At 40.8% G+C, this 72,089-nt stretch overlaps 5 protein-coding genes across 5 annotated transcripts; all 5 read left to right on the top strand.

Annotated features, from left to right (window-relative positions):
- Positions 1-338: 338 nt before the first annotated feature.
- On the top strand, positions 339-1,298 carry LOC308371617 (odorant receptor 131-2-like; the record flags this gene model as incomplete). The annotated part of the gene is made up of 1 exon (XM_080846592.1): positions 339-1,298. One exon carries the CDS (start codon positions 339-341, stop codon positions 1,296-1,298), a length of 960 nt encoding a protein of 319 aa, XP_080702718.1.
- A 9,130-nt stretch (positions 1,299-10,428) lies between these two features.
- On the top strand, positions 10,429-11,388 carry LOC308371628 (odorant receptor 131-2-like; the record flags this gene model as incomplete). The annotated part of the gene is made up of 1 exon (XM_080846604.1): positions 10,429-11,388. One exon carries the CDS (start codon positions 10,429-10,431, stop codon positions 11,386-11,388), a length of 960 nt encoding a protein of 319 aa, XP_080702730.1.
- Positions 11,389-20,351: 8,963 nt separating this feature from the next.
- LOC308371637 (odorant receptor 131-2-like) lies at positions 20,352-21,822 on the top strand (the record flags this gene model as incomplete). Its single annotated transcript, XM_080846615.1, has 2 exons — positions 20,352-21,268; positions 21,735-21,822. The coding sequence occupies 2 exons, from the start codon at positions 20,352-20,354 to the stop codon at positions 21,820-21,822; spliced, it is 1,005 nt and encodes a 334-aa protein (XP_080702741.1).
- An 8,617-nt stretch (positions 21,823-30,439) lies between these two features.
- LOC308362579 (odorant receptor 131-2-like) lies at positions 30,440-31,405 on the top strand (the record flags this gene model as incomplete). The annotated part of the gene is made up of 1 exon (XM_080835301.1): positions 30,440-31,405. The coding sequence occupies one exon, from the start codon at positions 30,440-30,442 to the stop codon at positions 31,403-31,405; it is 966 nt and encodes a 321-aa protein (XP_080691427.1).
- Positions 31,406-47,722: 16,317 nt separating this feature from the next.
- LOC308374555 (odorant receptor 131-2-like) lies at positions 47,723-48,688 on the top strand (the record flags this gene model as incomplete). The annotated part of the gene is made up of 1 exon (XM_080850351.1): positions 47,723-48,688. One exon carries the CDS (start codon positions 47,723-47,725, stop codon positions 48,686-48,688), a length of 966 nt encoding a protein of 321 aa, XP_080706477.1.
- Between the last annotated feature and the right edge of the window lie 23,401 nt (positions 48,689-72,089).

A 72,089-nucleotide genomic window follows, 5' to 3' on the forward strand; every position in this document is an offset into this window, starting at 1 on the left:
TGGCTGCCTATAAAAGTGAGTGGGCATAGTAGCTCTCATCAGGAGCTTTACATGATGTGTGATCCTCTTATCCTTCATAGGGTAACAGGAACAGTCATCCATCTCAGCATTTTAAATGTGTGTATGTTTAATTTCTGGTTTGATTTATTGTATCAAGTTTTCAGCTCAGTGTGTTTAGTTTGGTATTTTTTCACATATTAGATACATTTGCTATTTTTTATGCTGTGATTATATATGTCTATGTGGGTGTGTGTGTGTACATATTCTATTACTTTTCTATTCTATGCGGTTCTTTACTAGATTCTAAACTATTTATGTATGTATAGCATATAATGGTCATGACAAATCAGTCCGGTGAAGGAGCTCTACTGGTGCATCAGCAGATGTTTAAAGTGGAACTGAATGAAGGGCGTCTGTCTAAACTTGTTGTGACCATTGTCATGTCTCTGCTGTTCATCTGCATCAACTGCATCATGTTTCACACCCTCATGAGTAAGCCTGTGTTTAAAGAGCTGCCTCGCTATATCCTCTTTGCCCACATGCTCTGCAATGACACAGTTCATCTGCTGGTGGTCTCGATGCTCTTTATTTTATCTCTAAATTTCCAGATGATTCCTAAAGCTGTTTGTTCACTGATGGTTATCGTGTCAGCAGCCACGGCTCGTATTTCTGCTTTGAGCCTGGGTGTGATGTCACTCGAGCGCTATGTGGCTATTTGTTTCCCTTTACGCCACAGTGAGATGGCCACACAGAAAGGGACGGGTGTTGCGATTGCAATAATCTGGTTCCTAGGTTGCCTAAGTCCCGTGATAGATACTTTATATGCACTGATAGTGAACGCAGTGTCTTTTAAAGATCCCATGTTCTGTACTCGTGAGAGGTTTATTTTGTCACCATGGCAAAGAGATGTGTTTCAAGGACTTAATGGTTTCTTCTTTGTGCTTATAACAGTCATTATTCTTTTCACCTATGTCAGTGTTATAGTCGCAGCTAAATCTGCCACAGCGGATAAAGATTCTGCTAAGAAAGCTTGGAGAACAGTCCTGCTCCACCTTGGCCAGCTAGTACTTTGTCTGAACAGTCTGTTGTATGGAACCATCGAGAGAGCCTTGGCTATGACCAGTAGCACTCGTCTGTTCATGGACCTGCGCTACCTGAACTTTCTCTTTGTTCTCATTCTGCCTCGGTGCCTGAGCCCCCTGATCTATGGCCTGAGAGACGATGCTGTTCGGCCCTTATTCCTTTACTATGTCAGGTGTGGAGCCCAAAAGGTCAAACCCTCTGTAACAGCACACTGATGTGCATATGGCATTCTGATTGCATACAGCTATTTTTGTTTGTTAGAATGAAAACTACATATTTAAGATTTCATATACGGACAACGTTTCATATGCATCATAAACAACATAAATTAGACAGAATTAACTTTATTGTATTTTACTGTTCACCTTTATGAGTTTTTGTGTGGGTTTGGGTATTGCACTTTCATTTTATCTGCTTTCTTGTTGTGAATAAACATCCTCCAGTTCGGTGTATAAAGAGAAACCCTGTGAGTGTTTGTGTGTGTGTGTGTGTGTGTGTGTGTGTGCTGCCGTGGTACCGATTCTAACCTGTGCTTTATTGTCAGTCACAACCAACAGGTGAATAAACCACTGAACTGGCTTCACGTTTCGGGCAATTTAATTTATACAAATATAAGACTGAAGTTAAAAGGGGGTTAGCTCATTAACAAATTGATAATTGGTTGACAGCTTAGATATTATGATGTATAATCTACAGCAGGGGTCTTCAACGTTTTTCAGGCCAGGGACCCCCAAACTGATGGCGAGATGAGCAGGGACCCCCTACTATATAAATTGCCTAAAATTTTGTTTATAATATACTGGGCCTAGTGCCAAATAAACATAGCTACCCTGTTATTGTGTATTCAATACTAAGCTATTCAAATAATACAAAGGTTAATATATTCATTAACATTTGTATGTTTTAACATTGAATTTAACCTAACATTTTTGAGCAACGAATTTAACTTAACATTTAACAACATGAAAGGTACAGGGTGGCCGTGCCACTACCATTTATTAACATACATCTTGCAAACAACTCTGAGCTAACAATATATAACAACTTATTTTTCAGTTACAATTATTTTTCAGTTACAATTAACGTTTTTTGACCTTGTACAGTGTCTATTTCTCTTTATTTATTTTTTTTAAATCTAAGCAAAAAAATGTCAAACTAACAATTTATAGGTACAAACAAGACCAGCTATGGAGTTTGGTCCGCCATCTTTTATTTTTGATCTTCGCGCTATTAAGACTTGAGCAGAAACGCGATCTGATTGGCTAGTGCCTGTGCTGTCGTATTTGCATGAAAGGTGCTGTGAGTGAACCGGTGCCCAGCTTGAGAGAGCTCCTGTGGGTAGCTGAATGTGTCGATTGGACTGAAAGATAACGTCTTCTGGATCAATTTATACGTTCGCTACAATATGTTGGATTTATGTTAATGTAAATTTAAAGGGAATAAATACAATTCTGATTCGGAAGACATTTAAATTTGGGGGGGAAAAAAATTGGTTGATTTTTTTTTTTTTTTTTTAGAAATTTAAAAAAAAATTGTCTTATCAACCAAAGATTTCGCGACCCCCCTGCAGTACCTCCGCGGACCCCCTGGGGGTCGCGGACCCCCTGTTGAAGACCCCTGATCTACAGGGTATTGTGCAATTGTTGCCATAACATGTAGAGCTGAATTCTCTGCTGTTTAAAATGAGCAGTGTGTAAGCAGTCATCCAAATGTATTGCGTTCATAGTGTCCCCAATAGACGTCTTTGTGCTCACAGGGTCCCCATCAGACCTCAGTAGCCCAGAGTGCCAGTCCACAATCAGGCTCTTTGGATAATTATATGCTTACATACATTTATGTTCAGTAAGTTAAGGGCTGCATTTTTATAACCAAGAAAAAGCTTAGGAACGTAAGTGACATTGTTCAGGTTTTGGTGGTACTTTTTTTATAGGTCGATAGTTTTCAAATATAGTTTTAAAGTCAAATAAAAGTTCCTGTTACATGGTCATGTTTAAGAAAGATAACGACATCTGATGTTCCCAATAGACACCAAGGATCATCACTATGCAGTTTTGTGCTTCATTGGGCCTCATTTATAAAACGTACTTACGGAGAGAATTGATGTTAGACTGTGCGTGCGATCAAATCCACGTCTTAAGTACAGATTTATAAAAACCGTCTTAGACGTAGAAAAGGACGTTACTCTACGTCTGGTTTCAGTTTGTGTAAGTACATTTCCTTGTGGCAATACTGGAGTACTGCAGGAATTTGGGACTCGCAGTTTCATCATCATCATCATCGTCACCACCATAAGGGCTAATTGTGAAAGGCCAAAGTAATGTTTTGCTCAATAAAATCAATTAAACAATTGCAATAATTCACACATGCATGAAATTCACTTCTGATAGGTATTCATTTTAATTCCACACGTGTAAAACATTTCGCTCAATAGCCTATAAAAAGCCTGATAGTTATTTGTTTCAGAAGGAGATATGGCTGCACTGGCTTTGTTAGATGGCGCCAACCGAGCAATAAGGAGAGAGCGAGTGTTTCGTGATCGCGTCGAGTTTCTGGCAGAGGAAGACTCATGGTAAATAAGCAGGTACCGCTTGCCAAGAATGCCTCTGTTAGAGCTTTGTCCACAAATGGGCCCTGGTCTACAGCGACGCACCGGCCGCAACCAGGCCATACCTGTCAGGTTCAGGTGTTGTCTGTTGTTGGGTTCTTGGCTACAGGCACCTTCCAAAGGGAAATTGGAGAACGGTCCGGTATAGCACAGTCAACTTTCAGCAGAATTTTGCCCAATGTGCTTACCGTCTGATCCGTCTCTGTCCGGAATATATTTCTTTCCCATACGGTGCCCAGGAACAGCGAGGGGGTTGTTGCTCAACATTTTATAGCCAATTCCCTGGCGTAAGTACGTCCACTACTCATGTAGGTTAGTGCATGTAAACCAGCAGATACTAATTTAAAAGAAATTCCTGCATTCAAATAATGTAATCATGAAAGTTTGTATAAAATGGTCATTTATTATCACCTAATAAGCATCTAATTATCACGCCAAACAATTACGTTGTGCAGGACTGTAAGTAAAGTATAAAAAAGTTAAAATAACAAAACCTGTAATTATTTCCTGTGAACGAATATCATTCACGTCTTACTAAACCTAGTCACGCGAAAGTGAACGAGGTTAATAGTTCCTTTCTGTTTCCTCTTCTGAGCATATGCAGGTTACTTGAAAAATTATCCGAAGACCCAGTCAAAATGAACGAGACATTTCGGTTTAATCTAGCTTCCCATGCTGAGCCTATGCAGATCACGTGAAAAATTATCCAAAGACTTGCATCGGCAGATGAACTGATCTGACCGACCGTGTCTTTGGATCAACGTTTCGGTCATCTGCTGGATACGAGTCTTTGGATCAATGTTTCGTTCATTTGCCAGTTATGGGTCTTTGGATCTATGATTCGTTCTTCTGCCGGATACGGGTCTTTGGATCAATGATTCATTCTTTTGCCGGATACGGGTCTTTGGATCTATGATTCGTTCTTCTGTCGGATACGGGTCTTTGGATCAATGATTCGTTCTTTTGCCAACCGTGTCTTTGGATCTATGATTCGTTCTTCTGCCAACCGTGTCTTTGGATCTATGATTCGTTCATCTGCCGGATATGGGTCTTTGGATCATTTTCCACGTGACCTGCATAAGCTCAATACTGGTAGCGGAAACAGAAATGATTCGTTCTTTTTCCGACCGGGTCTTCGGATACGAGTCTTTGGATCATTTTTCACGTGACCTGCATTCAACAAATAATTTCTGTTTCCTTGGCTTAGCCTATGCAACTGTCCCGATGCGCGGTCATGAGAAAAAGAACAAATCTTTTTTGGAGAGGACTCGTAACTCTCGAGTCCTTGTAAGGATTTGTTCAAAATTAACGAATCGTTCACGAACGACACATCACTAACTGCAGCGTTGGGAACCAACTGGAGGATGGAGCAGGCAGAGACGGCTGGCTTCTAGGTAAACACTTAAAAATAAAAACAAATCATAGCCCAAATTGGTTCTTTCTTTTTAGAGCGTATAGCATATAACTGTATCTCTTATGGGGTGTAACAGGTTTTTCCTGCCAGTGAATACCCTCCTTTATAGGACAAGCTCAGTTTTAATTACAGGGTTGTGAATACCAGTGCTTTAACGGTGCGGTGTATTAAGGGGTGTTTTAAGTCTCCGTCTCAGATTGCTTGTTGGGGTGAACCAGGGGCGTCGTTAGGCCTGTGTTCTTTATCTCCCCAAAATTATTTAGCATTATTGGCTTAAAAAAAACAAAAACATTTGGGGTGATGACATTAAATTAAACTATTGAGAGTATCAGAAGGTAGGATTCTGTCGTACCAATCAAATTGTCAGGGTGGGCATTAAACGATGATGGACAGATGACTAACCAACGCTTGAGTTGATTAGATAGATAGATTATAAATCGAACCAAGATGGCGGCGTCTCGGGAGCTTAGTGGGACATATTTTATGTGATTTAAGCTATCTACACGACTTTTGTCTACATTGACTCGGTTAGTTGTGCATGTGCAACATGAATGTTGCCGAGGATTGCAGGTCTTAACTAGCCTGGCCATTACCAGCCTGTGACTCCATTTCATTCCGTCTTTCAGTCTGGGCCAACCCAATGCATTTTGGTTTCCGAGATGGACGGGTGCTTATCCTGAGGTTTAAAATCATTGGAGTTCCCTTAACCAATCAGCAACGTTTAGTAAGCATTCGGTAGATTAAACTCTTCCCAAAGCCAGTTGGGAGAAGAGCTACGACGTCCTTTCCAATCATAAAACTTACAAGAAAATACTCTTGTTCTCCTTTTAATTTTCTGATGTTCTCGAGACTTGAGACAACTTTTCCGATAGCTTTTCGTGTCTTTTCCTCCAAGGCGAGTTTTGCGTCACAGCTCTGAACTGTTCGCTGATTGGTCCTGCAAAATTTTGAGTTCTGGAGACGATTGTCAATGGGGTTGGGCCAGACTGAGTATGAGCTTGAAATCAATTCAGGCGGAAATACGTAGGCTGGTGTTACCAGGCTAGGTCTTAACTGAAGCGCTCTAGACCATTATTGATAGGTTATTGCTAACGCTTAGACAAAAAACCCATTGAAACACATAGTAGCTAGTTAGCCTTGCTGCTAATAAGTACGTGAGCAGGCATATCTCACAGATATTGACAGCGCATTTATTTTGAAAGAGGAACAGAGAAACGTGATCAAGGCATTTGTCGATCGAAAATGTGTTTTTGCCGTCCTTCCTACGGGATCCGGTAAAAGTTTTAATGTATCGGATACGACAATTCAGCATGACGTCATAATAACAAATATCTTACTTCCGGGTGGCAAACTTCGCCATTGCCCATAGTAAACCTTAACAAACCAACAGGATTTTCCATGTAATTTAACCAAGGTACAAACACGTTTAATCATAATTATGAATATGATTACAACACATTTTATGAGGATGATCTTGTCAACTGAAAAACTAGACGTTCCTGATTTCGTTGCTGTTGATATTTGTTAGCGAATAACGGTAATATTGCAACGACCAAGTCATTGAAGAACATTGAAGTATCAAACTCGTAGTGACGTAGTGAGATCACTACAATATCCAACTTAACATGAACGATTTTCAGGACTGTTTGTAGCTTTCAAGCTATTTGTGTGGACACAAGAATTTGTGCATAGTACAGATATAAATAAAGTACCTATCTATCGATCTTATTGAAAGTATTGAAAACTTTGTCATTTTATTGTACATGATCAGTTTTGAGGATTAATGATCTCTTAGCAGATGTGGTTGGGCTGGAGTTGGCTATCTCAGGTTTCAGGTGTTGTGATTAGGGTTGGGTACCGAGAACCGGTACCAATACGGCACCGGTTCCATACAACCGATACCTACCCGGACCGAAATGCAATGCAGATTTCGGTGCTTACTTTCGGTGCCTGAGCAGATTTTTTTTTTTTTTTTTTTTTTTTTTTTAATTTTTATAATTTAACAAAACTAGCGATAGCTAACGAGATGTAACGTTAGTGGCGTAGATCTTTCTGAGTACGATCTGTATACTTTTTTGTGTTGCTAACAGATTTCGTGGGGCACATATAAAACTGCTCCATCTCCCAATGTAGACTCGCCTGTGTCGCTCACGCTGCATTCCGTATGGGACTAGTGGAAACGAGATTTGTGTTGAGTAGTTGCCATGGTAATGGGTTGACTTGCGTGTGGTTTCGGTTTCAAGATAAGTGTGGTTGTTCTAAGCAGAAGTTGGATACGCTTTATTAAACGGAGAGCTACCGTCTCATCCAAAGATATTCCTTCTCAATGTGAGTTCTTAAGAGAGCACTCGGACGCTACAATAACATTGCAACAGTCTGACAGCGAAGAGCAGGCAGCCTTGCACAGAGCAAGCACAAACAGAGCTAGCCATCAATATAACGGAGAAAATGTCAAAAGGTAAACGATCAAAAGTGTGGCTGTATTTCGCACAAAAAGATTCAAACAACGCGACGTGCAGCATATGCAACAACAAAATTGCGTGTTTGGGGGAGAGAACTCAAGAGGCTCTGAAGCTAAACTCTTAAAGGGGCAGTACACATTCACGAAACCAGTGGGTTTAAATAAATGCAAACTAATTAATATTTGTTTTACTCTGAAGGCAAACATGCTCATATTTCTGCAAAAGTATTACTGAAGTGTGAAGTGTGTGTACAGAGTGTGTTATGTATTTATTTATATTTATTTAAGTATACTGTAAGCAGTTGTTATAAGTTAATATATTGTTCATAGTTGAAGTTAAAAGGTTTGAAGCCAAGTGTTTTGTATTTTTATTTATAGTATACCTTAAACAGTTAATATATTGTTAAATTTGAAGAAAACTATTTGCCTTGGCAATAAATAAGCCTAATGTCTTTAATTAAAAAAAAAAAAAAAGTATCAGTTCTGGCACCGGTATCGTTTTAAAAGTATCGGTTATGTACCGGTATCGGAAAAAACCCAAACGATACCCATCCCTAGTTGTGATGGGGCAAAATCAGTGTGGCCAGAATCAGGGTTTGGCCGACCTGCATTATGAAAAAAAGATTAAGCAACCGTTAATACCCAAGCCAGATCACGCCACTGTGTGTGGTTTGTGTAGGAATTATTTAATGAGTAAGAAGTAATTTAGGATAATTCATTTCAGGGATTAGTCACACACACACACACACACAATACAATGTCAAAAAAGGGGTACCTAGAAAATGGGTGTGGTATTAGGTTCAGGACATCTTTTGATTTGGTTGGGGTCAGATGAGGAGGTCATGTTAATTGGCTGGCTAGGTCAGCCAATGAAGCAAAGATGGGTGGTGTTTAATGTTGGTTTAAATTGACTTGGCGGGACGTTTAAGGGCAGATGTAATATCCGGTATGCATCTCTTTACTGTAGGCCTAACTTACAGTAAATCCATTTTGAACAATGCGTCCTTTGTCTGACTTCTGATTGTGAATTAGTTTAATACTTAATAATTGGCCACAAAATGTGTTTATTTATAACAATGGGACTAGCGCTTTCACGCTAGCAAGCTAGCACGATATGCTACCCAAAGTTATTTCCAATTATCCTATTTGTATAAACTTACACAAGCTTATGAGACATATTCTGCAGGTAACATTGTGGCGAGTTGATGGCGTTGATTGACTAACTTTAGACGTCCTAGCTTGTTAACATTTGCTAGGGGAAGAAAGTTGACTGACTGATTAACTTTATGTTGGCTCAGCTTTCAGCGTGCGCAGGCAGAATGGGAAAATAAGCATTGATGAGTTGCCCGCTTGTGTTGTTACTCTCAATAAAAGGATAAGTAACGATTGGAATCTAGAATTTGCTAAAATAGTGCTTTAATAATTATAATAATCATCCTTTACGTGGCTGGGTACATTTGGCATTACAACCCCAAACACAACACGATTTCACCATAACATTCGCGTTAATGAACTACTTCAGCTGTTGACAGCATAGATATATTAGATAAAGGCTAGATGGATTATGGCGGACTCTTGAATGTCCGCACAGGAGGCCATTTTGAGGACAGTATAGCTTCCGGTAGGGATCAGTGGTACATTAGGTAACGTCAGTGATCTTCACAATCGTTTACACTCTTTTGACGGATTTACAAATGACTTGATTTACAATCGTCATTACCTTGGAAATAATTCTGAATGCTTGAACATGTTGAAATGTGCAGCTTAATTGTGTATCACGGCTATTGTGCATCAGTCATTTTACATCAATTGGCGAGTAATTGTTCTTTCTTTTCAATATAACTTAAGTTGCACATAATAAAACTGAAGTTGCACATGATTTCCAATCGGGTTGGTTTGTTAAACATCTTACATTATGATTTCGACAGGAAATTGCTGACTTTATTGCCAATGAAGATGCCAGAATTTTGTGCAATCTGCTCTGTTGAACACTCCCCTGAAACGAGACCTGTCAGAGACCTGTCAATGTTATTTTCATATGAAAACCCATGTTTATAATTCTTCATAAGTATGTAGTGTCATAAGAAATATCTTACGTTTATAACAAACCAACCCGTTTGAAAATCGGTTGAAAATTGAGCAAGTTCTGGTTATTTAAAAAGTACCACTACCAACACAATGTTAAGGGGGAGTGAGATATACTGTCCTCAAAATGGCAGAAATGTGCGGACATTCGACTCCGTCGGCCAGAAGCCTTTATTATAGATATCTATGGTTGACAGTATGACAGTTTGCCACCCGGAAGTACCTTGGCAACCTTTGTTTACCAACATTCTGATTTGGTCTATAGTCAAACTATGTTGCTCTGATTAGTTGTAGGTTAGGTACCCAATTGAGCGAAGAGGCATTTTTTTTCTGGTTCGTTGAAACACGCCCCATAATCACAGCCCAATGGGTCAGTATCAGACTCATATTCTGACTAGAATTATGAGTATGACATCGTCAGGCTACCTCTGGGATGCAGACAGGAATAGAAAGATGAGGCATGATATCATGGCTGCCTATAAAAGTGAGTGGGCATAGTAGCACTCATCAGGAGCTTTACATGATGTGTGATCCTCTTATCCTACTCAGAGTTACAGGAACAGTCATCCATTTCAGCATTATAAATGTGTGCATGTTTCATTTCTGGTTTGATTTATTGTATCAAGTTTTCAGGACAGTGTGTTTAATCTGGTATTTTTTCACATATCAGCTACATTTGCTATTTCTTACTCTGTGATTATACATGTCTATATGGGTGTGTGTGTACATATTCTAGTACTAGATTCTAAACTATTTACGTATGTATAGCATATAATGGTCATGACAAATCAGTCCGGTGAAGGAGCTCTACTGGTGCATCAGCAGATGTTTAAAGTGGAACTGAATGAAGGGCGTCTGTCTAAACTTGTTGTGACCATTGTCATGTCTCTGCTGTTCATCTGCATCAACTGCATCATGTTTCACACCCTCATGAGTAAGCCTGTGTTTAGAGAGCTGCCTCGCTATATCCTCTTTGCCCACATGCTCTGCAATGACACAGTTCATCTGCTGGTGGTCTCGATGCTCTTTATTTTATCTCTAAATTTCCAGATGATTCCTAAAGCTGTTTGTTCACTGATGGTTATCGTGTCAGCAGCCACGGCTCGTATTTCTGCTTTGAGCCTGGGTGTGATGTCACTCGAGCGCTATGTGGCTATTTGTTTCCCTTTACGCCACAGTGAGATGGCCACACAGAAAGGGACGGGTGTGGCGATTGCAATAATCTGGTTCCTAGGTTGCCTAAGTCCCGTGATAGATACTATGTATGCACTGATAGCGAACGCAGTGTCTTTTAAAGATCCCATGTTCTGTACTCGTGAGAGGTTTATTTTGTCACCATGGCAAAGAGATGTGTTTCAAGGACTTAATGGTTTCTTCTTTGTGCTTATAACAGTCATTATTCTTTTCACCTATGTCAGTGTTATAGTCGCAGCTAAATCTGCCTCAGCGGATAAAGATTCTGCTAAGAAAGCTTGGAGAACAGTCCTGCTCCACCTTGGCCAGCTAGTACTTTGTCTGAACAGTCTGTTGTATGGAACCATCGAGAGAGCCTTGGCTATGACCAGTAGCACTCGTCTGTTCATGGACCTGCGCTACCTGAACTTTCTCTTTGTTCTCATTCTGCCTCGGTGCCTGAGCCCCCTGATCTACGGCCTGAGAGACGATGCTGTCCGGCCCTTATTCCTTTACTATGTCAGGTGTGGAGCCCAAAAGGTCAAACCCTCTGTAACAGCACACTGATGGGCATATGGCATTCTGATTGCATACAGCTATTTTTGTTTGTTAGAATGAAAACTACATATGTAAGATTTCATATACGGACAACGTTTCATATGCATCATAAACAACATAAATTAGTCAGAATTAACTTTATTGTATTTTACTGTTCACCTTTCTGAGTTTTTGTGTGGGTTTGGGTATTGCACTTTCATTTTATCTGCTTTCTTGTTGTGAATAAACATCCTCCAGTTTTGTGTATAAAGAGAAACCCTGTGAGTGTTTGTGTGTGTGTGCTGCCGTGGTACCGATTCTAACCTGTGCTTTATTGTCAGTCACAACCAACAGGTGAATAAACCACTGAACTGGCTTCACGTTTCGGGCAATTTAATTTATACAAATATAAGACTGAAGTTAAAAGGGGGTTAGCTCATTAACAAATTGATAATTGGTTGACAGCTTAGATATTATGATGTATAATCTACAGGGTATTGTGCAATTGTTGCCATAACATGTAGAGCTGAATTCTCTGCTGTTTAAAATGAGCAGTGTGTAAGCACTCATCCAAATGTATTGCGCTCATAGTGTCCCCAATAGACGTCTTTGTGCTCACAGGGTCCCCATCAGACCTCAGTAGCCCAGAGTGCCAGTCCACAATCAGGCTCTTTGGATAATTATATGCTTACATACATTTATGTTCAGTAAGTTAAGGGCTGCATTTTTATAACCAAGAAAAAGCTTAGGAACGTAAGTGACATTGTTCTGGTTTTGGTGGTACTTTTTTTATAGGTTGATAGTTTTCAAATATAGTTTTAAAGTCAAATAAAAGTTCCTGTTACATGGTCATGTTTAAGAAAGATGACGACATCTGATGTTCCCAATAGACACCAAGGATCATCACTATGCAGTTTTGTGCTTCATTGGGCCTCATTTATAAAACGTACTTACGGACAGAATTGATGTTAGACTGTGCGTGCGATCAAATCCACGTCTAAGTACAGATTTATAAAAACCGTCTTAGACGTAGAAAAGGACGTTACTCTACGTCTGGTTTCAGTTTGTGTAAGTACATTTCCTTGTGGCAATACAGGAGTACTGCAGGAATTTGGGACTCTCCGAGCGCTGACACGCAGTTTCATCATCATCATCATCGTCACCACCATAAGGGCTAATTGTGAAAGGCCAAAGTAATGTTTTGCTCAATAAAATCAATTAAACAATTGCAATAATTCACACATGCATGAAATTCACGTCTGATAGGTATTCATTTTAATTCCACACGTGTAAAACATTTCGCTCAATAGCCTATAAAAAGCCTAATAGTTATTTGTTTCAGAAGGAGATATGGCTGCACTGGCTTTGTTAGATGTCGCCAACCGAGCAATAAGGAGAGAGCGAGTGTTTCGTGATCGCGTCGAGTTTCTGGCAGAGGAAGACTCATGGTTAATAAGCAGGTACCGCTTACCAAGAATGCCTCTGTTAGAGCTTTGTGCACAAATGGGCCCTGGTCTACAGCGACGCACCGGCCGCAACCAGGCCATACCTGTCAGGTTCAGGTGTTGTCTGTTGTTGGGTTCTTGGCTACAGGCACCTTCCAAAGGGAAATTGGAGAACGGTCCGGTATAGCACAGTCAACTTTCAGCAGAATTTTGCCCAATGTGCGTACCGTCTGATCCGTCTCTGTCCGGAATATATTTCTTTCCCATACGGTGCCCAGGAACAGCGAGGGGGTTGTTGCTCAACATTTTATAGCCAATTCCCTGGCGTAAGTATGTCCACTACTCATGTAGGTTAGTGCATGTAAACCAGCAGATACTAATTTAAAAGAAATTCCTGCATTCAAATAATGTAATCATGAAAGTTTGTATAAAATGGTAATTTATTATCACCTAATAAGCATCTAATTATCACGCCAAACAATTACGTTGTGCAGGACTGTAAGTAAAGTATAAAAAAGTTAAAATAACAAAACCTGTAATTATTTCCTGTGAACGAATATCATTCACGTCTTACTAAACCTAGTCACGCGAAAGTGAACGAGGTTAATAGTTCCTTTCTGTTTCCTCTTCTGAGCATATACAGGTTACTTGAAAAATTATCCGAAGACCCAGTCAAAATGAACGAGACATTTCGGTTTAATCTAGCTTCCCATGCTGAGCCTATGCAGATCACGTGAAAAATTATCCAAAGACTTGCATCGGCAGATGGACTAATCTGACCGACCGTGTCTTTGGATCAACGTTTCGGTCATCTGCTGGATACGAGTCTTTGGATCAATGTTTCGTTCATTTGCCGGATATGGGTCTTTGGATCTATGATTCGTTCTTCTGCCGGATACGGGTCTTTGGATCAATGATTCATTCTTTTGCCGGATACGGGTCTTTGGATCTATGATTCGTTCTTCTGTCGGATACAGGTCTTTGGATCAATGATTCGTTCTTTTGCCAACCGTGTCTTTGGATCTATGATTCGTTCTTCTGCCAACCGTGTCTTTGGATCTATGATTCGTTCATCTGCCGGATACGGGTCTTTGGATCATTTTCCACGTGACCTGCATAAGCTCAGTACTGGTAGCGGAAACAGAAATGATTCGTTCTTTTTCCGACCGGGTCTTCGGATACGAGTCTTTGGATCATTTTTCACGTGACCTGCATTCAACAAATAATTTCTGTTTCCTTGGCTTAGCCTATGCAACTGTCCCGATGCGCGGTCATGAGAAAAAGAACAAATCTTTTTTGGAGAGGACTCGTAACTCTCGAGTCCTTGTAAGGATTTGTTCAAAATGAACGAATCGTTCACGAACGACACATCACTAACTGCAGCGTTGGGAACCAACTGGAGGATGGAGCAGGCAGAGACGGCTGGCTTCTAGGTAAACACTTAAAAATAAAAACAAATCATAGCCCAAATTGGTTCTTTCTTTTTAGAGCGTATAGCATATCTGTATCTCTTATGGGGTGTAACAGGTTTTTCCTGCCAGTGAATACCCTCCTTTATAGGACAAGCTCAGTTTTAATTACAGGGTTGTGAATACCAGTGCTTTAACGGTGCGGTGTATTAAGGGGTGTTTTAAGTCTCCGTCTCAGATTGCTTGTTGGGGTGAACCAGGGGCGTCGTTAGGCCTGTGTTCTTTATCTCCCCAAAATTATTTATTATTATTGGCTTAAAAAAAACAAAAACATTTGGGGTGATGACATTAAATTAAACTATTGAGAGTATCAGAAGGTAGGATTCTGTCGTACCAATCAAATTGTCAGGGTGGGCATTAAACGATGATGGACAGATGACTAACCAACGCTTGAGTTGATTAGATAGATAGATTATAAATCGAACCAAGATGGCGGCGTCTCGGGAGCTTAGTGGGACATATTTTATGTGATTTAAGCTATCTACACGACTTTTGTCTACATTGACTCGGTTAGTTGTGCATGTGCAACATGAATGTTGACGAGGATTGCAGGTCTTAACTAGCCTGGCCATTACCAGCCTGTGACTCCATTTCATTCCGTCTTTCAGTCTGGGCCAACCCAATGCATTTTGGTTTCCGAGATGGACGGGTGCTTATCTTGAGGTTTAAAATCATTGGAGTTCCCTTAACCAATCAGCAACGTTTAGTAAGCATTCGGTAGATTAAACTCTTCCCAAAGCCAGTTGGGAGAAGAGCTACGACGTCCTTTCCAATCATAAAACTTTTAATTTTCTGATGTTCTCGAGAGTTGAGACAACTTTTCCGATAGCTTTTCGTGTCTTTTCCTCCAAGGCGAGTTTTGCGTCACAGCTCTGAACTGTTCGCTGATTGGTCCTGCAAAATTTTGAGTTCTGGAGACGATTGTCAATGGGGTTGGGCCAGACTGAGTATGAGCTTGAAATCAATTCAGGCGGAAATACGTAGGCTGGTGTTACCAGGCTAGGTCTTAACTGAAGCGCTCTAGACCATTATTGATAGGTTATTGCTAACGCTTAGACAAAAAACCCATTGAAACACATAGTAGCTAGTTAGCCTTGCTGCTAATAAGTACGTGAGCAGGCATATCTCACAGATATTGACAGCGCATTTATTTTGAAAGAGGAACAGAGAAACGTGATCAAGGCATTTGTCGATCGAAAATGTGTTTTTGCCGTCCTTCCTACGGGATCCGGTAAAAGTTTTAATGTATCGGATACGACAATTCAGCATGACGTCACAATAACAAATATCTTACTTCCGGGTGGCAAACTTCGCCATTACCCATAGTAAACCTTAACAAACCAACAGGATTTTCCATGTAATTTAACCAAGGTACAAACACGTTTAATCATAATTATGAATATGATTACGACACGTTTTATGAGGATGATCTTGTCAACTGAAAAACTAGACGTTCCTGATTTCGTTGCTGTTGATATTTGTTAGCGAATAACGGTAATATTGCAACGACCAAGTCATTGAAGAACATTGAAGTATCAAACTCGTAGTGACGTAGTGAGATCACTACAATATCCAACTTAACATGAGCGATTTTCAGGACTGTTTGTAGCTTTCAAGCTATTTGTGTGGACACAAGAATTTGTCCATAGTACAGATATAAATAAAGTACCTATCTATCGATCTTATTGAAAGTATTGAAAACTTTGTCATTTTATTGTACATGATCAGTTTTGAGGATTAATGATCTCTTAGCAGATGTGGTTGGGCTGGAGTTGGCTATCTCAGGTTTCAGGTGTTGTGATGGGGCAAAATCAGTGTGGCCAGAATCAGGGTTTGGCCGACCTGCATTATGAAAAAAAGATTAAGCAACCGTTAATACCCAAGCCAGATCACGCCACTGTGTGTGGTTTGTGTAGGAATTATTTAATGAGTAAGAAGTAATTTAGGATAATTCATTTTAGGGATTAGTCACACACACACACACACACACACACAATACAATGTCAAAAAAGGGGTACCTAGAAAATGGGTGTGGTATTAGGTTCAGGACATCTTTTGATTTGGTTGGGGTCAGATGAGGAGGTCATGTTAATTGGCTGGCTAGGTCAGCCAATGAAGCAAAGATGGGTGGTGTTTAATGTTGGTTTAAATTGTCTTGGCGGGACGTTTAAGGGCAGATGTAATATCCGGTATGCATCTCTTTACTGTAGGCCTAACTTACTTACAGTAAATCCATTTTGAACAATGCGTCCTTTGTCTGACTTCTGATTGTGAATTAGTTTAACTAGTGCAGTGCCCGTAGGAATCATGCATTCTGTAGTGTTAGCAGACGTAGGTGTAGCTGTTGGGTAGTGTAATAGCAAGACATATTTGCACTCCACATAGGTACAGGTTACACTGAAGTATTATTGTGATGCATGTTTCCTTTTCATTAAGAAATGTTTTAATGTTGTATAGCCTTTTTGGAGATACACCAACAAATAAAATTTGAGATTATGTATGGATGCATAAAACATAGGTCCTTAACTTTCAAAGAATACGTCCCTAAGCAACTTTCAAAATTAATCAGTTCGATGCACGTCAATAGGCTAGTGCAGTGCCCGTAGGAATTATGCATTCTGTAGCGTTAGCAGACGTAGGTGTAGCTGTTGCGTTGTTATTTGATTGGCACCCAGACGTTTATTCATACACTCTGACAGGTTTAATGAACACAGAGCAAAGGCGATCACACACAGTATCTTCGGAATGACAGCCTCTCCCAGCCAGGGCAAATGCAGACTGAGGTTTATAATATTGCAATAATGAGAAAACAAAATACACACGAATTACAACATATACATCGGACACTAATACATCGGAAAAACTCTCTCATTGCGTCAGTAGATGAATGAACGCATGGTCAGTGGTCTAGGCTCTAGGCTAACCACACGACTGTTCTATGACTATAACATCATTCACGTCGCGCGGGTCCGCCCCGTTGTAAGTCAAATAAGTGCAGAAATGTACTGTAGAAATACGCTATACTAATAAACAATATGAATATTTTGATGGATTACTATTCCCTGTCTGTTAGATGACTACAACTCAAGACATTACTTTGAAACTTAATATAAAGAAGCTTATATAAACGAATAGATAAAATCAATCACTGTCTTAAGATTACCTGAGCAAAAGTCTGGATCTGTTCACCAAGAAGAATTTGAATGCGGAACTCCTTATCGTATCCAACACTATTCTGAACTTTGAGTGAAGGCAGGATAGTTTTAATACCGCTAATATTGTTTGTGACGTAATTTGTGACGTCATTTCGGTGCTACGGGAAAGATAACCCATTAGTCCCTACGGGAAACGGTAAAATACAAATATCTCGAAAACTATAAATTCAAAAATCTTCAAAATCAAGGATGCACAGGTTCATGACATGCGTAAGCTACATGCGAAATCTCATAACTAACGGAACTACCGTCAGTGAGGAACGCCCTAGACAGACAGACAGACAGACACACAGAGTTCCTGGATTTATAGATAGATACTTAATAATTGGCGGCAAAATTTGTTTATTTATAACAATGGGACTAGCGTTTTCACGCTAGCAAGCTAGCACGATATGCTACCCAAAGTTATTTCCAATTATCCTATTTGTATAAACTTACACAAGCTTATGAGACATACTCTGCAGGTAACATTGTGGCGAGTTGATGGCGTTGATTGACTAACTTTAGACGTCCTAGCTTGTTAACATTTGCTAGGGGAAGAAAGTTGACTGACTGATTAACTTTATGTTAGCTCAGCTTTCAGCGTGCGCAGGCAGAATGGGAAAATAAGCATTGATATGAGTTGCCCGCTTGTGTTGTTACTCTCAATAAAAGGATAAGTAACGATTGGAATCTAGAATTGGCTAAAATAGTGCTTTAATAATTATAATAATCATCCTTTACGTGGCTGGGTACATTTGGCATTACAACCCCAAACACAACACGATTTCGCCATAACATTCGCGTTAATGAACTACTTCAGCTGTTGACAGCATAGATATCAGTGTTGCCAGGCGTACCGTAATTATTGTATTTGTACCATAATTTTGCCCTCTGTACGATATACGATCAATAATCCCAAAAAAGGCCAAATATACGATAATTTGACCATTCCGTGAATGTGTGGTTATTACCGGTTGTAGGCTAATCAGCCTGTCGCAACTGTCTGTCGGATTTTTTTTTTTTGTGAACCCTGACGGCATCTGACAAGTGACAAGTTTCAAGCCAATCCTGCTTTTCTAAATGCGAGCTTGCCTCAGAACAACGGTAATGATTGGCTGAATAGTCCACTGTGCCCGCCCCATGAAAAAAAGGAAAATTAGAAGAAGCAGAGCCGAAGAATGCAGAGGTGGTCTGGAAGAACCGTGGAAAAAAATGAGAGAACCTGGAGGAGACGGAGAGGCTAAGAAAACGGCGGGGCAGAGTCGAAGTAAGCGCCTACAAACTTATAGAAAAGAGTGGGAGAGCCAATTTTGCCGGGTGGTTGAGACCTGTTGCAGGCTCGGAAAGCAAAGCTTTTTGCCGGTATTGCAAGACAGAGCTGGTGGCCGAAATAACCGTATTAAAAACCACAGCAAATCCAAAAAACACACAGAGAAAGAAAAGATATTAGCGCCAACACAAAAATCTATAAAACAATGCCTGCAAAGAACGTCAGAAAACTGTACTATAGCGCATCAGTAGACTTGTTAGTTTGATTATGACGGGTGTACGATAATTTCCCTCAAAATACGATAATTTGATGTCCCTGGTACGATAATCCTACATTTCCCACCTGGCAACACTGATAGATATATTAGATAAAGGCTAGATGGATTATGGCGGACTCTTGAATGTCCGCACAGGAGGCCATTTTGAGGACAGTAAAGCTTCCGGTAGGGATCAGTGGTACGTTAGGTAACGTCAGTGATCTTCACAATCGTTTACACTCTTATCTCGCGGAAATTTTGACGGATTTACAAATGACTTGATTTACTATCGTCATTACCTTGGAAATAATTCTGAATGCTTGAACATGTTGAAATGTGCAGCTTAATTGTGTATCACGGCTATTGTGTATCAGTCATTTTACATCAATTGGCGAGTAATTGTTCTTTCTTTTCAATATAACTTAAGTTGCACTTAAATAAAACTGAAGTTGCACATGATTTCCAATCGAGTTGATTTGTTAAACATCTTACATTATGATTTCGACAGGTAATTGCTGACTTTATTGCCAATGAAGATGCCAGAATTTTGTGCAATCTGCTCTATTGAACACTCCCCTGAAACGAGACCTGTCAGAGACCTGTCAATGTTATTTTCATATGAAAACCCATGTTTATAATTCTTCATAAGTATGTAGTGCCATACGAAATATCTTACGTTTATAACAAACCAACCCGTTTGAAAATCAGGCAGGATATCTAGCCTTTATTATAGATATCTATGGTTGACAGTATGACAGTTTGCCACCCGGAAGTACCTTGGCAACCTTTGTTTACCAACATTCTGATTTGGTCTATAGTCATACTATGTTGCTCTGGTTAGTTGTAGGTTAGGTATCCAATTGAGCGAAGAGGCATTTTTTTTCCTGGTTCGTTGAAACACGCCCCATAATCACAGCCCAATGGGTCAGTATCAGACTCATATTCTGACTAGAAATATGAGTATGACATCGTCAGGCTACCTCTGGGATGCAGACAGGAATAGAAAGATGAGGCATGATATCATGGCTGCCTATAAAAGTGAGTGGGCATAGTAGCACTCATCAGGAGCTTTACATGATGTGTGATCCTCTTATCCTTCTCAGGGTTACAGGAACAGTCATCCATTTCAGCATTATAAATGTGTACATGTTTAATTTCTGGTTTGATTTATTGTATCAAGTTTTCAGCACAGTGTGTTTAATCTGGTATTTTTTCACATATCAGCTACATTTGCTATTTCTTATGCTGTGATTATATATGTCTATGTGGGTGTGTGTGTGTGTGTGTACATATTCTATTCTATGCGGTTCTTTACTAGATTCTAAACTATTTATGTATGTATAGCATATAATGGTCATGACAAATCAGTCCGGTGAAGGAGCTCTACTGGTGCATCAGCAGATGTTTAAAGTGGAACTGAATGAAGGGCGTCTGTCTAAACTTGTTGTGACCATTGTCATGTCTCTGCTGTTCATCTGCATCAACTGCATCATGTTTCACACCCTCATGAGTAAGCCTGTGTTTAGAGAGCTGCCTCGCTATATCCTCTTTGCCCACATGCTCTGCAATGACACAGTTCATCTGCTGGTGGTCGCGATGCTCTTTATTTTATCTCTAAATTTCCAGATGATTCCTAAAGCTGTTTGTTCACTGATGGTTATCGTGTCAGCAGCCACGGCTCGTATTTCTGCTTTGAGCCTGGGTGTGATGTCACTCGAGCGCTATGTGGCTATTTGTTTCCCTTTACGCCACAGTGAGATGGCCACACAGAAAGGGACGGGTGTTGCGATTGCAATAATCTGGTTCCTAGGTTGCCTAAGTCCCGTGATAGATACTATGTATGCACTGATAGCGAACGCAGTGTCTTTTAAAGATCCCATGTTCTGTACTCGAGAGAGGTTTATTTTGTCACCATGGCAAAGAGATGTGTTTCAAGGACTTAATGGTTTCTTCTTTGTGCTTATAACAGTTATTATTCTTTTCACCTATGTCAGTGTTATAGTCGCAGCTAAATCTGCCTCAGCGGATAAAGATTCTGCTAAGAAAGCTTGGAGAACAGTCCTGCTCCACCTTGGCCAGCTAGTACTTTGTCTGAACAGTCTGTTGTATGGAACCATCGAGAGAGCCTTGGCTATGACCAGTAGCACTCGTCTGTTCATGGACCTGCGCTACCTGAACTTTCTCTTTGTTCTCATTCTGCCTCGGTGCCTGAGCCCCCTGATCTACGGCCTGAGAGACGATGCTGTTCGGCCCTTATTCCTTTACTATGTCAGGTGTGGAGCCCAAAAGGTCAAACCCTCTGTAACAGCACACTGATGTGCATATGGCATTCGGATTGCATACAGCTATTTTTGTTTGTTAGAATTACATTAGTTTGTTACATAATTAAGATTTCATATACGGACAACGTTTCATATGCATCATAAACAATCATTAACGTTATTGTATTGTACTGTTCACCCTTATGAGTTTTTGTGTGGGTTTGGGTATTGCACTTTTATTTTATCTGCTTTCTTTTTGTGAATAAACATCCTCCAGTTCGGTGTATAAAGAGAAACCCTGTGAGTGTGTGTGTGTGTGTGTGTGTGCTGCCGTGGGGATTGGGGTGGTATGGTTTTGTGCTGCTGTGGCAGTAGTCTTGTCATGGCTTGCTGTGAAATAATGACCTGGAGCTGGCAGTAGGCTCGTCATGGCTTGCTGTGAAATCATGACCTTTCCCTGTGCTGGTGCTGGCTGTAGGGTGATCATCGCCTGCCCCTGTTCTGGTGCTGCTTCTGACAGTAAGAACCTCATGGCCTGCTGCGTCTCTGTCCCTGCTATAATCTGAAGTCTCAGGTTCTCTGCCTGGCCCTTCAACCACTGTCACTGACTCAGAACAGTCTGTCTCCTAGATAGAAATAAGTTGTTTCCGATATTCAGAACCACCCAAAACACTATTAAACACAACAACAAGAGGATTGTCTTTACAATAATACTATGAGTCTAAATCAGACAGTTATCCTTATTTCATAACCCTGATAAACAAAATCTTAACAAACTGACCTGAGACTCCATGCCTCTGTCTGACTGGCTCTGGCTCTCTGTGCCCAGCTGCGTTTGGTCGCTTGGCTTTGCCTAATGAAACCATTATTCCACATTTTTATAAGCATTTAATTCCTTTTCTTATGGACATCTTCATCAAATTGCCTTGATATATACACTGTAAAAGAAGACAACGTCACCGTATCTTTTGGAGATCCTGTGTGCAGTGTGCATTATTTTTCAGGCTGATCTACACATTTCTACATCCAACTCGTCCTGATATCACGTCAACTTTAAGCATAAGCTACACATACACTTACCCCAAACACCACTTCATACATAGAAACAAACTTAACTTAAACGTTTTTCTACTTACTTGGCGTTTCGGAGCACTAAAAAAATGACCGAATATCGGAATTCCTTATTTTCTTTGCCATTTTAACCGAGTCTGTTCTTTAACGAAAAACGAAGATACTTTAACGATACTTTAATGAAAAATGACGATAACTCCTGACGATGTTTTTTTTTTACTCCAGTTTCTCTATTCACCAACAACAAGACAGCTGTGGGTCTAGCTTTTATAGAGAAGTGGCCTGCAGAACTCTGGGAACATCAGATTGGATGACCTCTCTGTGCATTAACACGCCATGTCACAACGGGGTGCCTAACTGGAAAGTGCTGGTAGCGTCAACTTTCTGAACAGTTGTTTTTCTCACAATCTGACCGTGTAGGCTACTGGGCTGATTGACTGACTTTATTGCTTATTTATTTATTTATTTAATGGCATTTGCAGTGTTCGTGTAGTGCTTTAATTTTTGTTAGGACATCACAATGCCTCGTAGAAACAATGCATGTAGACATATTCTCGTATTTATTATTATTTTATTTGTTTAAATCCCAGGATGTCTGTAGAATTGAAACAGGAACGTGCACATGCGCAGAACCTATTCAGTGTTGTTGGTCTGAAATTCAACATTGAAAAAGCACGGAGATGAGGCACTCAGTACCTTTGCCTGAATGATGAGGGCGTGCGATAGCCCACTGGTCGGGTTAATACTGGTACTGCCGTTGCTGTAGTGCAGGCCGAGAGAGGACACGAAACAATCTCACAACCTGACCGTGTATGGGCAGATTGACTGGAACACGGAGCTGTAGACCCGCCCTTTGGAAACAGCATGGGAACCGAACCACTTTGAGGAATAGGGGGATCATGATTTTTCAACACTTAAAAAGCACATTATTTTACGTTTATAATAAGCACTGCTTGTGTTGTCGTGCGTTTGTTTCATATTACAATATTTTTTTTTTTTTTTTTTTCAATTTTGTTGAGGGGGGGACAACTTTATGCGAGGGGGGGACGTGTCCCCCTGGGATCTCCGCCTATGGCTATAGGCTGCACTCACACGGTTCCGTCGGAAAGCCTTGATCCGTTAAGGGCGACGGTTCCTCATTCACTTTGAATTAGCATGCATGCATACACGCCAACACTACTGATTCACTGAGTGCCACACCTCACCGTAGCTTGGTCTGTTAGTGTCTTTTCTGGTTGCTAATAAATCCATAGTGTTTTTTTTTTGTTGTAAACGCTGTGTGAATTCCGTTATTTGCCATGGTCTGTGAGCCAGACATGACAATAGGAAAATAAATCCTTAGACCAATGCTCATAAATAATCTTATATTATGACAACATACTCACTGTGAAGGTTACATTTGTGCATTTGGTTTATTCAGGCTGGGTTGAGTGTGGGTGTTTGGAATCTTTAGCTAACTGTATTCATTCTGTACATATGCATTTGGTACAGCATTCCGTTCATATGAAACACCTTTCGTCCGTATTAGATTGGAATGTAATGTACATACAGAAACACACACATATATACAGACACACACAGATACAGACACAAACATATACAGACACACACATACTGTATACTCAGACACACATTAGCTAGGCTCACATGCCCAAGGATGCTGGCTGGATTCCAAAGCTGAGCTGTTAACTATTAACACTAATTAGCGGTATAAGTCATTAGTTACACACTTCACACCTGCCTCTGATTCATGAGGAGAAATGTCCTGTTTGTTTGATGTTGGAATGAGATTAAAGCTCACCGGGGGATACAGACGTAAGCTAAGTCTGAGAACTCAAACCAGATCTAGTCTTTGAAGAACTCAAACTAGATTACACCGACATGTGCTTATTGTGTTGCAGGCCAAAAAAAATACGAAAAAATAACATTCTATCTAGTCACTGTGTACTGTGATTCGATGTGATGATCTTCAAATTAAATTTGTCACGGGGCTTCTGCTGAAGCTGACAGCAGCAAACTGATGACAATAAAGGCTTTGATGAAAGTAGCTGTGCAACTGAGTCAAAGACCAGCGAAACATGGCTGTGTGTCCCCTCATCTCTGGAAGGTCAAGCTTTACTGAAGCATCATCATTATGAGACAGATCCAGGCCTGGTGTGTTCCTGTGAGGCTGCATTGTGTAACCCAGGTGCTTTCCAGTAAGGCCGTATGATGGACAGCTCAAGTGCCCCCCCCCCCCCCCCCCGATTCAAGTGTCATAATTCATCACGTCTCACCGCTCCCTCAGCTCACCATTACAGGCCCATTAATAATGCACCGCCCCGGACCCTGGAGAGTCCACAGCGTAATCAGCACTCTCTGGGCCTCCCCTCCTCAGAGGACCCTTACTAACTGACAACAGTGACCAGAATAGTTCCAGGACAAACAGACTTCAACTCATCCCCCTCCCCCTGGAGTGAAAGGGCATGTTTTGACACCTGGAGATCTCCTGGTATCTGTGGCTTATGAATTATTGATGACATCCCTGTCTATCTCACTTGCTGACTCAGTCTGCTGGGCGGACACACACACACGAGCGTGCACACACATACACACACACACACAGTCTGATGTTTGGCTCGGCAGACTGATGAGTGTGGTGTCCTGGAGACTTGCCACTAGGGAACTAAAGACATATCTGGTAAACACTGAGTAAGAAGATAAACACATATCCTCATCATGAAATTGACAATGGCTAAGGGCATTATTAGGGCCTAGCATATTGGCACACACTGGACACAATATCAGAACTGGTACCGCTGGTGTGCATGTGGCTGAATATCTGCTTTGAGACCATGGCCTCTGACCGGATTTTAGATCTCCTTTCCATAAGCAACGCAAGACGTCCAGATATGGCAAAGGAGATGACGGAATCCTTCCAGTGCTCATCCAAGCAGTTCGGAGGAAAATGAAGATCCATTATTACGTTCAAATCCTCCAGGTCTCAGGCCACACAGCTCTCCTCACACACACACACACACACACACACACACACACACACAGCTCTCCTCACAAGTTTTGTCAGGATAAAGAGTGAGCTTCTGCTTGCTTTCAGATGTAGGCCTTTGTCTCTTCGTCTGCCCACGTCACTATGAGAACACCATACTCACACACTGCATGCATACTGGGCCGTTACGAACTGGGTTAAAAATGCTGAACGAGACTTAAAGTGAGGACTGACATTCACAGTGCAGAAGAAGAATTTCATTTAAGAAAAAAAAAAACTACAACTGAATCATACTCCTACAAAAACAAACAGCTTTTGTTCCCTTTCGTTACGGCAAAGACCAGAAGATGCAAGAGTAAAGTGCTCAATCTCACATCTATTTGTACATGACTGAGATCACATCTATATGTACAAGAATGAGATCACATCTATATGTACAAGACTGAGATCACATCTATATGTACAAGACTGAGATCACATCTATATGTACATGACTGAGATCACATCAATATGTACAAGACTGAGATCACATCTATATGTACATGACTGAGAGGAACTCAAAAGGTCACAGCCCTACATACTGATAATCTGACTTCTTGATAATCTGATAATCTGAGTTTCTTTGAACATCTTCACATTAAATAAATATAACAACTGGGGGGGGGGGGGGGGGGGGGGGGGGCATCTCTACAAAGCACACAGCGTCAAAACCCGCCTCACAGGAAGCATCTCAATCAAACTACACTAATGCTTCTCAATCAGGGAGCCTGGAGCCTGTGCTGCAGGTATGTTAGTCTGAGTTTAGTATAGTCAGTGCCTGCTATGTCTGTGATGAGTCATAACTCTTGGATAGGTTATTCACCTGGAAAGACTATTTTCTTAAAGGGAATATTTTCTTGGTGATGTTATTCACCTGGAAAGACTATTTTCTTAGAGAGAATATTTTCTTGGTTATGTTATTCACCTGGAAGGACTATTTTCTTAGAGAGAATATTTTCTTGGTTATGTGATTCACCTGGAAGGACGATTTTCTTGGCTATGTTATTCACCTGGAAAGACTATTTTCTTAGAGAGAATATTTTCTTGGATGTGGGTCAATGACGTATAAGGATTTTCAACAGGCCAATTTTAAAATACAAAAAATATGAATATCTATTGCAATTTTTCAAACATTTAGAATGTTGTGTACACGTAAATTCATATCAAAATTTTTAATTAAGTGATTTTAGTGATTTTTCATCTAGATAAATTGGCCATGGCCTTAAAAAATGTCATCTGGTGCGACCGTGATTTATCTTAAAACAAATTAATATCCTTAACATACTTAACATTTTTTAACAAGTTGTCAGTAATATAAAGTGTTTAGAGACAGTATTTGCATTTCTTTTGGGTTTTTGTACATAATTCTCAAATTTTTGTTCTATTATGTCTTAAGTCCCCTTCTTAAATGTAGTTTACAGACTTATTTTTCCTGTAAAGCGCAAGACTGATCGAAATGTTAAAAAAAAATACCATTCATCTAAGCATACTGTATTAGTGATTAATATTTCAGCCCCAAAAATGTGATATTTTATTAAGAATGTAATACAGTTATGGGTATTATTGGTCGCACCACATGATGAGTGGTCGCTCCAAATGATATGAAAACCTCCTATTGTTTAAAGAGATCATTAAACAATAAATTCCATACAAAACATAGATTAAAACCAGATTTTATTCAAAAATTCATAGAATTTTCATGAACACAAACATTACATACATAATATAAAAAATCACGTCAAACTTGCCATACAGGTCTTGAAGACTAGCTTGCTCCGTGGTGGCTCAGGAGTGCTTGAGGGATCTTCAGTGTGGAACATGGTTTCCCCAGGTCTACTTTTACTGGCTGGTAACATAGGCATGGCTTCATTTCTGCATGCTTAAAAGGCATAACATCTCCCTATGACTTATTTGTGCCGCTTGTGAAACAAAATCGGGTGAATCTTGAGGGCCTGTCCACACAGAATCTGGATTGCCTGAATCGAAAATAAATGCCTTCCGTCCACACGAACTTGGTGAATTGGGTCACTGAATCCGCAACCTTTGGAAACCGGTCTCAAGAGTGGAAAGATTCCAACCCACCAGCGGATCCGTGTTCGTGTAGACGCCTGATACGCACATTTTCTAACCCGATGACGTAATTGCCCACATGAATGCCCCACGCCCCGCAACCTCAGCCTCAACCCTAATTAATTTACTTCATAACAGCAACAACATAAACTAAATTGTTAACAAGCTGGTTAGGAAAGGGATGAAATTAACAAGCCACACCTTAATCTATCACTGCTTAATCTATTTGCATCAGACCGTTGTTCAAAACCGTTTTTTCTTTTTTTTAAGTGTCGGCAATAGCCTATATGAGAAAATCTGACGTGAAAATATTTGTGCTATAGACGGAAGTTTCAAAACAGTTATTTAACACAAACGAGGCTTATGGCAAAGTGCCTGATTCGAACTAGTCCTGTTTGGAGTGCTGTGGTAACAGTGATTTCAGGTGGTAGAGAAGTCGTTCAGCAATCGGTAGATTGCTAGTTGGATCTCGACTTCTGTCTTCTGTTACTTTATGTGCATGCTCCATGAAGTCTTTACAACCACAGGTCCATCACTGATTACATGTAGAACTGTAATCTTTGGGCAGGTTGCCTGAAACTCTTTCAGTATGGGCTCCAGGTGTGCCCACACTCCCTCCTCGTTATGGCGGAGGCTGTCTGGCATCTGGTCAAATAGATTAAAACAGTTATAAATAAATTAATACATAAATAAATAATAAATTACTGATAAATGCATCATTTCTAAAGTGAAATGGCATGCTCTTAGTAATATTTTTTGCTTTTTCTCATAATATTGTACAAAGCTTAAACATAAAACGCTGTTTCTGAATTATTAGGAAAAAAAATACTCAAATTGCAAAAAAATCTATTCCAAATAATACTTAAATAAAGTACTTAATGCATATAAATCGTCAATTGAATATCAAAGCACAAAAACTGCCTATTTAGGACATATATCTATCATGGAAAACACTCTGCAATGGTCGCACCACATGATATTTGGTCGCACCACATGATATTTTCAAGTTCAGTCAAAATTTACAGGCACAGAATTGGCCACCTAAACAAAACAAGCTAGCTGAGCACAAAAGGTTACAATGAAATTTTAAAATCAATATATATATTTGTAGAAAAAACTTAAAATTAATTGTTTTTTTGAGGTCGCACCACATGACATCGAAATATGGCAACTACATACCATCTGCTAAAAAGGTTTTTTTTTTTTTTAAATTTGAGAGAGAGTTACAAACCTGTTGCTGATTCCATGAGTCCTTGGCAAACTGGTCAATGATGTAATTCATTCAAAAACAGGAGGTTGCAACATAATTGTCCCAAAAGTGGTCGTTTTTTGATGGTCGCACCACATGATATTTCATAAAATGGACATCATCGGACAAAGTTTGTTTGTATATTATGATGGAAATAAAAATACAAACACTTTGCAATTTTGTACAGGACTACAAAACACTTGGGATATCATACCAAATAGGGCAGAAAATAAATTTGAATAGATTTAGAGCAATTTCAAAGAAGTTTTCACAACAGCAGTCATGGCGGGACGGTCGCACCACATGATATTTTGACTCTTTGAATAACAGAAAAATTACAAATAACTAATGTTTTTGGGATAATTAAAGTGAGTACATATATGGGAGAGGTTCATATATATGGTATCTTTTTATGCATTTAAACCATTTTTAACTTAAAAAAATGCAGTCGGACAGAAAATGTAGGCGTCACGTCATTGACCCATATGTTATTCACCTGGAAGGACTATTTTCTTAGAGAGAATATTTTCTTGGATATGTTATTTGCCTGGAAAGATTATACTACATTTTCAGGACATTTTGTCCATGTTGACCTCTGGTCCTCCTGGTCACTCAGCGCAGCCTATTGAACTGACGAAGCCCAGTGCTGGGCAAGCTACCACGTGCTGCACACTGGAAGTAGTTGAACTACAGCTACCCTAGAGAGAAATGTAGTTTGATTAACAAAATATACTTAGAAAATTAACATGTGATATGAAATTATAACAAACTAGAAGGGCACTCGGAGAGCAGAGACCTCCGCCAAGGCCCGTTGCCATATGTTAACGAAAGTGAAACAAATTTACCTTCCCCATGAATTGGTTCTGCTCCAAAATCGAAACGGTTACAACCTTCCAACAAATCGCCCTGTAGTTTTTGCGTATTGCTGCTGACAAACAGACAAACAAACGGCAGGAGAACATAACTTCCTTGGCAGAGGTAACAATGGCCAAATATGTTTTCACAGGTTCAAAGATACACTGTATGTAGGGGATGTAAAGTTAGAGATGCTGGATTCATGAGTATGTAGGGGATGTTGAGTTTGGGATGCTAATGTGTTAAATATTCAGCCTAGACACATGAAGGGCTGCAATGGTGAACTACATCACATTGCATACATAGGAGGGAAGAGAGAGAGGGAGGGGAAGTGGTGGTGTGTGTGTGTCTGTCTGTCTGTCTGTGTATGTGTGTGTGTCTGTCTGTGTTTGTGTGTGTCTGTGTATGTGTGTATGTGTGTGTGTGTGTGTCTGTGTATGTGTGTGTGTGTGTGTGACATGGGTTGCATCACCTCCGGTCCTCTTCTTAAAAGAGGGCTCAGCTGGTCTGATCACAGGAGTCGCAGAATCGCGGCGGAACGTGCACGGCATTCTACTCCACACTTGCACAAATCTCATTTCACTTCTTTTTGTTCAATTTCGCATTAATTTACATTAGATGATGTTTTGTCAAACTTTGAGAATGGGCTTGCAAGTTTAACTGTTGTTCTTTGTAAATTAATGTTTTGTTAATGTGTGTATGTTAATAGTTTTTTTTCTGTTAGGAGTGATGTTTGCAGCAGTGCAGAGAGTGTTTGCGCACTGTGCTTCTCTGTCATTACATTAGTCTCCCCGTGCACCTCTCGTGAGCGCTAACGTGAGCTCACATCTCAAATCTCAGAGGGCGCTCTTTTCTCTTTTAGTTCAGTGAAGAGTCTGGCTGCCTGGGTCTGTTCTTTTTTATCTGTGATGTCATGGCTCTGAATGAGTCTGGGCAGGAGGTTCTGGTCGCTCACCAGCAGATGTTCCAGGTCCAGCTGACCGCTGAAGGACCGCTGACCAAACTCCTGGTGGCCGTCTTCATGTCGACCCTCTTCATCTCCATCAACTCCATCATGTTTGTCACACTGCGGAGCAAGGCTGTGTTCAGAGACACTGCTCGCTATGTGCTCTTCGCCCACATGCTCTGCAACGACTCCACCCAGCTGCTCTTCTCCTCACTGATGTACATTATTTCCTTGTGTTACGTTCAGGTGGACAAAGCTGTGTGCGCCATTTTAATCCTAGTCACTGCCTCCACGTCACGAAATGCTCCCATAAATCTAGCTGTCATGTCACTGGAGCGTTACGTGGCGATTTGCTTTCCTCTGCGGCACGGTGAGATTGCCACTAAGGGGAGAACAGGCGCAGCCATCTCTGTCATTTGGTTCTTTGGGGCGGTGAACCCTGTCATCGACATTCTCTACACCTCGGCCACAGACCCCACATTCTTCAGCGAGCGCATGTTCTGCACACGGGAGAGAATATTCATAGCGCCATGGCAACGGGAGCTGTTCGAGGGCCTCAATGCCTTCTACCTTGTTGCCGTGACGCTGATCATTGTCTTCACCTACATCAGTGTGATGGTTGCAGCTCGATCTGCCTCCAGTAATAAAGATTCGGCAAAGAAAGCCCACAGGACTCTCCTGCTGCACCTCTTCCAGCTGGGCCTGTGCCTCAACACACTGGTGTTCGGCAGCATAGAGAGGCTTCTAGCCATGACCAGCAGCAGTCGTCTGTTCATGGACTTGCGCTACGTCAACTTTCTCCTCATTCTCATTCTGCCACGGTGCCTGAGCCCCCTGATCTACGGCCTGAGGGATGACACTGTGCGGCCCTTGTTCTTGTTTTATTTGCGGTGTAGCACACGCAGAGTCAAGCCTGATGTCAATGTGCACTGACTAACGATCTAAGGCTAGTATTTAATGCTCTATTCCACATAAAAGCTATAATTAGCTGATAATAGATTGAAGAAAGCTTGCAGTGGTGGCCAGGAGGGGAAACAGTGAACAGGTTTCATGTCAGACATGGTTGATGCATGTAAGCAGCCACATTTTTTTTTCTTTCGTTTAAATGTTATTTTTATACTTGTACTCTGTTTTGCTAGTTCATTTGTCTCAAAATAGAACTTGTCTCTTACCTCTGGCACTAGAAAAACAAATAAAATGTGATAAGATCATAGTGATATGCTTTTGTTTTGCTTAGGGAGCCTATGCCTATTGCAACAACTGGACAGGGACCACAGATGCAAATTTGCTTTTTTTTGTCTAATTCTGGCATATTTACTGTTATGTTAAAAAATAAATAAGATGCTAAGCACATTACATGGAATAAACTGTTCTGTGTAGTGATATTTCAGATGCTTATAATATTTCTAATTAGAGTGTCATAGTAGTCAATTATTTGATCATACCCCATATGTGATTGTCATTGCAGTTTTGGGTCAAAACATAATAGGATCACAATACAAAATACCCTGCAGTTTATTGGCAACAAGAACTAAGAGCAGGTACACATTTAAGCCCACACAGTTTCTGTGGCTCTACACCACCAGAGGGCAGTGGCATAACTGGGTGGAGTATTGTATGATAGAGAGGCCAGCTTCTTGTACTTAAAAAAAGAAAAAATAGACTTTTGCCTGTGCAGAACGTTTGACTCTTAAAAGTTGAAAAGGGCAATGCTCAACTTAACAAACCCCCAACATTTAAGAGCACATGTTGGCCCCTTCATACTGAATTAAACGACAAACTAAACAAACTGTAATCATTACTTGATGCTAGGACATTGTAAGATAAAACTTGATACACTCTCATTGGTATAGATTAGCTCCCATTCTAAAAGTCAAATGAATATACACCTGCATCCAAGTTATGCATTGGGTATGTTACTGAACTCCATACTGAAAGTGGCTAGGTTGTCACAGTCACCAGAGGTCTTTCAGTTTCTATGTCTAACACACACTACCCTTATTTTATGAGAGACTACTTAAAGTAATGAAGTTCCACTAGTTGACCATTAAGTTATTTACTTCTGTTATAGTCACATAGTTCCTATTTAAGAGGAAGACCCCTTACCTAGATTAGATTTGACTGGTGATAGTTTAAATTCTGATTAAACAGTAAATAAAGCTGGAATACACTGACTGAATTGATATATGAAAAGGCTTTGAAATATTGAAGCCACTCCTTAATATGTTTGTATGCTGTGTATTGTATTGATGTCCATCAAAAAATTAAACCTTAAACCTAAAAGGAACACTCGGGGTGTATGGGGTTGTGGTGGTGATAAAGGTTCTGGGGAGCTCTGACCAGCAAGTGATGCCAGGAGCACACCCAAAAACCTTAAAGATTTCAGTTATCAATCTGAACGCATGTTTGTAATAATTTGAAAAATATTTTAGGATGGAGAGATGAGGAACTCTGACCTGCAAACTATGCAGGGAGCTCACTCACAACTGCTTCTAATATTCAATCATATTAATCCTAAAATCCAAAATGAAATGCTAAGAGCTCATTTTAGTCCAGTTCGTACCAAAGTAGTCCTTGAGGAGCTCGAACCTGCCAATGACTGCAGGGAGCTCACCCAAAACTCCTGTTTATATTTCAAATGCACGGAATGTCGTGGAATTAATGAAAATTAAATGTAAGTCTTGTGGACCTTTTGAGGTTCCTTTCAGTAAGGTTAAGTCAAAAATAATGAAACAAAATAAAATGAATAACTAAAAATAGAATAAAAGAAACTAATCCATCACTCCTCGGGATGAAATGCAGCTTGTGAAGCAGCGTCTAACCCCCTTGTAGATGTGGTGAAAGAAACGGCCAACTCTGCCCTTCTTCTTGGGTATCTTGTCTTTGCCTGGTGATCAAAAGACACAATTATATTTGTGGTCTTAAGAGAGTTTTTTGCTCTACTAATAACCGTCCATACATCACAAGCATATGAATCTCAGCTATTCCATACTGCCATTACTCATCCAGCCCTGGAAGGTTTTAAAATGGTAACTACCTATACTTTTTAACAAAGAAAAACACTCACCCATAGCAGATCCCAAAACTAAATCCTCTGTGATGGTTGAGGAGTACTCATTGGTGTGGCATTTTATGGCCTGTAAATACAAAAATACAATATCTGTGACCTATACAGAAATGGTACCATCCCCAATAGATACTGGAGAACATACCAAGTGGGTAATTCTTTACATAGAAAAACTGTCTACCTCAGCTTGAATGGTTGCCATCGTCTTGGTCTGCTGTTTCTTTCCACACTCTGTTTGCTCCTTTGGTGTCCTGGAAACATGAGTGGAGACAGTCCCATTTGAGGGGCACACTGCTCTGGTTTCCTTCATTCCAGAGGGCTGTCTTGAGGGTGACTTTAAGATGCCTTCCACAACGAGTTTTGAAATGCAGGAATAAAACTCAGGGCACTTTGCAAATGTCAGGCTCTCAAGATGTTCTGTAGAACCATACATTTTGATTAACTGCATGTAGACCATGAGGACAACCTGACAGACCTCAACAGAGTCCAGGCAAACGGTGGCCTTCTGTTTTGTCCTGGAAACACTCAAAAAGAGACTGGAAGAAAGGTCAGAGAAGATGGTGTCAAAGAGGCTGCAGTCAGCCAGGTTAAAGTCCTTTAAACCCATCGGTAACAGGTGTACCAGGAGTCTGCTGACAATATCCTTGACTGTCCCAAAGTGCACCTTCATCATTAAAGGCTTGGTTTCCATGGAAGATGCACATCTATGGTAGGGATAAGCCACACAGTCAGGGTCGTTAGGGACGTCAGGTCTGATGACAGCAGTCAGTGGTCGCACGGCAGGTGCAAAGGTCGTAGCAGGTGCGCTTAACAGAGAGGCAGAGCTGGAAGTGGAGGCGATGTTACGAGCTACTGATTCTGGCAGGAGTGTAGAGACTTCCCTTGCAACAGCACTCGAGATGGCCTTGGTGACTTCTGGGCTTTCAGAGTTCAGAGCTCGCTTGAGGGAATCAGCGGAACCAATCTGTTTCTCAAGCTCCTTGCGAACACTGCTTACGACACTACAACTGGGGGGCCTGCTGTATTTCACTTCAGAATGAAAGTGGTCAGGAGATGCTGGAATTGAAATCATCATAGGATCATCTGATAGATCACCCAACACAGTTACCACCCTGTCAACTGCCATGTCCGTGAGATATGTCGGTGAGTAACTGCCAGACTCAATATCAGAGACCAGTTTAGTTACGACGTCTACGACAACATCTGTTTTGGATGGAAGGCTAGAGAAAGCCGGTTTTGCAGCATCAGTCATCGCAGACTCAATGTCATACACAGCCTTTTTCAGAATATCAACAGATTCATCTGTTACTTTCTCACTGGCTATACCGTTGCCCTCTTGGACACAGGTGTCCTCTTGAACACAATGATTTGAGGCGTCGGCACTTGTGCTTCCAGACCTTATCATTCCGTCTTCAATAACTTGAACAGGTGATTGGCAAGCTGATTCACCTAAATCTGATGCAAATACAAGATTCCGTTTAAATTCATGCAAAGACAAATAAATCAGCCAGTTAGAATTATGTAATATAGTTATAGTTATGTAAATATAGCTATGTAAAGGTTAAACAGCAACACTAAGTTGAGGTTACAGTAAAAGCCTGCTTTCAAATGTATCTTCACAAAGAAGATATTGCATGAGGCAGTCTGAAATCTGAAATCTTACCATCAGGGCTAACGATTTCACTGGAAAGCGATTCCATAATGTCAGACACAAGCACAGGGCAGAGCCGAGAAACCAGTTGTTGCTGAAACTCTGAAAGAGGTCCCTTTGGAGAACAACATGATATCTGTTTGCAGGCAGCATCATTGGAAGCCTCCGGAATGCTGAGACTGCGAACAGTCATTTTATTGACCAGTTTTTCTACAACTGCCAGTAAGAGGGTACTAGTTGGACTTGAGGGCCGAGAGAATCTCTCACTTTTGGACCTAGAGGTGGATGGGGTCTTAACCCTCTTTAAGGCGTTAAGAGGAATCATATTCTTCGTGGCATCCATTGCACACAGGTCTTCAACGGCAATTTTGTGCACAACGGTGTCTTTATTGTTGACGTGGGGCACAAAGAAGAGTGTCTCTGAAGTTGGGTTCGTGATGAGCTGGATTGGGTTCTTGGTCGTTTTCAGACTCTGGGCTTTCTCTCCAAAAATGTCCTTGAGGAGATTTAACACAGACCCTGACAAGGGCTGTGTAAACTCTTTCAGATCGTGTTCCTTGGTGGTCTCACACAAACTAGCATCGCAACTGATCTGAGATATGGAGTAATGTGTGGATTGTCTGGAGGATTCTCTGTCACATATGTTGTGATACAAGATGGAAGCAACAGAATTAGCCAGTCGGGGATTGTTTCTGGGTGATAGTTCCCTAGGTGTGTTAACACTATGCAGTTTATTATCATGCAAAATACAATCCACTGATTTCCTAGGATGAGCATAATCTGGGTGCTTTCCTGAAGCAGTTTCTTTGCAGCTTATTTTAGGGTCACATTCAGAAAACAACCTCTCCTTTGATGTTTCAGTACTAGAAGAAGTCTCATTTGTTAATAAGTCCTGTGTGACAGCCTCAATTATTTGCCCTATGTACAGTTCTACATCTTTCTCTGCATCAAGTATATTATTCATATCTTCATCCTTTGGCTTGCCACCCAAAAGTTTGATCTCAGTGCCATGGTCATCAGTAGTGATACACGGTCCGATTGACAGAAGGCGATCATCAAACTCTTCATTGGAGTGTCTATCCTGAGAGAGTAGTCCTTCTCTAGCTAACACTGCAATTGAATCGTCCAGGCTTGTGTCCACAACATCGTTGGATATGATGGTGAATTCAGCAAGAGTGTCACAGTCGTTAAAATCATTCTGAGATGTTTCAGGGAAAGTGATCGAATCATGTATTATGTCCAAAACAAAGCTCTCAGCTCTGGTCATAATGGCTTCAAGAGGAGGTGTAATTGCCATTGGGCTCTCCTGGTCATTTGCTGCACTAGAGAGAGTGACTGATCTCTTAAGTGAAGTCTCATTTGAAAGCTCCCCTGAAAAAGGAACTTCCGTGTAAAAAGTCAGTCCTAGGTATGATTCATTACTCCCACTTTCTGTGTAATCTAGAGAGGCAGGGGAAGAAATGGTGGTACTTGAGTTCCGACTGAACAACATTGTGATGGTGTGGTTGTTGCTAGAACAGGAGTCAGTGGACAGGATAGAGGAGCTGCTAAGGCTTCGGTCAGAGTTTTCACTGGCGGGCCTGAGACTTCCTGACGAGGAGCTTGATTCCTTCTTTTGAAATCGTTTCATCAGAACTGGAAGGAGGTTTCTCCTGACTTCAGAGACGACATGACTCTTGACATTGTGAAAAAATGCTTTCCCTTCCTCCTCCGAAGAAAGCTTAACATAAAGAAACCAAAAACATATAAACTGTATATGAAGGAGTAAAGCACTGACCATTGACATCAAAGAAAATCTGCAATTTGTTTGTAATCTTCAATAGAATCATCATGAACCAAACAAATCATGTACATATCCACTTTAGAATAAGGAGGATAAACAGACATGTTGTGTTTTGTTTTTGTTGTGTTTTGTTTTGTTTTGTTCAGCACAGGCAGATGAACTCACCATCATATGTTGTTCCTCTGGGGTGTCCATGGTCAATCTGTAATAATACAAATATTTTTTTGAAATACAAATAAATATAATAAATAAGACTACTGTGGAAATCTCTTTTAGTGGTGTATCAATTGGTAATAAAAACAACGTACGAGTCAAAAGAGTCAATAGTCATGGAAGATGTGTAGAAACCACCACTTGATGCTCCTGATGGGGAAGTGAGGTCACGTGGACCTAGTCCAGAAGAGTCTGGAGAGTGGACCCACTCCACAGTTTTCATAATCTGCAATGTGAAAGACACAAAGGAAAAACATGGAGAAATTACGATTATTGTTTTACTGACTTGAACCTTTACTTTGAGCCTTCCAAACCCTTACCTCGCTTCTGTGGGAGATTGGTATCTTGGAGGAACGCTCCAGACGTAGTTCCCGGCACACCTCTCTCTCGATCTCCTCCAGCTTGAGCCGCCGATTCACTTCCCATGTCTGTGAGGAAGTGGAAGTGTTGGAAAAGACCAGGGCGTTCATTGTGACCATAAAGCCATTAATGAAATAAATCATTGAGACAGTTAAAATGTTTCATATTTGATCTGCCCAAAAGGTTTTCTTTGCCAGTAAATAATGATCTAATTATCTTACCAATTTAGCAAGGTGCAGATCCTGTCTGTTCCCTGACTGCTTCTGGAACCTTGAACAGTAACAATATCCATTACACTTTACGCTCCAATGTAGTAGATTTCAAATCTACTCTCTGGACTGGAGCTCAATCCAAGAAATGCTCACACCTTTGCTAAGGGACAATTACACCCAGCGTGAGCTGATACACAACAATTACATACTTACATCTTGTTGGCCATGTCTGCACCTCTGTGAACAAGCCAGTCTCTCATATCTGACATGTGGATATTACAGGGAATGCGACCCTTCTCTTTCAAGGTCAGAAAGTCTTTCAGCAGCTTTTTCTGAGATGCACAGATTGTTATTGTATTAACGACCACTATAATATGACAGAACAAGAATGGGAGCATTCAGATAATGCAAACCTCCGCCTTGTGACCTTGACCTTTGACCTTGACATTTGAAAATCTAATCAATTATTGCCATTACATTACCCAATCTCCCCACAAAGTTTGATGGAAATCGGTCCATGCGTTTCTGCGTAATCCTGCTCACAAACAAACAAACATACAGGGGCGAAAACATAACCTCCTGGCGGAGGTAATAACAGGGACTTATCCTATTAACTTTCTTTGCCATGAACTAGGATGATAATTACCTGCTGCTCATAGTACAGCTTCTCCCAAGAGAGCTGAACCATTTTGGTGTACCTGGTGTATTTATTGTATTCTTTAGGTGTACACAGCACCTGGAAATGTCAGCAAAGGATAAATAATCAACAGTCTATTTATATTAGAACTGATTATCTGCCATTCAACATAGACATAACTATGATTCTATACAGTATCAATACCTAAGCAACCACCGAGACTACAATTGTAATAACCAAGCAGCTACCACAGAAACCACAGCAACGGTCAAAGAAACATCTTGCAACATTCATAACTACCATAGCAACAACCTAACGACAACAGCAGCAACCACCTCAATTACCATAGCAACATCCAGGCAACAATTTAAACTGCCATAGCAACACCATTACAACCAACACAGAAATCAACTTAGCTTCCTAAGTAACACGCTGTTAACCAGCTTGACTACTATAGCAATGCCCTAGCAACCACGCCAACAACCATACCATCACCTAACCATCACAAGGTCCATATCACAATCTATCAACTACCTCTACCAAAACAAAACCCTGGCCATTACCTCAAAAACCATATCAACACCCTAGTAACCAGCTTGACTATCATAGCAAAACCCAAGCAACCACCTACTCTACCATAGCAACACATTGGCAACCACCTAAACTATGATGCAATATATGATATGATAGCAAAACCTTAGCAACCAACTTGACTAGTATAACAATGCCCTGGCAATCGCCACGCCAATTACTATAGTTACCGGTTACCATGGCAACCAGTTACCTGGGTATCCTAGTTCTCATAATGAGTGTTATGGCAAACCTCTAACAACCACAATAACAAGCATTTCAACTACCATAGCAGCACCCTAGCAACCAAGTAAACATTTATGTATTCTTTACATTTCTAACCAATCGTCTAAAAGACATCTCTTGAACCAACATTTACCATTATATTTAATTTGAGTACCAATGGACAGTCTTTACAGACACTAACCTTTTCATCAGAAGTAATTAAGCCATTCTGTAGAAGCTTTTTTTTTCTCTCTGGCTTTTTGAAAAATTTCCTTAAATGGACATCATGGAGGCAGTTGTAGGTGCCATCAAACAGGTACATATTCGGATCGGATAGCTCAAATCCGGGAGACTCCTGGTATAGCTGAATAAAACAGTTTAAACACCAGTTTATTGCACATTTAGATTATTATTGATAACTATGGGACAAAAAAAAAATGGTCAAATTGTGCGGCAAATGTAAAATACCTATGACCGCATAGGTATAAAATGACAACTAAGCCATACCGTCTCTCCCAAATGTGCCCTATTGTAGCGTGACGAATCACCCTCAGCATCAGTCAGTTTCATTCCTTTAGGTATCCTCAAATCATCAGACTCATGGAAGACAAGGTCACACAAATGGAAAATCATTTGAATTATTTCCACCACATTCATGTAACGGTTCTTATCAGAATCAGAATCATGTTTATTGGCCAAGGAAGTTTACACATACAGGGAATTTTACACTGGGTGTAGTGGCTCTCAATGCTCTTAAACAGAAATATACAACACAACAGTTTAAAATGAAAATAAATAAATATAATATAATACCCTTATTCTTATGGTAATTATTGAGATCCCCCAGGGCAGAACAAAACATGAATGAGAGCATATAGACTGACTTGCAATAAAAACAGTGTATGAAACGGCATTGTAGTAACCAGACATAACATTTTACATCCTTTATGTCTTAACATGATATATAAGAGGATTATTCAATTGGTAATAGGGAACACAAACATACATTTTTAAAATGATAAAAAATTTACCTCATCGGTTACCTCATTCATTTTGCACAGTGGTGTAGAAAATCTACTCTTAATTTAATAAGTTACTGTGTTCATCCGGACAACAAGTTGGAATGAAAGGGGTTATGAGGTTAGAGGTTTACACCAACATACCTGCATTGTGACGTGTGGTGCTACTGAGCCTCAGGTCACGTCACATCTGCAGCCCTCAACTAGACATATCACCCATTGCCACGGTTACACTAAAGTCAAGGGTTTCAGTTACATTACTTGATGACAACGAATATTTACAATGAATTAAGTCAACGGATAAATTGCGGAATGATATGGAAGATGTGAATTAGAATCACAAATCCCGTTGCCAATGATAACAGTCATTGGGCTGGCCCATTCAAATCAACAGAACTTTTTGGAACATTCTGAGGAGCTGTATAATAAATACACGTATCTACTGCGAGTCTGGTTCTGTTCGTCCCTTCGGGATTTCTTTCCCGATAATGACCGCCAGACTATACATTATCCCCTACATAAATGCTGCATTGATCTCTGGCTCGTACGGTAATGTCTTCCAACGCAGTTCATCAAAGATCACAGAACTCTATAATAGGCGGGTGAGTATTCTAAACTCTTTGTTCAAAGAGCTCTGTGTTATAGAATATTTTCAATTTCCTTACGTAGCAATAGATAGCGCAGCTTGGTTAATGTTACACTTTTTGGGCCACACTGACAACGAATTATAAATCAAAACCACATCAATGATGTCAATTTGCTACAGGCTCTGTAGCTCTACAGTGAGAACTGTTAAGTTAGGATGGTCAAGTATCACTCGCTGTTACAGCTGCGTCCATGAGGCTGAGATCAGTTGGACAAGGATCACATTTTTTTAAGACAATGCTAGCTACGCACGTTTCATTTAAGCATTAGCTTTAATAAACGTTACCACCCTCGTGTCCAACTTTTCAGTATGCCATTCTGTAGCCTATGTAACTTATGAACGGAGATTTTTATTCATCATGGCCCGTCATGTCACTCCTCATACAGATGTTTAATGTTCAGATAGGCTACAACGACTGTAGCTTGAGTGGTCAAGATGCAGCTTTAATATTCACATTTAGACAGCTTACCTACGAACTCCTTGAGTCCCTGGTGAGCGGCGCACAGTGGTGGCTGGCGACGTCAATCTATCACAGAATTATTTCATGCAACAGCATTAGTTGGGCCCCGCCCTGTGAGATTGCATGCCTGTTGTATCTCTACAGCAGGTGTACGGCAGGTGATTGGAAACAGGTGGACCCCATGATATTACCACAATGATATTACCACACTCCTAAGCTCAGTGACCTGATTTCTACTTTACTTTTATAATTGGAAACATTTGAATGTAATTGCTATTGCACATGTATTGGTGAAACAGGAGGAGGTTTTTTATGTTTTGTGTAGACATTTGAAATGTATTTGGTCGGTGAATAACTGGTTGTAATGTTGCACAGGCCTCTAGGGGGAGCTCACCCAACAGAAATGTCTTTTCTCAATCTAGGCCTACAGTTGGAAAGTTGTTTTGCTTTACTCCATAAATGAGTGATGAACTAATGAATTAAATATGTAAAACAAGTCGAACTTTTATATTTGAATACACCAGTGTTGTCAGGTTAAGTGTTTTTGATAAAATGTCCTTTACACACACCAGCCACTTCATTAGGTACACCTTGCTGGTACCGGGTTGGACCCCATTTTGCCTTCAGAACTGCCTTAATTCTCCGTGGGATAGATTCAACAAGGCGCTGGAAACATTCCTCAGAGATGTTGGTCCTTATTGACATGATAGCATCACACAGTTGCTGCAGATTTGTTGGCTGCACATCCATAATGTGAATGTCCCATTCCACCTCATCCCAAAGGTGCTCTATTGGATTGAGATCTGGTGATTGTGGAGGCTATTGGAGTACAGTTAACTCATTGTCATGTTCAAGAAACCAGTTTGAGATGATTTGAGCTGTGTGACATGCCACACTATCTTGCTGGAAGAAGCCATCAGAAGATGGGTACACTGTGGTCATAAAGGGATGGACATGATCAGCAACAATACGCAGGAAGGCTGTGGCGTTTAAACACTCGATTGGTACTAAGGGGCCCAAAGTGTACCAAGAAAATATCCCTCACACCATAACACCACCACCACCAGCCTAAACCGTTGATACAGGCAGGATGGATCCATGCTTTTATGTTGTTTACGCATGCAGGTCGACCATGTCTACAAGCATTGAGTTGCTGCCATGTGATTGGCTGATTAGATGCAGTATTTGTGTTAACGAGCAGTTGAACAGGTGTACCTTATAAAGTGTGTGTGTGTGTGTGTGTGTATAGGTAGATATATATATGACTATGAGAGGCTTAGAAGAGAGAAGTGTTTACAAAACAAAAACCTCATTGTATTATAGCATTATAATCAACTACTTCAGCAAGCACAGCCTACTCCCACATTACAAAATGAAAGAGATTTGCTTAAAACAGCCATCCTTCCTGTCAAGAATGACATTTTGAGAATGAAACTTTGAGAAAATGTGCAAGCTCCACTGATTTAGACACCATGTTTTACTTCACAGATTTTGTCCATATATGTTTTTCATGCATGTGTATGCATGTGTTGTTATGCTCAAGTGTGTCATGCAGTTTTTCATGCTAGCTTCCACTAAAAGGCCTAATTTGAGGATACAGTGTGGTGTATAGCTCGGTGTGCATCGTCGCTATATGGTTCTAAATAGTTGACAGTAGGGTCAGACGGTTCAAAGCCCTGTTCTCAGACCCAAACAAACCACACAGGACAGGCCTCATACCCACAGACCACAACAAACAGACTGACCCAAAAAAAATGCATCCTTCGTTAACTTAGTGTGACATTTCTTTCAGAGTTTGTGAAAGCCGATTGGGTTGCAGGATAGGCAAATAGAACATGTTGGTCCGTCATCATCCATTTGGGACGGTGTAACATGAACCAAACTTGGAACTTTTTACCCACATTCATGAAATCCCTACACTTACTGGCCCTACTCTCCTTGAATGGAACATAATTACTGCATAAAATAAAGGTAAATGTTTTGTCACCATCATAAATATCTGGTGATGAGATAAATATACATAGGAAATGTTTCTCATCTTGCATGCTGAAGGACATGAAATAGGTCTGTACATATACTGTGTAGAATTAATTCAATTCAGTTTAATTTAAAGTATATGGCAACTATAATAATCTCTATAATCACTTTACAGATGGCAAGGAAGCACTTTCTTTTAACAGAGAGAAACCTTGAACAGAACCCCAGCTCAAAGGGGGGGGGAGGGGGGGGGGGGGGGCATCTACTTGGGGCTGGCCGGGTAGAGAGATAGAGATAGAAAAGGGGGGGGGGGGGTAGAAGGGAAGGAAGGAGAGAAGGAGAAGAGAGAAGCAGGAGCAAGCAGATGGATTCATACACGTATTAGAGGATAAAACATATGTGAGGTGCGACATATGTACATGATCACACCAACATGTGCTTATTGTGTTGCAGGCAAAAATCTTTTTTTTTTAATTACTTTCTAACTATTCACTGTGTACTGTGATTTGATGTGATGATCTTCAAGCTGACAGCAGCAAACTGATGACAATAAAGGCTTTGATGAAAGTAGCTGTGCAACTGAGTCAAAGAGCAGCGAAACATGGCTGTGTGTCCCCTCATCTCTGGAAGGTCAAGCTTTACTGAAGCATCATCTTTATGAGACATAAGGTATTCAGGTTTTACATAAGCCACACATCTTTAGGACACATACTGAGGCTTTACTGAAGCGTCATCATTATGAGACATATTCAGGCTTTACTGAAGCGTCATCATTATGAGACAAATTCAGGCTTTACTTAAGCCCCACATCTTTAGGACACATACTGAGGCTTGACTGAAGCATCATTATTATGAGACAAATCCAGGCCTGGTGCGTTCCTGTGAGGTGTAACCCAGGTGCTTTCCAGTAAGGCGCCCCCCCCCCCCCCCCCCCCCCCCCCCCCCCTGATTCAAGTGACATAATTCATCACGTCTCACCGCTCCCTCAGCTCTCCATTACAGGCCCATTAATAATGCACCGCCCCGGACCCTGGAGAGTCCACAGCGTAATCAGCACTCTCTGGGCCTCCCCCTCCTCAGAGGACCCTTACTAACTGACAACAGTGACCAGAATAGTTCCAGGACAAACAGACTTCAACTCATCCCCTCTCCCCCTGGAGTGAAAGGTAATGTTTTGACACCTGGAGATCTCCTGGTATCTGTGGCTTATGAATTATTGATGACATCGCTGTCTATCTCACTTGCTGACTCAGTCTGCTGGGCACACACACGAGCGTGCACACACACATACACACACACACACACAGTCTGATGTTTGGCTCGGCTGACTGATGAGTGTGGTGTCCTGGAGACTTGCCACTAGGGAACTAAAGACATATCTGGTAAACACTGAGTAAGAAGATAAACACATATCCTCATCATGAAATTGACAATGGCTAAGGGCATTATTAGGGCCTAGCATATTGGCACACACTGGACACAATATCAGAACTGGTACCACTGGTGTGCATGTGGCTGAATATCTGCTTTGAGACCATGGCCTCTGACCGGATTTTAGATCTCCTTTCCATAAGCAACGCAAGACGTCCAGATATGGCAAAGGAGATGACGGAATCCTTCCAGTGCTCATCCGAGCAGTTCGGAGGAAAATGAAGATCCATTATTACGTTCAAATCCTCCAGGTCTCAGGCCACACAGCTCTCCTCACACACACACACACACACACACACACACACACACACAGCTCTCCTCACAAGTTTGTCAGGATAAAGAGGGAGCTTCTGCTTGCCTTCAGGTGAAGGCCTTCGTCTCTTCGTCTGCCCACGTCACTATGAGAACACCATACACTGCATGCATACTGGGCTGTTACGAACTGGGTTAAAAATGCTGAACGAGACTTAAAGTGAGGACTGAAAGATCACAGTGCAGAAGAAGAATTTCATTTAAGAAAAAAAAAACCTACAACTGAATCATACTCCTACAAAAACAAACAGCTTTTGTTCCCTTTCATTACGGCAAAGACCAGAAGATGCAAGAGTAAAGTGCTCAATCTCACATCTATTTGTACATGACTGAGATCACATCTATATGTACATGACTGAGATCACATCTATATGTACAAGACTGAGATCACATCTATATGTACAAGACTGAGATCACATCTATATGTACATGACTGAGATCACATCTATATGTACAAGACTGAGATCACATCTATATGTACATGACTGAGAGGAACTCAACAGGTCACAGCCCTACATACTGATAATCTGACTTTTGACTGAGTTTCTTTGAACATCTTCACATTAAATAAATATAACAACTGGGGGGGGGGGGGGCATCTCTACAAAGCACACAGCGTCAAAACCCGCCTCACAGGAAGCATCTCAATCAAACTACACTAATGCTTCTCAATCAGGGAGCCTGGAGCCTGTGCTGCAGGTATGTTAGTCTGAGTTTAGTATAGTCAGTGCCTGCTATGTCTGTGATGAGTCATAACTCTTGGATAGGTTATTCACCTGGAAAGACTATTTTCTTAAAGGGAATATTTTCTTGGTGATGTTATTCACCTGGAAAGACTATTTTCTTAGAGAGAATATTTTCTTGGTTATGTTATTCACCTGGAAAGAATATTTTCTTGGTTATGTTATTCACCTGGAAGGACTATTTTCTCAGAGAGAATATTTTGTTGGATATGTTCTTTGCCTGGAACGATTATATTAAATTTTCAGGACATTTTGTCCATGTTGACCTCTGATCCTCTCCTGTTCACTCAGCGCAGCTTATTGAACTGACAAAGCCCAGTGCTGGGCAAGCTACCACGTGCTGCACACTGGAAGTAGTTGAACTACAGCTACCCTAGAGAGAAATGTAGTTTGATTAACAAAAGATACTTAGAAAAAAATGAACATGTGATATGAAATTATAACAAACTAGAAGGGCACTCGGAGAGCAGAGACCTCCGCCAAGGCCCTGTCGCTGCCAAATGTGAGTCCGCTGCCTGATGTGAGTCCGCCGCTGCCCGATGTGAGTCCGCATGCGCAAACACAAACGGTTTACGGCAAAAGGCTCAGGAGCAAACTATCCAAGACGTGCATGCTCATACATGGTTTAATATCAACGTATCTGGCTTCTCTTAACGCATAATGTAGGTTTATTTAACGTAGTGTTTTATAATTTTGTCAACGGTTTACAGCATAAGGCTCAGTGTCAACATATGGGGCTATGTTGTATTACTGTTACTAGTAGGCTAATGAATGCACTGCTTAACTAATAATTCAATAAACATGAAGCTTAACATCATAAACCTTGGTGGATTTCAAACGTAAACAAATGCGCTTGTCATTCCACTTCATGCTCTAGCCTACACCACCAGCATTACCTGGCTCGTTGTACTACAAAAGTGTCGCAAAGTTCGCGCATGCGGACTCACATCAGGCGGGTCCTCACATTTGGCAGCGACAGGCCCGTTGCCATATGTTAACGAAAGTGAAACAAATTGACCTTCCCCATGAATTGGTTCTGCTCCAAAATCGAAACGGTTACAACCTTCCAACAAATCGGCCCTGTAGTTTTTGCGTATTGCTGCTGACAAACAGACAAACAAACGGCAGGAGAACATAGCTTCCTTGGCAGAGGTAATGGCCAAATATGTTTTCACAGGTTCAAAGATACACTGTATGTAGGGGATGTAAAGTTAGAGATGCTGGATTCATGAGTATGTAGGGGATGTTCAGATGGGGATGCTAATGTGTTAAATATTCAGCCTAGACACATGAAGGGCTGCAATGGTGAACTACATCACATTGCATACATAGGAGGGAAGAGAGAGAGGGAGGGGAAGTGGTGGTGTGTGTGTGTCTGTCTGTCTGTGTATGTGTGTGTGTGTGTGTGTGTGTGTGTGTGTGTGTGTGTGTGTCTGTGTTTGTGTGTGTGTGTGTGTGTCTGTGTATGTGTGCGTGCGTGTGTGTGTGACATGGGTTGCATCACCTCCGGTCCTCTTCTTAAAAGAGGGCTCAGCTGGTCTGATCACAGGAGTCGCAGAATCGCGGCGGAACGTGCACGGCATTCTACTCCACACTTAGCACAAATCTCATTTCACTTCTTTTTGTTCAATTTCGCATTCATTTACATTAGATGATGTTTTGTCAAACTTTGAGAATGGGCTTGCAAGTTTAACTGTTGTTCTTTGTAAATTAATGTTTTGTTAATGTGTGTATGTTAATAGTTTTTTTCTGTTAGGAGTGATGTTTGCAGCAGTGCAGAGAGTGTTTGCGCACTGTGCTTCTCTGTCATTACATTAGTCTCCCCGTGCACCTCTCGTGAGCGCTAATGTGAGCTCACATCTCAAATCTCAGAGGGCGCTCTTTTCTCTTTTAGTTCAGTGAAGAGTCTGGCTGCCTGGGTCTGTTCTTTTTATCTGTGATGTCATGGCTCTGAATGAGTCTGGGCAGGAGGTTCTGGTCGCTCACCAGCAGATGTTCCAGGTCCAGCTGACCGCTGAAGGACCGCTGACCAAACTCCTGGTGGCCGTCTTCATGTCGACCCTCTTCATCTCCATCAACTCCATCATGTTCGTCACACTGCGGAGCAAGGCTGTGTTCAGAGACACTGCTCGCTATGTGCTCTTCGCCCACATGCTCTGCAACGACTCCACCCAGCTGCTCTTCTCCTCACTGATGTACATTATTTCCTTGTGTTACGTTCAGGTGGACAAAGCTGTGTGCGCCATTTTAATCCTAGTCACTGCCTCCACGTCACGAAATGCTCCCATAAATCTAGCTGTCATGTCACTGGAGCGTTACGTGGCGATTTGCTTTCCTCTGCGGCACGGTGAGATTGCCACTAAGGGGAGAACAGGTGCAGCCATCTGTGTCATTTGGTTCTTTGGGGCGGTGAACCCTGTCATCGACATTCTCTACACCTCGGCCACAGACCCCACATTCTTCAGCGAGCGCATGTTCTGCACACGGGAGAGAATATTCATAGCGCCATGGCAACGGGAGCTGTTCGAGGGCCTCAATGCCTTCTACCTTGTTGCCGTGACGCTGATCATTGTCTTCACCTACATCAGTGTGATGGTTGCAGCTCGATCTGCCTCCAGTAATAAAGATTCGGCAAAGAAAGCCCACAGGACTCTCCTGCTGCACCTCTTCCAGCTGGGCCTGTGCCTCAACACACTGGTGTTCGGCAGCATAGAGAGGCTTCTAGCCATGACCAGCAGCAGTCGTCTGTTCATGGACTTGCGCTACGTCAACTTTCTCCTCATTCTCATTCTGCCACGGTGCCTGAGCCCCCTGATCTACGGCCTGAGGGATGACACTGTGCGGCCCTTGTTCTTGTTTTATTTGCGGTGTAGCACACGCAGAGTCAAGCCTGATGTCAATGTGCACTGACTAACGATCTAAGGCTAGTATTTAATGCTCTATTCCACATAAAAGCTATAATTAGCTGATAATAGATTGAAGAAAGCTTGCAGTGGTGGCCAGGAGGGGAAACAGTGAACAGGTTTCATGTCAGACATGGTTGATGCACGTAAGCAGCCACATTTTTTTTTTTCTTTCGTTTAAATGTTATTTTTATACTTGTACTCTGTTTTGCTAGTTCATTTGTCTCAAAATAGAACTTGTCTCTTACCTCTGGCACTAGAAAAACAAATAAAATGTGATAAGATCATAGTGATATGCTTTTGTTTTGCTTAGGGAGCCTATGCCTATTGCAACAACTGGACAGGGACCACAGATGCAAATTTGCTTTTTTTTGTCTAATTCTGGCATATTTACTGTTATGTTAAAAAATAAATAAGATGCTAAGCACATTACATGGAATAAACTGTTCTGTGTAGTGATATTTCAGATGCTTATAATATTTCTAATTAGAGTGTCATAGTAGTCAATTATTTGATCATACCCCATATGTGATTGTCATTGCAGTTTTGGGTCAAAACATAATAGGATCACAATACAAAATACCCTGCAGTTTATTGGCAACAAGAACTAAGAGCAGGTACACATTTAAGCCCACACAGTTTCTGTGGCTCTACACCACCAGAGGGCAGTGGCATAACTGGGTGGAGTATTGTATGATAGAGAGGCCAGCTTCTTGTACTTAAAAAAAGAAAAAATAGACTTTTGCCTGTGCAGAACGTTTGACTCTTAAAAGTTGAAAAGGGCAATGCTAAACTTAACAAACCCCCAACATTTAAGAGCACATGTTGGCCCCTTCATACTGAATTAAACGACAAACTAAACAAACTGTAATCATTACTTGATGCTAGGACATTGTAAGATAAAACTTGATACACTCTCATTGGTATAGATTAGCTCCCATTCTAAAAGTCAAATGAATATACAACTGCATCCAAGTTATGCATTGGGTATGTTACTGAACTCCATACTGAAAGTGGCTAGGTTGTCACAGTCACCAGAGGTCTTTCAGTTTCTATGTCTAACACACACTACCCTTATTTTATGAGAGACTACTTAAAGTAATGAAGTTCCACTAGTTGACCATTAAGTTATTTACTTCTGTTATAGTCACATAGTTCCTATTTAAGAGGAAGACCCCTTACCTAGATTAGATTTGACTGGTGATAGTTTAAATTCTGATTAAACAGTAAATAAAGCTGGAATACACTGACTGAATTGATATATGAAAAGGCTTTGAAATATTGAAGCCACTCCTGAATATGTTTGTATGCTGTGTATTTTATTGATGTCCATCAAAAAATAAAACCTTAAACCTAAAAGGAACACTCGGGGTGTATGGGGTTGTGGTGGTGGTGGTGATAAAGGTTCTGGGGAGCTCTGACCAGCAAGTGATGCCAGGAGCACACCCAAAAACCTTAAAGATTTCAGTTATCAATCTGAACGCATGTTTGTAATAATTTGAAAAATATTTTAGGATGGAGAGATGAGGAACTCTGACCTGCAAACTATGCAGGGAGCTCACTCACAACTGCTTCTAATATTCAATCATATTAATCCTAAAATCCAAAATGAAATGCTAAGAGCTCATTTTAGTCCAGTTCGTACCAAAGTAGTCCTTGAGGAGCTCGAACCTGCCAATGACTGCAGGGAGCTCACCCAAAACTCCTGTTTATATTTCAAATGCACGGAAGGTCGTGGAATTAATGAAAATCAAATGTAAGTCTTGTGGACCTTTTGAGGTTCCTTTCAGTAAGGTTAAGTCAAAAATAATGAAACAAAATCAAATAAATAACTAAAAATAGAATAAAAGAAACTAATCCATCACTCCTCGGGATGAAATGCAGCTTGTGAAGCAGCGTCTAACCCCCTTGTAGATGTGGTGAAAGAAACGGCCAACTCTGCCCTTCTTCTTGGGTATCTTGTCTTTGCCTGGTGATCAAAAGACACAATTATATTTGTGGTCTTAAGAGAGTTTTTTGCTCTACTAATAACCGTCCATACATCACAAGCATATGAATCTCAGCTATTCCATACTGCCATCACTCAACCAGCCCTGGAAGGTTTTAAAATGGTAACTACCTATACTTTTTAACAAAGAAAAACACTCACCCATAGCAGATCCCAAAACTAAATCCTCTGTGATGGTTGAGGAGTACTCATTGGTGTGGTATTTTATGGCCTGTAAATACAAAAATACAATATCTGTGACCTATTCAGAAATGGTACCATCCCCAATAGATACTGGAGAACATACCAAGTGGGTAATATATATTCTTTACATAGAAAAACTGTCTACCTCAGCTTGAATGGTTGCCATCGTCTTGGTCTGCTGTTTCTTTCCACACTCTGTTTGCTCCTTTGGTGTCCAGGGAACATTAGTGGAGACAGTCCCATTTGAGGAGCACACTGCTCTGGTTTCCTTCATTCCAGAGGGCTGTCTTGGGGGTGACTTTAAGATGCCTTCCACAACGAGTTTTGAAATGCAGGAATAAAACTCAGGGCACTTTGCAAATGTCAGGCTCTCAAGATGTTCTGGAGAACCATACATTTTGACTAACTGCATGTAGACCATGAGGACAACCTGACAGACCTCAACAGAGTCCAGGCAAACGGTGGCCTTCTGTTTTGTCCTGGAAACACTCAAAAAGAGACTGGAAGAAAGGTCAGAGAAGATGGTGTCAAAGAGGCTGCAGTCAGCCAGGTTAAAGTCCTTTAAACCCATCGGTAACAGGTGTACCAGGAGTCTGCTGACAATATCCTTGACTGTCCCAAAGTGCACCTTCATCATTAAAGGCTTGGTTTCCATGGAAGATGCACATCTATGGTAGGGATAAGCCACACAGTCAGGGTCGTTAGGGACGTCAGGTCTGATGACAGCAGTCAGTGGTCGCACGGCAGGTGCAAAGGTCGTAGCAGGTGCGCTTAACAGAGAGGCAGAGCTGGAAGTGGAGGCGATGTTAAGAGCTACTGATTCTGGCAGGAGTGTAGAGACTTCCCTTGCAACAGCACTCGAGATGGCCTTGGTGACTTCTGGGCTTTCAGAGTTCAGAGCTCGCTTGAGGGAATCAGCGGAACCAATCTGTTTCCCAAGCTCCTTGCGAACACTGCTTACAATCCTACAACTGGGGGGTCTGCTGTATTTCACTTCAGAATGAAAGTGGTCAGGAGATGCTGGACTTGAAATCATCATAGGATCATCTGATAGATCACCCAACACAGTTACCACCATGTCAACTGCCATGTCCGTGAGATATGTCGGTGAGTAACTGCCAGACTCAATATCAGAGACCAGTTTAGTTACGACGTCTACGACAACATCTGTTTTGGATGGAAGGCTAGAGAAAGCCGGTTTTGCAGCATCAGTCACCGCAGACTCAATGTCATACACAGCCTTTTTCAGAATATCAACAGATTCATCTGTCACTTTCTCACTGGCTATACCGTTGCCCTCTTGGACACAGGTGTCCTCTTGAACACAATGATTTGAGGCGTCGGCACTTGTGCTTCCAGACCTTATCATTCCCTCTTCAATAACTTGAACAGGTGATTGGCAAGCTGATTCACCTAAATCTGATGCAAATACAAGATTCCGTTTAAATTCATGCGAAGACAAATAAATCAGCCAGTTAGAATTATGTAATATAGTTATAGTTATGCAGGGTTTTTCCTGGGTCAAAATGGCTCTTCGGTGCACCCCAAAAAAAAAATTGCGCGCTGCGCGCGCACAGTCTGTCTTATCTATCACCGTATTAGCAGACATCAAAGTCTTTTTTTTCCCTTTTCTTACATTTCATAAATAATGGAGGATATGCTTGAGGTTATCATTTTGCTTCCACTTTAAATCAATATAAACAAAAGGCTAATACATTGACAATAGTCCAAGCCCCATGGTGCTATCATGTATGGTTCAAAGATTATCAAGGTTTACCTCATATATATATGCAAACTACTGAAATCTATATCAATAGAATCTAGGACTAACCAGTGGTCAGAAATGGAGCGCCATAAATATTGAAACCGCCGACTGATGAAGTCAGGTTGCATACGCAGGTTGAGTAATTAAGTGATTGGCAGCTGGCCGCTCTGTCCATTCGCGCACCTCACAGTTGCGTATAGATCAGACTTATCAACTCGATTACTATTGATGAAAACAGAACGAGGGCTTGGCTGTAGCCTACTTGAAACATAGGCTACTATTCAGAACATATTCGCTGACATGCATTGCATACGTGATGATATGCTTACAAATCTGCTTAAAACAACTAGTGAATATGTTTTAGAATAATATTTATGCCATACAATAAGTGACGTTATGTTAACACCACTTATTAATGTTATAGTAAACACTATTAACACCCAAGCTATTAAAAAGGTGACAAACAGTTATAAACCTTGATAGATAGAAAAATCTTTAATCAATCAATTTTAAATATTTCAGTAGCGATGGGTGTCTAGATTACGACAAGTAACTTGTTTGGATTTCAACTGAAACATGTTTTCGGTTTTATCCCGTTGTGTAGTAGACCAACACGCAAAATGAGCTGATACACGAGGTATTGTGTATCAAGATCCAATCGTGATTTACCTGTGGTAGGCTACGTGTCAAGAGATTAGCCAAACATTACCGATATGACCAAGTATGATCTCTATCAAAATCCGTAATCTCTCGTGAACATCTCCTCACTCGGTCGTCAGCTGTCGTCCCTGTGATAAGCGGGTAAACCTCAATTTAAAGAGGGATAGAGGTATCGGTGTCGGTTGAAAACTGTATGACCCTCACAAGTTCTCGTTGCGAAATCGAATTCGCTCAGTTCGTTCCATGACAGTTTGTACACACAGAAATAAATGGCTGTCTAGTACACTTAATAACGTTCTACAACTGTAATGTTTTGCACACATACAATTTAAATACCCCTTTTGGGCTGGAGCGTATATTGTTTAAAATCCGTTATCCTGATTGACACCGAAATCTATATTAAGTAACGTGTACCAGCGCGTAGGTGTTTATAGGTCGTGGGTGCTAATAGGATGTCTATGGTGCTAATAGGTCGGACAACATTTTTAACTAACATCTTCTCTAAACTGGCAAGAAGCCTCTGTTCAATGATTGGCTGAGGGGGTGGGAGGCGGGATCTGCTGCTGCTGTCTTGAATTCAACGTGAGGGCTCAAAACACCGTTAAACTGAATTGGATGACAGTTTTTTTTTTTTTTTTTTTAAATCGCAGACTCTTTTTTTTTATTTAGGCGCTCGGGATTTTTCATAGGCGCACGGGAAAACGGCTTAGGCGCGCGCCGAAATTTTCTCTATGCAGGAAAAACCCTGGTTATGTAAATATAGCTATGTAAAGGTTAAACAGCAACACTAAGTTGAGGTTACAGTAAAAGCCTGCTTTCAAATGTATCTTCACAAAGAAGATATTGCATGAGGCAGTCTGAAATCTGAATTGTAAAACAAAATGAAATCTTACCATCAGGGCTAACGATTTCACTGGAAAGCGATTCCATAATGTCAGACACAAGCACAGGGCAGAGCCGAGAAACCAGTTGTTGCTGAAACTCTGAAAGAGGTCCCTTTGGAGAACAACATGATATCTGTTTGCAGGCAGCATCATTGGAAGCCTCCGGAATGCTGAGACTGCGAACAGTCATTTTATTGACCAGTTTTTCTACAACTGCCAGTAAGAGGTTACTAGTTGGACTTGAGGGCCGAGAGGATCTCTCACTTTTGGACCTAGAGGTGGATGGGGTCTTAACCCTCTTTAAGGCGTTAAGAGGAATCATATTCTTCGTGGCATCCATTGCACACAGGTCTTCAACGGCAATTTTGTGCACAACGGTGTCTTTATTGTTGACGTGGGGCACAAAGAAGAGTGTCTCTGAAGTTGGGTTCGTGATGAGCTGGATTGGGTTCTTGGTCGTTTTCAGACTCTGGGCTTTCTCTCCAAAAATGTCCTTGAGGAGATTTAACACAGACCCTGACAAGGGCTGTGTAAACTCTTTCAGATCGTGTTCCTTGGTGGTCTCACACAAGCTAGCATCGCAACTGATCTGAGGTATGGAGTAATGTGTGGATTGTCTGGAGGATTCTCTGTCACATATGTTGTGATACAAGATGGAAGCAACAGAATTAGCCAGTCGGGGATTGTTTCTGGGTGATAGTTCCCTAGGTGTGTTAACACTATGCAGTTTATTATCATGCAAAATACAATCCACTGATTTCCTAGGATGAGCATAATCTGGGTGCTTTCCTGAAGCAGTTTCTTTGCAGCTTATTTTAGGGTCACATTCAGAAAACAACCTCTCCTTTGATGTTTCAGTACTAGAAGAAGTCTCATTTGTTAATAAGTCCTGTGTGACAGCCTCAATTATTTGCCCTATGTACAGTTCTACATCTTTCTCTGCATCAAGTATATTATTCATATCTTCATCCTTTGGCTTGCCACCCAAAAGTTTGATCTCAGTGCCATGGTCATCAGTAGCGATACACGGTCCGATTGACAGAAGGCGATCATCGAACTCTTCATTGGAGTGTCTATCCTGAGAGAGTAGTCCTTCTCTAGCTAACACTGCAATTGAATTGTCCAGGCTTGTGTCCACAACATCGTTGGATATGATGGTGAATTCAGCAAGAGTGTCACAGTCGTTAAAATCATTCTGAGATGTTTCAGGGAAAGTGATCGAATCATGTATTATGTCCAAAACAAAGCTCTCAGCTCTGGTCATAATGGCTTCAAGAGGAGGTGTAATTGCCATTGGGCTCTCCTGGTCATTTGCTGCACTAGAGAGAGTGACTGATCTCTTAAGTGAAGTCTCATTTGAAAGCTCCCCTGAAAAAGGAACTTCCGTGTAAAAAGTCAGTCCTAGGTATGATTCATTACTCCCACTTTCTGTGTAATCTAGAGAGGCAGGGGAAGAAATGGTGGTACTTGAGTTCCGACTGAACAACATTGTGATGGTGTGGTTGTTGCTAGAACAGGAGTCAGTGGACAGGATAGAGGAGCTGCTAAGGCTTCGGTCAGAGTTTTCACTGGCGGGCCTGAGACTTCCTGACGAGGAGCTTGATTCCTTCTTTTGAAATCGTTTCATCAGAACTGGAAGGAGGTTTCTCCTGACTTCAGAGACGACATGACTCTTGACATTGTGAAAAAATGCTTTCCCTTCCTCCTCCGAAGAAAGCTTAACATAAAGAAACCAAAAACATATAAACTGTATATGAAGGAGTAAAGCACTGACCATTGACATCAAAGAAAATCTGCAATTTGTTTGTAATCTTCAATAGAATCATCATGAACCAAACAAATCATGTACATATCCACTTTAGAATAAGGAGGATAAACAGACATGTTGTGTTTTGTTTTTGTTGTGTTTTGTTTTGTTTTGTTCAGCACAGGCAGATGAACTCACCATCATATGTTGTTCCTCTGGGGTGTCCATGGTCAATCTGTAATAATACAAATATTTTTTTTTAAATACAAATAAATATAATAAATAAGACTACTGTGGAAATGGCAATCTCTTTTAGTGGTTTATCAATTGGTAATAAAAACAACGTACGAGTCAAAAGAGTCAATAGTCATGGAAGATGTGTAGAAACCACCACTTGACGCTCCTGATGGGGAAGTGGGGTCACGTGGACCTAGTCCAGAAGAGTCTGGAGAGTGGACCCACTCCACAGTTTTCATAATCTGCAATGTGAAAGACACAAAGGAAAGACATGGAGAATTTACGATTATTGTTTTACTGACTTGAACCTTTACTTTGAGCCTTCCAAACCCTTACCTCGCTTCTGTGGGAGATTGGTATCTTGGAGGAACGCTCCAGACGTAGTTCCCGGCACACCTCTCTCTCGATCTCCTCCAGCTTGAGCCGCCGATTCACTTCCCATGTCTGTGAGGAAGTGTTGGAAAAGACCAGGGCGTTCATTGTGACCATAAAGCCATTAATGAAATAAATCATTGAGACAGTTAAAATGTTTCATATTTGATCTGCCCGAAAGGTTTTCTTTGCCAGTAAATAATTATCTAATTATCTTACCAATTTAGCAAGGTGCAGATCCTGTCTGTTCCCTGACTGCTTCTGGAACCTTGAACAGTAACAAAATCCATTACACTTTACGCTCCAATGTAGTAGATTTCAAATCTACTCTCTGGACTGGAGCTCAATCCAAGAAATGCTCACACCTTTGCTAAGGGACAATTACACCCAGCGTGAGCTGATACACAACAATTAAATACTTACATCTTGTTGGCCATGTCTGCACCTCTGTGGACAAGCCAGTCTCTCATATCTGACATGTGGATATTACAGGGAATGCGACCCTTCTCTTTCAAGGTCAGAAAGTCTTTCAGCAGCTTTTTCTGAGATGCACAGATTGTTATTGTATTAACGACCACTATAATATGACAGAACAAGAATGGGAGCATTCAGAGAATGCAAACCTCCGCCTTGTGACCTTGACCTTTGACCTTGACATTTGAAAATCTAATCAATTATTGCCATTACATTACCCAATCTCCCCACAAAGTTTGATGGAAATCGGTCCATGCGTTTCTGCGTAATCCTGCTCACAAACAAACAAACATACAGGGGCGAAAACATAACCTCCTGGCGGAGGTAATAACAGGGACTTATCCTATTAACGTTCTTTGCCATGAACTAGGATGATAATTACCTGCTGCTCATAGTACAGCTTCTCCCAAGAGAGCTGAACCATTTTGGTGTACCTGGTGTATTTATTGTATTCTTTAGGTGTACACAGCACCTGAAAATGTCAGCAAAGGATAAATAATCAACAGTCTATTTATATTAGAACTGATTATCTGCCATTCAACATAGACATAACTATGATTCTATACAGTATCAATACCTAAGCAATCACCGAGACTACAATTGTAATAACCAAGCAGCTACCACAGAAACCACAGCAACGGTCAAAGAAACATCTTGCAACATTCATAACTACCATAGCAACAACCTAACGACAACAGCAGCAACCACCTCAATTACCATAGCAACATCCAGGCAACAATTTAAACTGCCATAGCAACACCATTACAACCAACACAGAAATCAACTTAGCTAAGTAACACGCTGTTAACCAGCTTGACTACTATAGCAATGCCCTAGCAACCACGCCAACAACCATACCATTACCTAACCATCACAAGGTCCATATCACAATCTATCAACTACCTCTACCAAAACAAAACCCTGGCCATTACCTCAAAAACCATATCAACACCCTAGTAACCAGCTTGACTATCATAGCAAAACCCAAGCAACCACCTACTCTACCATAGCAACACATTGGCAACCACCTAAACTATGATGCAATATATGATATGATAGCAAAACCTTAGCAACCAACTTGACTAGTATAACAATGCCCTGGCAATCGCCACGCCAATTACTATAGTTACCGGTTACCATGGCAACCAGTTACCTGGGTATCCTAGTTCTCATAATGAGTGTTATGGCAAACCTCTAACAACCACAATAACAAGCATTTCAACTACCATAGCAGCACCCTAGCAACCAAGTAAACATTTATGTATTCTTTACATTTCTAACCAATCGTCTAAAAGACATCTCTTGAACCAACATTTACCATTATATTTAATTTGAGTACCAATGGACAGTCTTTACAGACACTAACCTTTTCATCAGAAGTAATTAAGCCATTCTGTAGAAGCTTTTTTTTTCTCTCTGGCTTTTTGAAAAATTTCCTTAAATGGACATCATGGAGGCAGTTGTAGGTGCCATCAAACAGGTGCATATTCGGATCGGATAGCTCAAATCCGGGAGACTCCTGGTATAGCTGAATAAAACAGTTTAAACACCAGTTTATTGCACATTTAAATTATTATTGATAACTATGGGACACAAAAAAAATGGTCAAATAGTGCGGCAAATGTAAAATACCTATGACCGCACAGGTATAAAATGACAACTAAGCCATACCGTCTCTCCCAAATGTGCCCTATTGTAGCGTGACAAATCACCCTCAGCATCAGTCAGTTTCGTTCCTTTAGGTATCCTCAAATCATCAGACTCATGGAAGACAAGATCATACAAATGGAAAATCATTTGAATTATTTCCACCACATTCATGTAACGGTTCTTATCAAAATCAGAATCAGAATCATGTTTATTGGCCAAGGAAGTTTACACATACAGGGAATTTTACACTGGGTGTAGTGGCTCTCAATGCTCAATACAGAAATATACAACACAACAGTTTAGAATGAAAATAAATATAATACCCTTATTCTTATGGTAATAATTGAGATCCCCCAGGGCAGAACAAAACATGAATGAGAGCATATAGATTGACTTGCAATAAAAACAGTGTATGAAACGGCAATGTCGTAACCAGACATAACATTTTACATCCTTTATGTCTTAACATGATATATAAGAGGATTATTCAATTGGTAATAGGGAACAATTTTCACAAACATACATTTTTTAAATGATAAAAATCTTACCTCATCGGTTAACTTATCCATTTTGCACAGTGGTGTATAACATCAACACTTAATTTAATAAGTTACTGTGTTCATCCGGACAACAGGTTGGAATGAAAGGGGTTATGAGGTTAGAAGTTTACACCAACATACCTGCATTGTGACGAGTGGTACTACTGAGCCTCAGGTCACGTCACGTCTGCAGCCCTCAACTAGACATATCACCCATTCGGTTACACTAAATTCAAGGGTTTCAGTTACATTACTTGCTGACAATGAATATTTACAATGAATTAAGTGAACGGATAAATTGCGGAATGATATGGAAGATGTGAATTAGAATCACAAATCCGGTTGCCAATGAAAGCAGTCATTTATTTGGGCTGGCCCATTCAAATCAACATAACTTTTTGGAACATTCTGAGGAGCTGTATAATAAATACACGTATCTGCTGCGAGTCTTGTTCTGTTCGTCCTTCGGGATTTCTTTCCCGATAATGACCGCCAGACTATACATTATCCCATACATAAATGCTGCATTGATCTCTGGCTCGTACGGTAATGTCTTGCAACGCAGTTCATCAAAGATCACAGTACTCTATAATAGGCGGGTGAGTATTCTAAACTCTTTGTTCAAAGAGCTCTGTGTTATAGAATATTTTCAATTTCCTTACAATAGATAGCGCAGCTTGGTTAATGTTACACTTTTTGGGCCACACTGACAACGAATTATAAATCAAAACCACATCAATTATGTCAATTTGCTACAGGCTCTGTAGCTCTACAGTGAGAACTGTTAAGTTAGGATGGTCAAGTATCACTCGCTGTTACAGCTGCGTCCATGAGGCTGAGATCAGTTGGACAAGGATCACATTTTTTAAGACAATGCTAGCTACGCACGTTTCGTTTAAGCATTAGCTTTAATAAACGTAACCACCCTCGTGTCCAACTTTTCAGTATGCCATTCTGTAGCCTATGTAACTTATGAACGGAGATTGTTATTCTTCATGGCCCGTCATGTCACTCCTCATACAGATGTTTAATGTTCAGATACAACGACTGTAGCTTGAGTGGTCAAGATGCAGCTTTAATATAGGCTTCACATTTAGACGTCCATTACACAGCGTGAGCTACGTTGAATTCTGCTGCATTTTGAGGCTGTTTTATGCTCAAGCTTAGCCTACGTAACGCTAAATGATGGAAGAAACATACACAATCAACGGAGTTTCTGCTCAGGCTCACATTTAAAAATGCTTGCCTTTTATAAGGGCACAAGATGTCGCAAACTTTTATCATGCAGTTCTTGACAAACTCCCTCGGTAAAGGTATCACTACATACCTCTTTACAGTCTTCGGTGCAGACTGGTATGCTCTGTAATTTTGTGAAACTTATGTAAAAACTAGTTCCTGTAATGACATTTTTTTTCTTGACGTTTGATCTGAGATCAAGTGTTTTGTTTTTGTACCTAGGGTTGTGTAGGGAGTATCACTGCTAACACTAGTCTTCAGCACAAACTAGCGTAACTAGGTCAAATGTTGTTGTTTTTGTACCTAGGGTTGTGTAGGGAATATCACTGCTAACACTAGTCTCCAGCACAAACTATTACAACACCACATTTTCTGATTTTGTGGAACTAGTTGCTGTAATGGTATTTATCATACTTTGAAACATAAATCAGGACTTATGAGTTTAACACAGACCGACAGATGTGATATAGTAAAGGAGCTTATGTTTAACTTCACATTTTTGTATAATTAAATGTGCAACTAAGTTACAAATAAATGTACAATTAAATAATTGTTCTCTTGTATTTCATAACCACTTTGTCTTACCTAATGGCAATAGATAGCTTTCAATGTTTTGTGCTTATACACTTTTAAATAGACAAATGTAAGACACTTTTTAAAGATTGGCATTAGTATTTTCATCTTATATCAGTTGATTGAGCCCGAGCTTTGATGTGAAAATGATAAAAGGCCATTAGAACCATAATTCATTAAGGTACTTTTACTTTTAATTAGGGCTGGGCAACGATTAAAATTTTTAATCGCGATTAATCGCAAGATTTCCCTGATTAATCGCGATTAATCGCATTTTTTTTTTACACAAAATCCAATAATCAATTCAAATGTAGTGTATAGCGCACTTTTATTTTAAATGTTCTGCCATATGAACAAAAGTTCCACAACATTTGTTGTGCAAACACTTAACATCAGCATTTTTATATAGTAGCAGTTTAATAAAATAAATACTTTGTGTAATTCTCAACTCTCAAACAATGTTATCAAAACAAATACAAAACTGAAGCTTATTGCCACTGCCAGGGCATTGATGTTTAGAGTGTGGTGAAGCACCAGAAAGTTGTGTTGACAATATTACAACTCAATTCCATGTACTTGATGGCTGGTTTTCCCGTATGTATGTAACTAACCAGCCTGGTTATGACGTTGTTTCTGCCATAGCCCTCTGACGTTTGTAGCTCGCTAATTAATGGCAACTCCCCATGCTAGCTAGCGACAGCTAGTACGTTCAAATCAGTTAGCTTAACTTATCGGGAGCCGGGAGGACAGGGGATATCATTGCACAACAAGCTCAAAATCATATTTTCGATAGTAGATTTTCTTGTCATCCTGATGTGATCTTAATGGTAGATCCAGTAGGGTGAGCTAGGATAGCCAGCTGCTTAGCTGCTGCTAGCATCATTCACAGACAACGAACTTATAGATTCTAACTAAACAGCTGACCGGTTAACGCCCACTGACGTTAACTTTGCTGGAGGTGATGCACAGGCAATGAATCGCCACATTATTTTGAGAAGTTTAGCTTTCGTGTATCTGTGTTAACTTGCGTGTGGTCAACCTTTCAAGTATAACTGTATATATGAGTGTGTTCCAACCCTACACTTTGCACTAACCCCTGTAATACAGGGACCTGAAGTACAGGGCCCTGACATCTACAGTGCACTCCTCATCGCTCAGGGGGTGCTTTATCAATTAGAAGCACCTGGTGGAAGTGACGGACGCAAATCTGCTCGCGATTCCCGGGAAAACTAAATAGCCAGCTATCTTGCATAACTGCCATGCAATTCTAATGGTAATGCTACCTAACTTGGTATGCTAACTGCCGGTAGCCTATACATCGTGAAATCAACCAAAACACTGATGTCACTGGCTTTATTGTTAGTAGTACATTTAATATCAGTACAGTTGTTTAACACTGTCCAATGACTGACATAACCATCTGTCGTTTATTTAGATGCACCTTTTTTCGGACTAGCCACAGGCACTGGGTGGGGGAATAGCCCGATAGCTTAGCATATCTGCCATGCAATTCGAATGGTAATGCTACCTAGCTTGGTATGCTAACTGTCGGTAGCCTATACATCGTGAAATCAACCAAAATACTGATGTCACTGGCTTTAATTTGATAATGGCATGTTAGTAGTACATTTAATATCAGTACAGTTGTTTAATTACTACATTTACGGTCTGTAGCCTGGTGATCTACAGCCTCTGCCACCTTAGCCACCGCTAACCATCATGTCCGCCATTGTTTTCGTTCTAAAATGAAAAGCTAGCTTTGGCTCCTCCTGTTCCGTACGTAGCCGTTTTGGGGCGAGTAGTGACCATCAAATAACCCTACATAAATCGACCGAATTCAGGGTATGATACGGGCATTTTCAGTGCCCTGCATTCTGCTGATTTTGTCAGTGTGGCCCCCTAACCCCTGAAAGTCGGGGCTCGAAGGGCTCAAGTGGTCGACATGGAACACACTCCAAGTCTGTGCCCTTCTTCAGGTATGTTTATCCGGCCATTCTTTTCTTTTCCGGCTGCGCAGCAGTCAAAATAAAAGCCTGTTGGCAACAGACTTTTACAATAAGAAAATAAATCATAAAACCTGCGTTAACGTGCGTTAAAATATTTGTCGGCGTTAATTAATTGATGAATTAACGCAAGATTAACTTGTTAACTTGTCCAGCCCTACTTTTAATACTTAAGTATATTTGAAGGCAAATACTTAATTAAGTGGAAATTCAAAATGCATACTTCTACTTTTACTGGAGTAATATTTTACACCAGGTATCTATACTTTCACTTAAGTACATAGTTAGTGTACTTCGTCCACCACTGCCTGTAACTGTGGTGTATGTATAAATGGTAAACGTACTTATGCACAGATTTGATCTTGGAGTGTGCGTGCGATCAAATCCACGTCAAAGTACAGATTTATAAAAACCGTCTTAGGCGTGGAAAAGGACCTATATCTACGTCTGGTTCTGGTTCGCGGAAGTACATTTCTTTGTGGCAATACTGGAGTACTGCAGGAATTTTCTCTGAGCGCCGACAGCCGCAGTTTCATCATCATCGTCAGCACCACCGTCACCATTAGGGCTAATGGTGAAAGGCCAAATAAATGTTTCGCTCAATAAAATCAATTAAACTATTAGAATAATTCATACATGAATGAGATTCACGTCTAAAAGGTATTCCGTTTGAATTTCACAAGTGTAAAACATTTCTCTCAAACTATAGCCTATAAAAAGTCTAATAGTGGCTTCGTTTTCAGTAGGAGATATGACTGCATTGGCGTTGTTAAGATATTGCCAACAGCGCAATAAGAAGAGAAAAAGGTTTTATCGTGATCGTGCAGACTTTTTGACACAGGATGATGTATGGCTGATAAGCAGGTACCGCTTGCAGAGAGCGTTGTGCCCAAATGGCCTCTCGTCTACAGAGGCGCACCAGATGCAACCAGGCCATTCACGTTCAGGTTTGGTCTGTTCTTGGATTCCTGACCAGTCGAGCAATCCCCGTCATCATTAAGCAGAATTTTGCCCGAATGTTCTTCGCAGTATTATCCCTCTATATGCCCGCAATTTATTAGATTTCCATACAATGCCTAGGAACAGCAAATTGTGAAAGAGGATTTCCTGCGTAAAACAGGGTTCCCAATGTATTCTCATCCAGATTGCGCACACTCAGACAGCCTAGGAAGCCCACTTCAATACAGCACATGCCCATGCGCAGTCGGTAGTGGAGCGCACCAAAGCCATGGTGCTGCTGCCGCAGGTGCGGCCGCTGGTGCTTTGGATACGTGTCTACCATTGGCGCCGGAACCATAGAGGCCGCGGGGCCAATTAACCCCCCACTTTTCGGGATTTATTATTATAATTTTTTTCAAATTTGTATTGGTGTTCATTGACATTTCATTGCTGCTAACCTGAAGATAGTCATAGTGGGGGGGCCATTAAAAGTGCCAGGCCCACATTTCCTATAGTATTTTGAAAGAATCGACGTTTTATTAATTAACAGGATGATCATCTCGGGGGCGTTAAGTCATGATCGCACACCCAAGAATTTGCAGCAAGTAAGATACATTCCAGCACTTCAACAATAACCAGAGTTTCCACGCTGTCTTTAAATGTTTGGCTTTATTTTCAGTACCATGGTGAGAGACCTTTAGTCAGTAATAACTCCGACACCGCACTTCAAACTACATGAATTGGAACACATTGACATAATAACAGGAAGGCTTACACACAAACCTCACGTAATATTGATGTATACATACATATTCTTAGAATTGAAGCTAACCGTCGCAGTGTAGTGCTCCTGCTCCCACACTGCACTGCGGTCCCACAACAACGCAAGTCCGAAGACTCGGCGCGGTCGCCAAGACCATAGACTGAGTATATGTGGGTTGTTTATTATTGGCTGATGAGGTGTCACGCACTGTCCCATGCTTAGGCCACTTAGCGCCTGGCCGCCTGAATGCGCGCGATTGATATAGCAAAAATTAAGGAGCGTGACACATGCACGCGCATTTGCCCCCCCCCACCACTGAAATCATTCGCTGGCCCCGATAGTAAATCCCAATGCCAGTGTAGCAGTTGGCGTGGGCGAGGGGGGCGGAGGAGACTGGAACACAGATGGGAGCTGTTTTCTCCGCAAAGCGTTGCCTCACAGAGAAGTAACTTATCTTTGTAAAATTCAAATTGTGTGTTTACATTTAACGTTAATGGTCTCCACATGTCGTTTTTAGGCATAGTGTGTGAGTTATTCGATGGAGAATACGCGAATTAGCGTGAAAGTTAAAGTAAGCTAACGTTAGCCTCCATCTGCAGCAACCAGCTAAGTCATTTTAAAGCCATTTTTCCCCGCGAAGATTTTCCTCACAGACAAGTAATGTATAGTTGTTTTGGTAAGCTCAAATGATGTGTTCTCATTTAATGTTCTCCACATGTCCAGGTATAGAGTGTGTTATTCGACTGAGAATACACACATTAGTGTGAAAGTTAAAGTAAGCTAACGTTAGCCTCCACCTGCAGCAACTAGGCTAACTAAGTCATTTCAAAGTCAAAGCTTTGCCTCACAATCTCAAATGACGTGTTTTCATTTGATGGTCCCCAAATGTCGTTAAAAGGTATAGCGTGTGAGTTATTTGAAAGTGAATATGCAGTTATTTTGCCGCAAATATGTGTGAAAGCCAAAGTGAGCTAATTTTAGCCTCCAGCTGCAGCAACTAAGTCATTTCAAAGCTTCGCATCACAGACAAGAAAGTATTTTATATCTTAGGAAAGCGCAAATTATGTGTTTTCATTTGGCGATCTTTACATATCGATAGGAGGGATATGCATGATTTTGCTAGACTACTATCTCTTATCAGTATCTGTCAAGAATTGCTTCCTATTCTTTTTCAGAGACAGTTATCAAGAGTGGAGCAGGCTGTTGAGGTAAGAAGAACACATAGCCAAAGGGGCAAAAAACTGTCTCTTTTTACTATTGTACTTTTATCCACCATTGGATATTTCATCAAACTAATTTTCCGGACTCTAAACCGCTACGTTTTCCCCAGCTTTGTACCTCGCGGCTTAAACAATGACGAGGCTTATTTATGGATTTCGCCCGCTTTTTTAATGCCGCCAAAAAAGCCCCTGCCACCCTTGAATTTCAACTTGCATTTGAATTTTAAAATTTTCTAGAATCGCCACTGGTCACACTGAATCCTAATCTTGATCCTAAAGGACAACAAAGCCATGTGTTTATGTTTACATATTACATTACATTATTTTTTACATTTAATATGATGTGGTTCAAAATGATCTCAAGGCTTCATCAATTGCCAACTGTAAAGAGATACCAAATGTTGAAGGTTTAATTTGTGATTATATATATATTATTTTACATTGCCACCTTGTGGTCACGCATGTATCATTAAATTGTAGGTCTGAATTGATAAATATATTTTAAAGAAACAACATTTAAAATGGCAATTCATGTTGTTTAATGGAATGAGAGGTACAGATTAGGTCTTCAGTTAGGCCTATGCATGTTTGTCCTAACCTAGAATAGTCTATCCTCTACTAGTCCCAACAGCAGGTTATTCAGCAATGCAACACAATCATACTGTGACCCATGCCTAATGAGTATGATTTCGGTATGATGAGGATTGTGTGCGGCAACAGTTCCTCCTCTTGAATTCATGTTGCGGAGCCCCCCAAGTCTATGATCTGGAGGAGAAGTATTGCAGTTATCCAACACAACCACAGGCGTCTGTGAGATCACAAAGGTCCTCATCTGGACTTCACTATGGGAAGACCTTTATACATGCCTACTAATGCATTCCTTCTCTCTCACTAACAACTTGTGTGGTTTACATTTTCCTGATGATAGTTAGTGTGATATGCTTCTACTACATCATACTTTTTTAATGCAGCTGTTGCTCATTTAATATGATGTGGTTCACAATGATCTTAAGGCAACATCAACTGCCGTCTGTAAAGAGATACCAAATGCTGAAGGTTTCAGTTTGTGAATATATATTTTATTTTACATTGCCACCTTGTGGTCAGGCATGTATCATTAAAAATTGAAGGTCTGCATTTGGAATTGAAACTGTTTTAAAATCAATAATGGTCAATATATTTAAATGAAACATACAAGAAACAACATTTAAAAATGCAATTTATAATTACAAGAATTTTGTATGTCTGCCAAAAATAACTAAACTGTTGATGTACAGCTCTGTTCTAGCCCTATATCTACGTAATGTAAATAGGAGCCACTGTTTACTGTTTTCATTGCATTACTTACCCTTGCATCGATCTGGATCTTACAAGGGAGGTATCTGAAATTGCAATTCTGAATAGTTTGAATGTATCTGTAGATATCTTTGTCGTTCAATGTTACAAAACAATTAACAATGCATGAACATGAATTGGATGGATGCGTGATCTTAATCATATGATGGAGGGCCTGTATATTTAAGTTATTTACCTCTGTTATAGTCACATAGTTCCTATTTAAGAGGCCCCTTACCTAGTTTAGATTTGACTGGTGATAGTTTAAATTCTGATTAAACAGTCAATAAAGCAAGAATACACTGACTGAATTGATATATGAAAAGGCTTTGAAATATTGAAGCCACTCCTTAATCCATGTTTGTAGGCTGTGTATTTTATTGATGTCCATCAAAAAATAAAACCTTAAACCTAAAAGGAACACTCATTTTGTTGATAAAGGTTCTGGGGAGCTCTGACCAGCAAGTGATGCCAGGAGCACACCCAAAACCCTTAAAGATTTCAGTTATCAATCTGAACGCATGTTTGTAATAATTTGAAAAATATTTTAGGATGGAGAGATGAGGAACTCTGACCTGCAAACTATGCAGGGTGCTCACTCACAACTGCTTCTAATATTCAATCATATTAATCCTAAAATCCAAAATGAAATGCTAAGAGCTCATTTTAGTCCAGTTTGGTTTATTTTCATGTAAGGAGATGAGGGGCTCGAACCTGCCAATGACTGCAGGGAGCTCACCCAAAACTCCTGTTTATATTTCAAATGCACGGAAGGTCGTGGAATTAATGAAAATTAAATGTAAATCTTGTGGACCTTTTGAGGTTCCTTTCAGTAAGGTTAAGTCAAAAATAATGAAACAAAATAAAATAAATAACTAAAAATAGAATAAAAGAAACTAATCCATCACTCCTCGGGATGAAATGCAGCTTGTGAAGCAGCGTCTAACCCCCTTGTAGATGTGGTGAAAGAAACGGCCAACTCTGCCCTTCTTCTTGGGTATCTTGTCTTTGCCTGGTGATCAAAAGACACAATTATATTTGTGGTCTTAAGCAAGTTTTTTGCTCTACTAATAAACGTCCATACATCACAAGCATATGAATCTCAGCTATTCCATACTGCCATTACTCATCCAGCCCTGGAAGGTTTTAAAATGGTAACTACCTATACTTTTTAACAAAGAAAAACACTCACCCATAGCAGATCCCAAAACTAAATCCTCTGTGATGGTTGAGGAGTACTCATTGGTGTGGTATTGTATGGCCTGTAAATACAAAAATACAATATCTGTGACCTATACAGAAATGGTACCATCCCCAATAGATACTGGAGAACATACCAAGTGGGTAATATATATTCTTTACATAGAAAAACTGTCTACCTCAGCTTGAATGGTTGCCATCGTCTTGGTCTGCTGTTTCTTTCCACACTCTGTTTGCTCCTTTGGAGTGGAGACAGTCCCATTTGAGGAGCACACTGCTCTGGTTTCCTTCATTCCAGAGGGCTGTCTTGGGGGTGACTTTAAGATGCCTTCCACAACGAGTTTTGAAATGCAGGAATAAAACTCAGGGCACTTTGCAAATGTCAGGCTCTCAAGATGTTCTGGAGAACCATACATTTTGACTAACTGCATGTAGACCATGAGGACAACCTGACAGACCTCAACAGAGTCCAGGCAAACGGTGGCCTTCTGTTTTGTCCTGGAAACACTCAAAAAGAGACTGGAAGAAAGGTCAGAGAAGATGGTGTCAAAGAGGCTGCAGTCAGCCAGGTTAAAGTCCTTTAAACCCATCGGTAACAGGTGTACCAGGAGTCTGCTGACAATATCCTTGACTGTCCCAAAGTGCACCTTCATCATTAAAGGCTTGGTTTCCATGGAAGATGCACATCTATGGTAGGGATAAGCCACACAGTCAGGGTCGTTAGGGACGTCAGGTCTGATGACAGCAATCCGTGGTCGCACGGCAGGTGCAAAGGTCGTAGCAGGTGCGCTTAACAGAGAGGGAGAGCTGGAAGTGGAGGCGATGTGACGAGCTACTGATTCTGAAAGGAGTGTAGAGACTTCCCTTGCAACAGCACTCGAGATGGCCTTGGTGACTTCTGGGCTTTCAGAGTTCAGAGCTCGCTTGAGGGAATCAGCGGAACCAATCTGTTTCTCAAGCTCCTTGCGAACACTGCTTACGACCCTACAACTGGGGGGTCTGCTGTATTTCACTTCAGAATGAAAGTGGTCAGGAGATGCTGGAATTGAAATCATCATAGGATCATCTGATAGATCACCCAACACAGTTACCACCATGTCAACTGCCATGTCCGTGAGATATGTCGGTGAGTAACTGCCAGACTCAATATCAGAGACCAGTTTAGTTACGACATCTACGACAACATCTGTTTTGGATGGAAGGCTAGAGAAAGCCGGTTTTGCAGCATCAGTCATCGCAGACTCAATGTCATACACAGCCTTTTTCAGAATATCAACAGATTCATCTGTTACTTTCTCACTGGCTATACCGTTGCCCTCTTGGACACAGGTGTCCTCTTGAACACAATGATTTGAGGCGTCGGCACTTGTGCTTCCAGACCTTATCATTCCGTCTTCAATAACTTGAACAGGTGATTGGCAAGCTGATTCACCTAAATCTGATGCAAATACAAGATTCCGTTTAAATTCATGCGAAGACAAATAAATCAGCCAGTTAGAATTATGTAATATAGTTATAGTTATGTAAGTAAAGGTTAAACAGCAACACTAAGTTGAGGTTACAGTAAAAGCCTGCTTTCAAATGTATCTTCACAAAGAAGATATTGCATGAGGCAGTCTGAAATCTGAATTGTAAAACAAAATGAAATCTTACCATCAGGGCTAACAATTTCACTGGAAAGCGATTCCATAATGTCAGACACAAGCACAGGGCAGAGCCGAGAAACCAGTTGTTGCTGAAACTCTGAAAGAGGTCCCTTTGGAGAACAACATGATATCTGTTTGCAGGCAGCATCATTGGAAGCCTCCGGAATGCTGAGACTGCGAACAGTCATTTTATTGACCAGTTTTTCTACAACTGCCAGTAAGAGGTTACTAGTTTGACTTGAGGGCCGAGAGAATCTCTCACTTTTGGACCTAGAGGTGGATGGGGTCTTAACCCTCTTTACGGCGTTAAGAGGAATCATATTCTTCGTGGCATCCATTGCACACAGGTCTTCAACGGCAATTTTGTGCACAACGGTGTCTTTATTGTTGACGTGGGGCACAAAGAAGAGTGTCTCTGAAGTTGGGTTCGTGATGAGCTGGATTGGGTTCTTGGTCGTTTTCAGACTATGGGCTTTCTCTCCAAAAATGTCCTTGAGGAGATTTAACACAGACCCTGACAAGGGCTGTGTAAACTCTTTCAGATCGTGTTCCTTGGTGGTCTCACACAAACTAGCATCGCAACTGATCTGAGGTATGGAGTAATGTGTGGATTGTCTGGAGGATTCTCTGTCACATATGTTGTGATACAAGATGGAAGCAACAGAATTAGCCAGTCGGGGATTGTTTCTGGGTGATAGTTCCCTAGGTGTGTTAACACTATGCAGTTTATTATCATGCAAAATACAATCCACTGATTTCCTAGGATGAGCATAATCTGGGTGCTTTCCTGAAGCAGTTTCTTTGCAGCTTATTTTAGGGTCACATTCAGAAAACAACCTCTCCTTTGATGTTTCAGTACTAGAAGAAGTCTCATTTGTTAATAAGTCCTGTGTGACAGCCTCAATTATTTGCCCTATGTACAGTTCTACATCTTTCTCTGCATCAAGTATATTATTCATATCTTCATCCTTTGGCTTGCCACCCAAAAGTTTGATCTCAGTGCCATGTTCATCAGTAGTAATACACGGTCCGATTGACAGAAGGCGATCATCAAACTCTTCATTGGAGTGTCTATCCTGAGAGAGTAGTCCTTCTCTAGCTAACACTACAATTGAACCGTCCAGGGTTGTGTCCACAACATCATTGGATATGATGGTGAATTCAGCAAGAGTGTCACAGTCGTTAAAATCATTCTGAGATGTTTCAGGGAAAGTGATCGAAGCGCTGGTCATAATGGCTTCAAGAGGAGGTGTAATTGCCATTGGGCTCTCCTGGTCATTTGCTGCACTAGAGAGAGTGACTGATCTCTTAAGTGAAGTCTCATTTGAAAGCTCCCCTGAAAAAGGAACTTCCGTGTAAAAAGTCAGTCCTAGGTATGATTCATTACTCCCACTTTCTGTGTAATCTAGAGAGGCAGGGGAAGAAATGGTGGTACTTGAGTTCCGACTGAACAACATTGTGATGGTGTGGTTGTTGCTAGAACAGGAGTCAGTGGACAGGATAGAGGAGCTGCTAAGGCTTCGGTCAGAGTTTTCACTGGCGGGCCTGAGACTTCCTGACGAGGAGCTTGATTCCTTCTTTTGAAATCGTTTCATCAGAACTGGAAGGAGGTTTCTCCTGACTTCAGAGACGACATGACTCTTGACATTCTGAAAAATTGCTTTCCCTTCCTCCTCCGAAGAAAGCTTAACATAAAGAAACCAAAAACATATATACTGTATATGAAGGAGTAAAGCACTGACCATTGACATCAAAGAAAATCTGCAATTTGTTTGTAATCTTCAATAGAATCATCATGAACCAAACAAATCATGTACAGTACATAGCCACTTTAGAATAAGGAGGATAAACAGCCATGTTGTGTTTTGTTTTGTTTTTGTTGTGTTTTGTTCAGCACCGGCAGATGAACTCACCATCATATGTTGTTCCTCTGGGGTGTCCATGGTCAATCTGTAATAATACAAATATTTGTTT

Source organism: Sprattus sprattus, assembly GCF_963457725.1.
Source record: "Sprattus sprattus genome assembly, chromosome: 1".
Lineage (NCBI taxonomy): Eukaryota > Metazoa > Chordata > Actinopteri > Clupeiformes > Clupeidae > Sprattus > Sprattus sprattus.